Source organism: Neltuma alba, unplaced genomic scaffold (assembly GCF_004799145.2).
Source record: "Neltuma alba isolate B1F8T4 unplaced genomic scaffold, ASM479914v2 tig00010372_pilon, whole genome shotgun sequence".
Taxonomy (NCBI): Eukaryota; Viridiplantae; Streptophyta; class Magnoliopsida; order Fabales; family Fabaceae; genus Neltuma; species Neltuma alba.
In genome coordinates, this window is record NW_021635277.1 from 223,626 (window position 1) to 280,690 (window position 57,065).

At 33.5% G+C, this 57,065-nt stretch overlaps 7 protein-coding genes across 7 annotated transcripts; 4 read left to right on the forward strand and 3 right to left on the reverse strand.

Moving 5' to 3' along the window:
- Positions 1 to 4,145: 4,145 nt before the first annotated feature.
- LOC114756106 (60S ribosomal protein L44) lies at positions 4,146 to 6,124 on the forward strand. Its single transcript, XM_028945023.1, has 4 exons — positions 4,146 to 4,220; positions 5,327 to 5,506; positions 5,681 to 5,755; positions 5,839 to 6,124. The coding sequence occupies exons 1-4, from the start codon at positions 4,218 to 4,220 to the stop codon at positions 5,896 to 5,898; spliced, it is 318 nt and encodes a 105-aa protein (XP_028800856.1). The 5' UTR covers positions 4,146 to 4,217; the 3' UTR covers positions 5,899 to 6,124.
- Positions 6,125 to 6,673: 549 nt separating this feature from the next.
- On the reverse strand, positions 6,674 to 9,027 carry LOC114756110 (putative clathrin assembly protein At4g02650). The gene is made up of 3 exons (XM_028945027.1): positions 8,531 to 9,027; positions 8,283 to 8,458; positions 6,674 to 7,764 (listed from the first exon to the last, which is right to left on the reverse strand). The coding sequence occupies exons 1-3, from the start codon at positions 9,025 to 9,027 to the stop codon at positions 6,674 to 6,676; spliced, it is 1,764 nt and encodes a 587-aa protein (XP_028800860.1).
- Positions 9,028 to 11,353: 2,326 nt separating this feature from the next.
- On the reverse strand, positions 11,354 to 15,429 carry LOC114756111 (peroxidase 43-like). The gene is made up of 4 exons (XM_028945028.1): positions 15,208 to 15,429; positions 14,855 to 15,037; positions 14,003 to 14,165; positions 11,354 to 11,766 (listed from the first exon to the last, which is right to left on the reverse strand). The coding sequence occupies exons 1-4, from the start codon at positions 15,427 to 15,429 to the stop codon at positions 11,354 to 11,356; spliced, it is 981 nt and encodes a 326-aa protein (XP_028800861.1).
- An 8,380-nt stretch (positions 15,430 to 23,809) lies between these two features.
- LOC114756134 (glycine-rich RNA-binding protein RZ1A-like) lies at positions 23,810 to 27,532 on the forward strand. The gene is made up of 4 exons (XM_028945051.1): positions 23,810 to 23,901; positions 26,249 to 26,365; positions 26,645 to 27,178; positions 27,272 to 27,532. The coding sequence occupies exons 2-3, from the start codon at positions 26,255 to 26,257 to the stop codon at positions 27,158 to 27,160; spliced, it is 627 nt and encodes a 208-aa protein (XP_028800884.1). The 5' UTR covers positions 23,810 to 23,901; positions 26,249 to 26,254; the 3' UTR covers positions 27,161 to 27,178; positions 27,272 to 27,532.
- A 4,472-nt stretch (positions 27,533 to 32,004) lies between these two features.
- Positions 32,005 to 32,568, forward strand: LOC114756112 (vacuolar iron transporter homolog 4-like). The gene has a single exon (XM_028945029.1). The coding sequence runs from the start codon at positions 32,056 to 32,058 to the stop codon at positions 32,566 to 32,568; it is 513 nt and encodes a 170-aa protein (XP_028800862.1). The 5' UTR covers positions 32,005 to 32,055.
- Positions 32,569 to 38,413: 5,845 nt separating this feature from the next.
- On the reverse strand, positions 38,414 to 38,989 carry LOC114756098 (vacuolar iron transporter homolog 4-like). Its single transcript, XM_028945018.1, has one exon. It carries the CDS (start codon positions 38,894 to 38,896, stop codon positions 38,414 to 38,416), a length of 483 nt encoding a protein of 160 aa, XP_028800851.1. The 5' UTR covers positions 38,897 to 38,989.
- Positions 38,990 to 49,151: 10,162 nt separating this feature from the next.
- LOC114756101 (serine decarboxylase 1-like) lies at positions 49,152 to 52,511 on the forward strand. Its single transcript, XM_028945020.1, has 7 exons — positions 49,152 to 49,240; positions 49,344 to 49,469; positions 50,033 to 50,368; positions 50,748 to 50,979; positions 51,062 to 51,255; positions 51,383 to 51,519; positions 51,678 to 52,511. Exons 3-7 carry the CDS (start codon positions 50,059 to 50,061, stop codon positions 52,242 to 52,244), a joined length of 1,440 nt encoding a protein of 479 aa, XP_028800853.1. The 5' UTR covers positions 49,152 to 49,240; positions 49,344 to 49,469; positions 50,033 to 50,058; the 3' UTR covers positions 52,245 to 52,511.
- Positions 52,512 to 57,065: the final 4,554 nt, after the last annotated feature.

Consider the following 57,065-nt stretch of genomic DNA (forward strand, 5'->3'; position numbering starts at 1 on the left):
CAGAGGAATATTTAGATAAAATCTGAGTGAATTATATGTTTTTCCCCTTTATTTGAGAAAAATAACATGGTATGATGTTGTTTCTACACAGTAAGTAAATAATGTAAATTAACTGAATTAGTCCTACAAATGCAATACTATATTAGATCTGATAATATATTTATTTAATGAATTTGATCCATTTCCATTCTTTACCGATAAGGATTATTTTGAAATAAAAAATAAAATAAAAAATACATATAATTAGATATGTTACATATTTATCTTTCTTTGATAAAATTAGAAATATTTTCATGTGCATTACATAGAGTAGTAGATTAAGTTTAAGATCAATGTAACCGATCACATCAAATGAGGTAAGGCTTCTCATTGTTTGTATGTATGAAGTCTATAAATTTTATATATTAGACTACGCATAATGCGAGTTTGAGATAAATGGTATGTTAAACTCTACTATATAAAGCTTATTTATCAAATTTCTTATAACACTGACAATATGTTACTCTAATCACCTCATCTATCCAACCATTAAATTATGAATTAGTATTTTAACTAGTCATAAGTTCACTTTTTATAGTCACAAATACGTATAATAAGCAAAGAATCTGTATATTAAAATAAAGGAAGAAAAACAAAACCCTCACGGCTTGGTTTGCTGCATGATGATGGGTTTTGACTTCTGACAAAGGCAAAAGTGAGACAGTGGTGCAAGAATGATTATGAGGCCAATGTGTAGCTTTTAAGTGAAGTTAATTTTTGCTCCATGCAGCTACTACTACTACTACTAAAAGGTCAACCCAAATTTTCAAAATTAGTCAACTTCACAACAACAAAAATATAATAAATACTCACTTATTTTTTCCCTACACATAAATATTTTCCTATTGGAGGCTATCACATTTGAGATACTGTCGAGTACTAAATATTAACACTTCTCTCAACGGGGATTTAAATATTGGTTCACTAAGTTGTGAGGCACTGTCATCACTCAGTCTTTAATATAATGCTACCTAATTAATTTGAGTAGATTAAGAAAGTCAGATAAATTAGTTAATTACAAAAAATGTAACATGATCTCCTCAAAATATCCTTCTCTAATACAAAATTATATATCAGTATATAGGTTGTGTAAATTAGTTCAGGAACAAATGATAAATTTGGATAACAAAGTAGAACGAAATCTTATATTTAGAACTAAATTCTGTTTCAACTAACTTTTATATGAGGGATCAGAAAGAGTATTATATATATGTCATTTTTCATATGATTATAGAAAAGTAATAATTTTTCTGCAATGGTGCAATCAAACCGGGCCTAAACGCACACAACTCACAGACTACCTTTGTGCTCTTTACAAAAAGAATTGAAGAGAACACCAACGTAACAGAGGACCACAAAAAAACAGATGATATATAGTATTAAACAAAGTAAAGCTAAAGGCACATAAAGTTCAAAAGCATTAAGTAGTGTGACTTTGTATGTGCATATATAATAACAGGTTGCTTCAAACATATTACACACACACACACACCAGACATTTCTGAGAAAGTCAATTTAAAGTTTTTCCTTTTAAGCACAGCATGAAGGCTGGTGGACGATGATGCATCACATGTGTCATTTGTCTTTGCTGAGAAATTAGTAACATTCTAGAAATGCAATAATAACTTTTATATGCTGCAGTAATGCATAGAAAGACGGAAAAATTATATACATAATTGACTTGTCAAAAAATGGGATTGAACCAACCATTTCAACTAAAAAAGTGTTTTATCTGGCTTCATGTTAACTTTGGAGATTTGAGAGAAATAAGAAGAAGAAAGATGGAACTTAGATGTATTATTCATGATAGAGCACATGCTCATACAATCATTGTAACCCACTTGGGTTAACACTAATCATCCCTTATACAAGGGTGATAAACAAACCCCATAACCTATGAGGATTCTTAAGATGGGAGACCCAAGTTAACCTCCCCCTTTCATGATGAAGATTACATTATCTCACACTCTAAACACATTACACTAGACCTTTTATATAGGCCTATCTCACTTAGTAAATGACTCAATTATCCCCTCTCTAACACTTCAAAATTAAGAACTTGTCAAACTTGTCATAACTAATGAACTACTATTTTTTTTTTCACTTTTATTTTTCCTTTTCTAATCTGAACCGTGTTTTTCTTTCATAGCCCAAAATTAGTCTATCACTGTTTAATGCAATGATTTACGAGGCTCATTTGAGGCTTCAGAACATTTACAAAAAATGGGCTAAAGGTGGTTATTGAGCTTAATAAGCCCATAATTAAGACATGAATGAAAAGCCCATTGTGGAGGGGCTTTTTGATCGAAGAATTATTGGGTGCAATCAATGACCAAAAACCAATGTTAGTCCAAGTGAAAGAGATTTGAGCACCTTAAATCTCATGTTATGAGTTCGATCTTTGGGATAGTGTGTATGGAAAAAATACTATTAGGAAGGGTCCTTGCTACAGCACTTGACAATACCCTGAGAGATTAATCTCTTACCATTTGAGTGGGAGGATACTCTGGGCAACCAGAAAAAAAAAAAAAGGCAAATGGGACTAATGGTGCTAAATTTAGTAGAAGGGGCTAGTCCTCCATAACGTGATAAACTAATATTCAAATCTCCCTGAAAAAGGTGCCTGCATTTGGTATCCGACAGTGTCTTAAATATGATTAATTCCAATAGGAAAGTACCCATGTCTACCAAGAAAAAAAATGATGGCAAACAGGAATCAGATCTAGCAGAAAAGACTAGTTTTCTATAACATGGCAAACCAGTGTTTGAATCCTTATTAAAAGATGTTCCCATGTTTAGTACCTGATAATATCTTTAACATGATTGCTTCTAGCAAAAAAATATTTGCCTTTAGTTTTTTTTTTTTTTTAAATTGCATTCAGATAGATCTAAAACCAAAACGAGATGAGAGGAGGGCAGTGATTTTCTTTGCTCTCTACTAGAGTTTCACTATTTTGGAGTTCGGGTGGCACTTCGAAGCTTCTAAACCCAGGTAAGCTTCCCTAACTTAATTTTCACCTTTAAATTTTGGGTTTTCAGGGGTTTAGAGAAGGAAAGCGATGGGTTAGTGGTGGATTTTGAAATGTAAGAGATTTCCACTAATTAAAATGGGTTTAAATAATGGATTGGGTTTGTGAGGGTTATTGTTTTTCATAAATAAAACAAGTTTTCACAAATCCTAAGTTAAAACATTAGGGATGGATTCCCCTTGTTGTAGAGGATAAATTAAGTTTAAATTTGTTGGGAAGAGTAAGGGTAACGGGGAATTGTCAATGGAAGAAAGAAGTGTTAGTAGAGGAATTGCAGTAGCAATAAGATAATTAACAGGACCACCTGGTAAATATATAAGCTAAAATACAATTCATTCAAAAATTTAAAAAATTATCATAAAAAGCAACACTCATGCCAATAAAAAATAAGCAAAAGGAAACTATTATTACATTTATAAAATACATATTTCTTCTTGTGTGTTACGGAAAAAAATAGTATGAGTTATTATTAGTTTGATCTTAAATCATTAAAATAAAATATCAAAACAATTAAAGGGATTGCATTATTTACGAACCATTAATATGATGACTTATTTTGGGTGACTAAATAAATTTTGAGAAATATTCTAAATTGTGTTGTGTGGCTAAATAAATCATAATAGTTTTTTTCTGGGCATAAAATTAAATCATATACTCCTCTGGTCTTTAATATAAGAGCTATTTAAATAATTTGATTAGATTAAGAAAGTAAGGTAAGTTAGTTAATTATAAGAGATATGACATGTTTTTTCTAAATACCATAATCATCTTCCTTAATGTCCTACATCCCTCTTTTACTTGATTATGGTTGAAAGAGTATTCATAGGATAATTTTAAAAAATTAATAAATATAATAGGTCTTATATTTAGGATTAAAATTAACTTAATAATTAGGTCTTATATTAAGGATTCGAGGAGTATGAGTTTTGCTGGTGAACAAAAAATCATATAATAGTTTGAGCATATAGAAATAATGGGCCGGCGTGTTTTACTCCCAGGCCCAACGTTGAGCCCAAACTTCTTTTTGACCAGAAAGAAAGAAACGCATAAGTTAACCCTAATACATAAGAGGCCGGCGCCTCCGCTTTCTTTTGATTCTGAAGTTTCTGCAATTCCTGGCCGCTTAGCTCTCCCCTTCCCACGGTCGAAATGGTAACCTTCTCTATCTCCGTCGACTCTCTCTTTGTATTTTATCGACTTCGCTCTGTTTCATTTTTACTTATTAAACGCGAATTAGGTTTCTTTTCTCAGTTTTTCTTTTCGTAGTATCTGGGTCATTGTGATTGAATATCGTGTGTTGTTCCGTCGGAGTTGATGATGGAGGTGCATTGAAAGCTAAGGCATTTTGGATTTACCTTGTTTTGTTTTCGTTGTTTAAAAATGCATTTTCTTTTTCTCTTTTCGAAGAAAAATAAAGGCGCGTGCTATGCTGATTTTACATTGGGTTTTGTCGGAAGAATGTGGAGCTCAAAACCGGGGGGGGGGGTGGTTGAAGTGTGCCAGTGTATAGGGTATCAATTCACAGGAAAAAAGTTATTGGTTTGTTTGCAAAGTTTAGAGGTTCAAATTCAATGCCAAATAATCATGGATCTATAAATTCAAGCTACGAGGTAAAATTTCATAATTGGTTATTTTCAACACCTTCGGTCTTTCAAATGCCAAGAAGTCGCTATAGCTCTGGCTTTTTCATCTTTTCAATTCTTTTAAAGTTCAATTAGAGAGCCTGAATCTTTGCTGAGAGGGGTGGGCATTATCTTTCTTCATTGAGGCCTTTTCCTGTTTCTGTAGTAAGTCCTGAAATCTCAGTTGTCAGTCATCTAATTCCGAACTACTTTATTTTGTTCGATGAAGAGCTCATTCATGCATCCTTTTATTTCGTTGGCCTTGGCATTTATTCGGTGGTGAACTATTGTCCTCTCCTCTCTGTTACTAGACTGGTCCCTGTCTGAATTTGTTTTGCTAGCTTTTTTTTTGGGACTTCAATGCCCGAAACTCAAATTCTTTGCAATGCTTGATTAGGGTAGATCCCATTCAGTTTTGTTGGAATTAATTGTAAATTAGTGCCATTATGTATTATGTGAAATATTTTAGTTGTTTATCCTGTGTTATTTCAGTAACCTCACCATGAGGTATTACTTGTGAAAAGAAAACATTTGGTATGGTTCAGTAGTTAAGAAACGGGATCTCTACTATTTCTTTTGATAAATTAACTGGTTAATGCATATATAAGAACATGCAGTGTGATGTTTTTCCTGCAGGTTAACGTTCCAAAGACCAAAAAGACTTACTGCAAGAATAAAGAATGCAGGAAGCACACCTTACATAAGGTGACGCAATATAAGAAAGGGAAAGATAGCCTTGCAGCTCAGGGTAAGCGCCGTTATGACCGCAAACAGTCTGGATATGGTGGTCAGACAAAGCCTGTCTTCCACAAGAAGGTAAACCAAATTTGCTGTTTCAATGTTCCGTGTTTCTGTAGCTAATCGTTGAGGCATGCTAAATGTGCTTTTTTGGGCATATAATTTGCACTCCACAGTGGGTGGTCGATTTGTTATTTGAGACATATTCCTAATCCTAATTTACTATGATTCTCATTGCTTTTCATTAATTAGGCAAAAACCACCAAGAAAATCGTCTTGAGGTTGCAGTGTCAGGCGTGCAAACATGTGTCCCAACACCCAATCAAGGTTAGTAGATCATTGGATGATTATATTTTCGTTCTATTGTCGGAATTCATCAGTGATGGCTAATTCATTGTTATATCTTGCAGAGATGTAAGCATTTTGAGATAGGCGGTGATAAGAAGGGGAAGGGAACCTCTCTGTTTTAGGCGGAGAAATGGGATCTGCTGGCTTTTGCTATTATGTTTGGCATTTTTATTTGTTTTAGTATGGGATATTGTCTTCGTTGACATTTCTTATCTATATGTTATGTAGTGTTTTCACTTAATTTTGTGGAGCAATTAACTGAACCTGTTCAAATGCTGCAGTCAATTTTGATACTGTTAAGCCTCTGAAAATTTAATGTTTCGAATTAAAGTTTTTTTTTTTGGCTTATTTTGTTCTCTAATGAAATGCTCTCAATGGGTCTATCTCGTACCAGAATGGCAAAAACTAAAATCCAATGTGATACGCCTATGTTATTCTAAGCCTAAACAAGTGTAATGATAATTGGAGCTGAAAGTTGTTTGCTCTTTAGTTAAAGGCACGCTCGTGAACTGTAGTTTCGGCTGCGGCTGCTAATTTTGTCACTACATTACTTGTAATGGCATGTGGTCTCTCACTTTCTCTTCATAATTTTCTGAAAGGAAGTGTTCAAGATGCTCCATTTACTCTGGGAGAGTTCCGATGCGTTTTCAGTTAGTTGTTTTGTTTGATTCGAGTCATTTTGTTCAAAATGAAGACTGGAAGATTGGCAAGGGAAAAAAAAGGGGAAATGAGCACCGCTTTAAAAAATTTTTGGAGTGATAATTTAATGGCACTACTTAATTACAATGGCATTCGTCGCGTTTGGTCCTGAGTCCTGCCGGAATGTTTACATCACCATAAGGAGATACAGGAAAGACTGTAGTAATTAGGTCCAAACTATTGGAAAATTTATCCTAATTAGTGATAATAGCTCCCAAAGTTTGTTGGATACCCTCCCATGTAATTGCTAGGTTGCATCCTTGCCATCCCAGCATGGCCCTGCATGCCATTTCTTGCATATTGCTGCCACAATAATTGTTCCCCCGCCATCAATCTCTGCTTTTTCTCGATCTCCGACATTTGAACGTAAGCCGGAGGTGCCACTGCCATTGAAGCTGCAAATGGGTCTGCATTATTAACCCATCCTGAAGAAGCCGGTGGTGCTGGCAGGGCAAGCATCGGGGACCTTCCGGTCGAACCTTGAGCCACACTGCTTGCACTTCCGGCACCATAGCTATACCCTTGAATGGCTGAATTTGTAGCTGCTTGGTTATACATCCCATCCAACAATAACGCATCAAATCCACCTCCTAATGTTGGCTTCTGGTTTGACAATTTGCTAGCTGATTCCACCAATGTCGTTTCCCAATCTGAACCATCTCCAAAAGCATGCCATGGAAGAGCTAGTGTGGCACTAGATGACTCGGAAGTCGTCGGTCCTGCGCCATCGAACAGAGCCAAGGCTAGTTTATCCTCATGTTGTTCTCTTGTTACCATATCATCATCTCCTAAGTGCAACAAGTCACCTTCTGCTTGTGCAACTTTTGGTTCCTCAATTTTGGGCTCTTCTGCTGGTTCCTCTTTTGTCTCTGGTGGTGGTAGTGCCTTGATTGCATCCATATCCTCTTGTGGCTCTGGTTTTTCTGGTTCTGCAATATTCTCTTCCTGGGGTTTTGCATTTCCTTTTGAGTGTTCCATGGCGGTTCTCTCTCTAATGACATCATCCATGACCTCGAGTTTCTTGGAGGTGATCCTTTCGATGTCTGGGAACTCAGAAGAACGTGCAATCCCCATACTCTTGTTCCATGTGTAGAAGAGGTCTAGTTCATCGTACTGCTTTCCAACACGACAGAAAATGTCATAAACCTTGATGCAATCTTGAACCTCCATATCCTCAAAACGGTCAACCAAGATCCCCAGAATGTCTGTCATTTCAAAATATATTTGGAAACTCTCCTTCAATATAGGGTAGAGAGCCACCATCACAATTCGATGGTTCTTTGCTTCTCCTGTTACAGGAAGAAGAAGAATGAGAATCTGATTTAGTTTACATTTTTAAAGATGCAATATGCAGATCAAAAGTCTAAGATGCTTAGTTCATTCTTATATTAGATACAGCATAACAATTATACACTAATTCAAAATGTCCTACATAAATATCATTGAAATTCGATGCAGAAAAATAGTATCCCTCCGGTTTTAAACATAATAGGTAATACAAAAGTTTGTTTTGATGCTAAATGTAAAATATTAATCTACTTTGTCCTCCAAATTTATAATTTTCTTTCCTAGGCTCTATTGCATATGCATAGTAATGGCGCTTTTCATCAATAGAATACTTTCCAATACAAATAATTAAAAGGGGGCATTTAAGAAAAGTTAATAAATATTTTTTAATAAATAATTAACGTAACCAATTTTTTAAATAGCCACAAATTAATTATTAATTATTTAGTTTCTAAACTTAAGACCAAGCGAGTGTTGTTAACATGTTCATGCAAAGTTGCAATATGAAGTATAAACGAACCTGAGGGACGACAAGCCAAGAACCTCTCAAGCAATATCTGTAAATGTTGCATCTTAGGGAACAATGCCTCTGTCCTCAAGTCATGCAATGGCGTAGACCTACCCAAGCTTTCTGATCTGTTCTTCTCTCTGTCTTTGTCTCTGTCTCTCTCTCTGTCTCCGTCTCCATCTCCGTCTCTGTCTCTGTCCCTATATGTAAGCATGTATCTATCCCTATGGTCCCTTACATCCTCGTCTTCTTCCTCGTACCCGAACGAGCTTCTTCTTCCTCTCTTATTCTGCATCTTATACTCCAACCTCTCGTCCAAGTACAACGCATACATCCTCACGAACGCCGAGAAGTCCCACGAGTTAGCCGTCGAGCTGTCCCGAAAATCCGACATGTTGAGAAGCCGAGTGCCCCGCCGTGTGGCGAAGAAGATCTCCTGCTCATAAGCGGGATCACCCTCTTGGAGGAGCCGTTCGATGAGGACCAGGGACTTCAAGGCGACGGTCCAGCTTCGAGTGCGGCTGAGACGGCGGGAGATGGCGGAGACGCAGGCGCTGACATGGGAGCGAGAGTAACATGTCAAGCTAAGGATCTCTCTGACGTGTTTCTCGTCGCCGGGAGTCTCGTTGTGCTTGGTGGCCTTAACAATGGCGATGTCGAGGTCGGCGAGGGCGGTGGTGCTTCCGACCTTGGCTAAACCGATGCTTGTTTGATCCTTTACTGCCCCTAATGCCCCTCTCCAGATCTTGCTCGTCATGTGTCAAAGGTCAACGCGATCTGCCTGGGGCGCTATCAGTGGCTTCTGGATTTCTGGTCACCTGTGAACAATCTCATGTCACATTGTGTGTTTTACTTTGAGAATAGATGATTTAAAAAAAAAAATGAGGCTACTGAAAATTATTGCCAGTCCATGACAGAAATCACAAGAAGTTGAAAAGAAAGGTGTCTCATTCTTTAGACCAAAAAAGGAAAAAAAACTGATTTTAAGCATTAAAAAAATTTGAAAATGACACTCATACTTGTAGCCGAAAAATTATAAAAATGAAAGGAAAATTTTTTGATAAATTCCTAGTTACCAAATTTATTGCCTGAAGTTGCCTAACAATTTTTTAACTGTGTAGCATGTCTTCAATTATATAAAAATGCTGCTTTTATTTTGCACATAGTTAAAAAAATAGATTATGTATAATTGAATAAGAATTGCATCCGTTGAAAAGAGGTTGTGCCTGAGTTCTTAAAAAAATTTCAGTCACTTTTGAAAAATAAATTTTGCAATAAGAATTTTTTCAGTAAACTTCTCAAAAAAATAAATGAAACTTATTGAACAATGACTATTGTTAAAAAGAAAAAAGAAAGTCACTTTCTTTCCCTAAGACAATCGTACGTTAAAAAATTAATATCAATATCAATATATCTATAACGTCTACAAGTTATTGTATCCTTTTGTAGGAAGTGATGAACTAATTGCAAGAAGCCATGAACAATATGACTCGTCTTAAATTTCATCCAAATGCATGAAACTTAGTCTGGTTCAAATCCAAAATGCAGAGCAGATACCTGAATCAATATAAAGGAGATCAAAGGGGCAGTGGGACTCGTGAAGGGATCAAGGTGCCATGAAAATCGCTCCTTATTTTACGTATCCTTGTTGCATGCAAAGACAAAAACTCAGAAGAACAGCCCAAGTTTTCTGCAATTTCTGCTAATTTCAAACCTTAATTAATCAGAGGAAAGAAAGAAGAAGGAAAGAGAATTGGAGTGTTTCAATCTTCACAGCTCTTTCCTTTTTCTGTTTCCCCTCCTTTCCTCTGTTTTTCTTTATTGGGTCAAAGCATATTATTATTACTTTCTCATCAATTTCAGATTAGCCAACCATATGACCCTGCTTTTCAGCATTAAATTTTGGTAATTTTGAGAGATTTTCTTGGCTTCCTCTTCTATATTTAGTGGCATCTCATAGACATTTTTGTCTTTCTCTGACCTTTTCAAATGCTTCAAAAAGATTCTTTCGTTTTCTAATTCACGGTCAATATTGCTCAAATGATATCTCCCATTGTTCTGTATATTTTCTAATGGTTCAATTAAATTTAAAATATTTTTTAAAGTTTCAATTCGTTTTCTTAAAAAATAATCTCCACAAATTCAATTCTCTCAAATCTGTATGCTGAAAGAAATTCAAAGGAGTTATTGCTAATTCAACTTACGGGAGAGTTGTAATAAGATCCTATGAAAGGAATATATTTACAAAAAAAAAAATTTAATTCTAAAAAAAAATCTTAATAATAAGTGAGCAATTAAAATTTTTTTTTAAGATTTTTTTGAAACATGTCATTACAGTTCAGTTGTCATGATACTTTTTTGAGAATATATTTATTTCATGAGATCTTATTGCAATTGCCCTAAATCTCTTCATGTTATGTCTAGGGAAAAATACCAATAATTTTCCAAGCGCAACTTTAACTTTATATAAGGCTTTAGCTTAATACCTTAATTTAATGAGGTATCTTTTCAGTCTTGTAATCTTAATCTTGACAGCATTATTGTTTCAAATAATTTTTTTAACAAATGTTATTAAGCATTTGAGAATATATTTTATGAGCCTTTAAAATTCCAATGTCATATTTTTTTGTTAACGACATTAAGATGAATAGATTAGAAGTACACTTTATACTCCTCCTATCCTTAAGGAATCAAAATGAAATGTCATATAAAATTAAAGCACTAAATATTTATTTTTATTTTTTCCTTTTCTTAAAATACAACTTTTGAGTTTTGTTTTCCTTACGCCTACTTCTCTGTGAGAGATATGAAACAGAAGCAAAAGTATCAACATGATTATTTCTATCAACAAGCAAAATAGACATACTTAGGTCTCTCAAGAAATGTTACAATAATTTATGATAACTCCAATAATATTACCTATCTCTAGTAAATAAAACACCCCTCAAAGGTACAAGATTAATTTGAACTGTATATACATATAATAATAATTAAAAATAAGGCCATAATCATCAACTTAAATCCTCTTCAACCTAGAAAACTAGAGAGAAAATTACAGATCTGAATGAAGTTGAATTAATTAATTAATTAAATGAAGAACATTTACGCCTAATCTCTCCAAGTGAACCAGTCTTGACCCCAATGTGACCCATCTTCACAATAGAATCAACAAACTCAGACTCAAAAGATGCTCCAAACATTGGATCAAAGTATGAGTCAATCACACTTCTTGTGTTATCATCATCAGCCAGCCTTGCATCGGACTCCAACACTGCAAATCCTTGCCTTATGTTCTGCAATATGTGCTTGTCGAATTCCCTTTCGCTCCCTTCATCCATCGCTAGCCGGATGTTGACGTCACCGTTCTTCGGACACCTCGATTGCAGCACCGGCAAGAATTCCGGGCTGATCGATGGATCCGATCCGCCTCCCGGCATGAAGTTGTAGAGTCTTCTGGTCATGAAGAAGCAGGCTGTGGTGCCTATTGTATGTGCAGCTGAAAAGGAGGAGTTGATTTAGTGAGTTGTTAATTAGAAGTGATGAAAATAATGCAGTTAAGTTAAACAATTGAACAATTTATGAATTGACATGTTAATCTAGGTTGCTGAACAATTCTAGAGCTTGTTTAATTAATGTTCAATTTTTATCAATAAATCAAGATAGTTTTAAAAATAATGAAAATCAGTTCCTCATTATTTTTAATTTTTAAATTTGATTCCTGTTAAAATTCTATCAATATTTATATTAACCTTGATTATGCTACTATTTTTTTCATCGTCTATACTCTTTAAATACGCATATTGTAGACAAGAATGTGAATATGTAATTTGCAATATCAAATTAACTTACATACATGACAAAATAATGGACTTAGATACATCTTTTTTATACTAGGACTAAATAAAAATTTTCATTTTTTTAAAAAACATTAATCCTGACATCGTTTTTTTAACTAGATCTCTAAAAAAATTATGGTGCCATATATATGATCTGTTAATTCATGAATACAGACAGATACTACGCAACAAACTCATTTTGATGGATATATTTAGCTATGATTAATTTAAGTAATTTACTTATTCTAACTAAAATGAATTTCATTTAAGAAATCTCCATAAATAGATAAAGTTGTTGACAAGTAACCTATCATAATCACATTAATGATATTTCCCCAATTAAGATGAAGTCTTACATGAGATTCAATGTCTAAAAATTCCCTTGGTTTCTATGAATGTAAGTAATTAATTGTTTCAGTTATTATATATAGAACAGTGTGACTAAGACTGGCATATATGTGGCTTGGCTTAGCCTATGTGTTGTAATTTTTCTGATTATAGCTTAATTCATATAACTTTACCTTCTCAAATTTGCCAGCCAGAAATGGAATGTGAATTATAATATGAATGTGAATTAAGTTCACATTATTTGAAGTAAGAAAATTTTAATCTTAAAATCATTTTAAATGATTGAGATACTAAAAACGTGTGAATGATCTTGAAATTAAATGAATTTTGTGGCATTTAAACTGTTCATTACATTTTATTCATTCCAAAAAGTAGAACGGTTTGAATTAATATCTTTGTGAAACATAAATATAATATTTTTTTAATCAATTGAACCCATTTTCATTAGTTAGTTTGCACTTTTTTTGTTCTAATAGTAAATCTATAATTTAATGGACATTTATGTCAAATATTTACATTTAGAAAAAAAAACCACAGATCATGAAATAACACACAATTCAAGATTAAAAAAAAAACTCTATTGGTAAATTGTTATGGATGTCTCCAACTAACATTCAATATATATATATATATATATATATATATAATACTCTCTCCATCTGCCCTTAGTTATCAAAATTAATACTACATAATTACCAAAATTAAGCGGATCAAGTAGCTTGTCTGTATTTGAATTTTTTTTTTGTTATTGTTCAATGTGTTTCTAATTAAATAAGAATATTTTAAACATATCATTTATTAAGAATTAGAGAACAAAGATATTAAATAATAATATTTTTAAAATATATTTTAATTAGAAAAAATCAGGATAAGAAGTGCCTGTTTAAAAATTTTATGATTCTGAAAAACATAAATTCAAATACTTATATACTTTAGGAAAAATCCCACGAAAGCAGCCTGAAAATTATTATATTTCAAATCAAGAATTTCTTTAAAATTAATATTTTTTTCAAGTCAAAATGTAGTGAAAACCCGTTAAAATATATAAAACAATTCTACTTTGAGATTTAATAATTTTTTAATTTTTTATGCGATATTCCCTATATTTTATAGGTGCCAAATGTTAGGATCCATACTTTTCGTCTATAAAAACATATCATTCTTTTTTACTAAAAAATTTTTAGATAGAAATTTTTTTTTTACCAATTGTTATAATAAATGATGTACTCCTCCGGTCCTTAATATAGAACCCAATTGTTGAGTTGGTTTTGATCCTAAATATAAGACCCATTTCTCATATTTATCAATTTTTTCTAAATTACTTCTATGAATACTCCTTCAACCATAATCAAGTAGAAGAGGGAGAAGAGGTATTAAGAAAGATGATTATAGTGTTTTAGAAAAAATGTGTCACTTTTCTTATAATTAACTAACTTACCTAACTTTCTTAATCTAATCAAATTAGTTAAATGAGTTTTATAATAAGTACGGGAAAATATTATGTTTAGGAATGAACGAAGGAGTAGAGAGAGGAAGAGATAAATATACCACTAAGAAGGACAAGGTCTTTGTCAGAGAGTCCCTTGTTTCGGAATTTGGCTTTGAGTTGGAAGATAGAGTCCGAGACATCCGGCATATCATCTGCCAGCGATACGTTGGACACCAACCCATCTCTTCTTCCCGTTGCTACTCTGTATGATGGCCCATTCGCCTGCATACATATATATTATCCCTTATCATAAGTCATATTAAATACTATGAATCTTAATATTATCCTCTACACATAATATAAATATGTATCGTAATACGACATACTATTCGTCTATTGTTAACTGAACCCGTCATCCATTCATTTCTCGTCCATGCTCTCTCTCTCTCTCTCTCTCTCTCTATATATATATATATATATATATATTATACTCTCTTTTATTACAAAAGAAAATTTTGGTCTAAAATATAAAAAGTTAACAGAATAATTAATGATTTTTTTTAACTTTTATACCTCATTATAATTAGAAAAGAGAGTTTTGAATACAGAAGAGAGATGATAGAATTTTCTAATCACATTTTTAATAAGGATAAAATAGATAACTTGCTAATTTCTATAACTAATGTTCCTTAATTTGTTGGAAAGTTTAACCGACTTCTTATATTATCTTGAAGATCCTATGAATGAAGAATTAACGTAACTTGTTATATCTTGAATATTTGGCGCAAGATATTACTCGTAACTTGTATTTGACCAGCACATATACCCATATATTAATTGCTTCTTCGTTTCTCAGAATTCAATGATACGTCGTTGAACGAAGTCCCATGAAAGGTTGTGATACGACAAGCAGTTTACGGAAGTAGAGGAAGTGAGAAGAAATTAAAACCAAAGAAAAAGAAAGGGAGTACCAAGAAGACGGCGTCTCTGGCAGCCAAAGCGACAATGTCAGCGCACGAAACGACACCAGGGCACGTGGCTTCCAACTGCGCCTTGGCTCTCTCTATCACATCAAATCCTCTCACTCCTTGATGCCCGAACGCGTTCTTCTCCGATTTCTCGTCATTCTCTATGAGTATCGACCCATCACACCCCTTACACATTTTAGATAACATAAGAGCCAGATCCTGAATTATAGTATATTCATTTTCTGAGTTTTTGTTAAGTTATTTATAAAAATCGTTCTTTTATATAAATATGATCAAAAATAATAAATTATTTTTTTAAAAAAGGGTTAATTGAAATTAATAGTATTGGAGCTGACCTCGACGAAGCAGTCATGGAAATGAAGTCTGAGCAAGATGGCGGCCATGTTGGGGTCGGAAGAAACGGCGCCGTTTATGACGGTGCTCACGATGGATTCTGCGTCCGGGCATGTATCTGAGTAGAACCCCACTCGAAGCGGCTGCGCTTCACTGCTCAACATCGTCGTCACTGAGGCGCAAAGCCCAAGAAGAATGAGTAGTGGCTCAAGAGAAAAGGCCATCGCCATTAATGGAGGAGGAGGAGGATGGATCAATAATGGCTGCTTTCTGGGTTGGCAGAATGAAGCACACAGGGTGAGGTTGATGATGATGAGGATAGAGGAAGACGATGAGTGATGAGTGAGAAGCACCGAACGCTAGAAACCGGCTGTTATATATACAAACGGCAATGCAAGTTCTAAATGACATCTTGACGACTCTAATGCTGCCACCTTTTCGTGAAAAATGGAATGAATTGGGGAACAGGAAAAAAGAAAAAGAAATTCCGGTGGGGATTAATTATCCCTGTACTCAATCATTTAATATCTATTTATTGTAAGGACAAATAATTTGCCATGAAAAATCACTTCTATATACCTCTCGTTTTTATTTTGTATTCAAGTTCTTATTTTGTAACTTATATATACATATTAAATATCTTCACAAAGATTAAGCTAAAAATTACATAAAATTATGTGGGACATCAATAAAGCTGTGAACTTTTTTTATTACATGGTATTACTCTCTTCTAATCTTATTTATAAATTATTGAAATAAAAAAAAACTGTTAACACATGTTAACTCTATCTTAAAATTTAATAATTATACGATTTTACTTCTATTTAATATTCAATTTATCTTAAAAATAAAAAATCTACACAATAATAAATAAAAGATAAAATAATATATTCAAATGAACAATTTAATGACGTAATTTATATACAAGATAAAAAAAACTTATCCTTTTATTTTATAAATAAGACTAAAGAAATACAGAGGAAATGTATATAATGTAATTTATTTTATATATGTTAAATCAATATGCTTCTACGCATAAAAATAGGAGTAAAAGCTTATGGAGCGTATTTGAAGTGTTAGGGAAATATTACATTTACATTGATGTGTTAATTTATACTCCTCTGGTTCTAAATGTAAGACCTTTATACATATTAGTATAAGGGTTTTACATTTAGGAACGGAGGAGTATTATTAATTTATTTACTCTTTTGATTAAATTGATGCGAGGAGTAGTAATTAGTGTGTGAGGGTGAAACATGTCCTAATTTGCGGCATTATTTATTTTGGGGTCCAAAGTCAAAACATTTGGTTGGTTTCAGAATTTTTATTCCTTCGATTCTCTCCACTTTAGTACTACTAAGCGGCTGAAGAGAAGTTAGCTGCGTACACGCACTTCAACTCCCCCCACTTGTAGCACTTTGTCTTTTTCTTCTACCAGCTGTACTTCACTACTTCCCCTTGCCTCTAGATTTGCATGTCCCCCCAATTGGTCTTTTTCTTCTTATTAATTACCCTCCTCAAGACAAGTCAAAATTAATTATAAAAAATATGTAACGAGTTAATAACAAGTTTTAATATTTATGTTTTTTTTTCATGATATCTCACAACGATTTTTTCCTTTATAATCATGAATAACTATTCTTAAAAATAAAAGATATAGTTTAAGTTGTATGGTTGGGCAAAAAAAAAAGTTATATATGGATTTTATTTTGAACATATAAATATTTCTTTTAGTTTAAAATACTCCCCCAGCCCTACTTAAAAGTAGTTAAGAACAATCAATGTGTAAGGGGAAGAGAATAAGCAAATTATTATAACGAAGAGAATTATGAAAGAGAGAAAATGTGTGATGAAAAAAGATGATATTTGAGAAATGAGACAATAAATATGTTAAATATTAAAATAAGTAATTAATAGGGGCAAAATATAAAATTTGCTACAAAAATTTAAGACAATTGTAAATGTTATATATATTTAGGGACAAGAAGGAGATGATAGTTGTTGTTTATAAAAAGGAATGGAAGGAGTATAATTTTACCCTTGATTTATTGTTATATAAACTTTATTCTCATAGGATATAATGTACTCCTCGATTTGGTCTTATTTATAAAATACTTCCAGTATATTTTACACATGCAAAAAATGAAATCTTAAAATGCATTAACTCTCCATTAAAATATAACAAATTTTCAACTTTACTTATATTTAATATATACATATTTCAAAAGAGATAACTACATACCCTATAATAAATGAAAGACAAAATAGTACATTCATACTGCAAATTTAATAAAATGACTTATAAATATTACCAAAGAAAACCTTCTCTCTCTACCCTATAAATAGGACCAAAGAAGTATATTAAATAGAAATAAAATTGAAAAGTTACTAAATTTTAAGACAAAGTTAATGAAGTTTAAGATTTTTTTAAAATTTGTGTAAAATATGTTGAAATAACTTATAATTAAAACTAAGAGAGTATAAATCACTTTCAATCACCTCATCAAAATTAAGTGAGAATGATTAACTCATTATATTTGTGCTAAATTGAAAAATTTTCTAATTTTTGCCCCTATTCAAATGTGTTTCATCTCCCTTCTCTTTCTTTCTTGTTATTTAACATGTATCAAGAATAAAAATTAAAAAATGATGATTAATAACTCTTTAAGTAACTTATATGTGTGTGTGTGTGTATTACGGATCAGTAATTTTTTTTAAAAGGCATCATATATTTTGATAGGAGAGACTACCCTTAAAATAATATAAATTTCTTTTCAAAAATACGCTGATCGAACGATCGGTTGCTTTTTAATAATGTTCTAGACAAGAGGTTGTTGTTTTTCAATAAGGGGCCAACAAAATACTGAAAAAATTCTTTTATAAAGGGGTGGACCGGGGATTAACTATCCTTCTTAACTTTTGCTTATATCCAACTCGATTTTGAATGTTAATTACACTTGCTTTCTTCTAAAGCTATATTTTTTATATTCTGTTTCTTATTTATTTGAAATTTCAGTTTTTTTTTTTTTTACAAGTGATGTACAACAACGCTTTCTTTTTAAAGTTAACATGTTAATGACAGATAGGCTTGATGGAACCTTTGGGATAATATGACACTCAATTTCTAAGAGTTCACGGGCTTTTTTGTTTTTGGCAAGTGACAAATGAATTTTAGCATTTTGCATTTTATGGATTAGTATCCAAAATAGGTTAAGAACTATATATAAGATAGTCTATATCCATTTTTTGATTATCGTTGTTTCTATGTTCTCCATTGATGGGAATAAGATGAGATACTAAAAATAAAATAGTTTTGTGAGAGTATATATGTATGTGGGAGAGAAAGAGAGATGGTATAAATAGACATAGAGATAAAAAAATGATAACTATGCAAAGTAAAGATATAATTTATAGTATTAATGAAATCAATTGAAAACTAGTTCTTGTTTGTGAGTTTGATCGCAAGTCTACATATTTTGATTCTTAATTATACACTAGTATTTTTTTCGCTGAAGGTTCTTGACTATATATTAATCTCATTAAATTTGAAAATCCTATGATTACCTAATGCCATGAAAATAGACAAAAAATAACCATATACTCACTTTGGTTCTATATATGGGAGTTAGATAACTAATTTAATAATATTAAAAAAAGTAGTTAAGTTAGTTATTTGAAAAAAAAATGTGTTGAGTTTTTGAGATACCTTTTTAGTCATTTTAATTGATCACTACTCCTGTGGAAATTAAAAATCTTTTATTACATACACGCAGGGATATAAATTTAAAAAATAAATTAGATCAGAGTCTTATATGTAATATTAAAATAACTTTTGGATTAACTTTCATGTTTAGGATTGGAAAGAGTATTGTCTTCTAGATGTTTCTAAGGGATGGAGAAGTGAATGGCTAAAATTAAATGAGAGTTGCAAATGGGTGACTAGGATGAACTTTTGGTCACTTGTTAAATTTGCATGTTGCTAAAGCAAAGTTCATGTGATGGTAATGTTGGGATTTAACTAAGAAATTAATTATCAAGAGAAACTCGTGATTTTCTGACCAAGAACCAAAAAAAGAGAAACAAGTGACTTGGTGCCAAAAATAAAGCCACAAGAAATTCAATGATTTTATTCAGCCATTCAAAAAAAAAGGCTATATGGTCAAGTGGCTTGCCGACTTGAGGTTTTTTTCTTCCTGTGGTGAAAGTCGCGTTGAGTCATTGCATAATATTGCAGATCTAGATAACCCTATCATCATTAGTATTACTCACTCACATATTAAATGTAAGTGTTAATTGAGATTTTTTTTTGCCAATTGCTAAGTGAGATGTTTATTTTGATTCTAAACATAATTTATAATGTCCTTATAAGATTTTTAGTGATTGTATACATTGAAGAAGTATTAAAAGTAATTTTTCTGATATTAATACGATAACCTTGATCTATTTATGTTTATCAAAAAATTAGTTTAAATTGGTTCAAAAAAATAAATATTTATTTCCTCAAATATGCACTGATTAATAAAGAGAATAAGTAAAAGATATAATAAGTAAATCAAAGAGGAAAGAAAATATATGTGGGTAAAATTAAAAAAAAAATTAAATATTTAGATAAAAGTAAATGTTATCTTATAAAAAAAATCACATCCTTCCAACAAGATTTAGCTTATATTTTGAACCTGATGGAGTAATTGAAAAATAGGTCATTTTAAAGTATTTTACTATGAGTAATTAATTTAACTAATTTTATTAATTTATATGAATTACTAATGATTGATGTTCTAAGGGGATTTTTTTGTTGTTATTCAACCGGTATAGCATAGTTGATGATACGACGGTTTGGATTGATAAAAATTAAGATCGTTTTGAAATGAACGTTTTTTAGCTCATGACCACCAAAACCGAGCTGAAGTCCCCCCCGGGGGACCGGGGTAAATCTGAAGAGGAGCAAGGCTTCACCACCGTCAGTCGCTCACCCGAGTCCAAAACGCTCCGCATTCCCTCCTCTTTCTTGATCCTTCTTCGTCACTCCCCTTCCAATCTGATTCTCCTGGTGAACCATTCAAACCCATTCGCTCTCTCCTTCATCGACCAATTCTCTCTCTGCCTATCCAGCCTCATCTTCATAATTCATCTCATCGTTAAATTCGGCTGCTTCCCACCAAGCATGGCGGCAGTTCCGATGTCGATGCTTGAATCTACCACGAGTTCTTCAAGAACAACGGGCATCATAACTTGCTTGAGCTCCAATTTGACCTTAATCCTCTCTTGCATGTCGTGGAAGGAGAAGTAGCGTATCATTGCATCAAGACAAAGATGTTGCCTCCAACATCAATTCCTCGGATGAACTTCTGGATAAGGCCGAGATGTTCTTTTATCGACAGGGATGAACGTGAAAATTGTAGCCAGTAAGTTTTAAAATTAAAAGGAAGAACATGTGCAATGAAAAAAAAAAATTTTAAATAAATAAAATGGGTGGCTTGGCCCACTATGAGGAGCTCGAGCTGCCATTTTACTAGCCCACGAATAGTACTCCATTTAAGCCTGGCCTACCGGTCTCTCAACTTTTGGCAGGTTGGCCTGTAATCGGCAGGCCAACCCGCATTATCACCTATAAATGTTTCAAGCAAGAAAATAAAAAGAAGGAGAATTAGTCGGCTTATTGTGTCACTAGCCAAGGCAAAAACTCGTTCAGTAGGGGTCATTAAGTAGTTTGGGCCTTCTAGAATTGGGCTAAAGGTCACGCTGATCCAAACTCATGTCCAAGAAGCACCCACAACACTGGTCCAATGTCCATTACTATGTAGGCCCAATTTTCTTTCATTTTGTTGGCCCTTCTTCACTTCAATCCTTTTGTTATTTGTCTTATCATGCGATGGGAAGCATAACAGAGCAAAAATATATTTTTAAGCTTTAGTTTCTATAACTTTTTAAGAAATTGCATAGGGCTCAGAACGAGAGGTGACAATATGGGCCAAACCCTAAGTTAGGACTAGATGGTGCAGATTAAAAAGGCTCCGTGTAATGACAAGTTGGCTTTTGGTCAACCCTAACCTGTCGTGGTGGGTTGACAGCTAACCTGCAAACTATTATTTTCTTTTTATTTTTTTTAAATTTTCTTCTTTATGCAAAAATATAATGAAGTTTTTATCCTTCCTTCAAATAATTGATTAAAAATACCAAATAAATAAATGATATAGATATTTTTTTAAAATTTTTGGATAGAATATAAAATATAATAATATATAATGATTAATAAAATTTTAAAAATACAAAAAAAAGCAGGTTAGCTTGCCAACCATAGGTTACGGGTTAGGTGGTGTGGGTTGAAAAACTTTGTTTACTAACAAGTTAACTTTTAGCCAGCCTTAACCTTGTTATTTTTTAGGGGTTAGCGGGTTGGACTTATTAGTTTAACTCATATTACTAGCTCTACTTAGAACCGGGAGGAACTAAAGAGTCATCTTAGTAAACTGTGAAAAAACACAACACGAACAAACATGTGCCTGATTGGTAAGGCATATGAGGGAAGAAAAAGTAGTTTATATGTGTAATAAGTCAGTTTGTAAATTTTAAAGCTGTTTGTCACAGCTTTTAGCTAATCTAACTTGTGGGTCAAAAACTATTTTTTTAAGCACAGTTGTAAAAGCATTCAAAACTTACTTATAACTTATGTAGAAGTAATTTTTTAGAATTAAAAAACACTTTTACCCTCATGTTTATGTTATTTTTATGCTTCTCTATATATATTTCTTATGCTTTCCAATCAATTTTTAGTTATTTATTTGTAATATTCTTTTAAGTGAAAATACTTTTTAACATTTTTTATAATATTTTTAAATTTTAATATTATTTTTTATTTACGTAAATTATGCAGAGTATATCATTCAATTAATTATGTAGGAGGTGTTTGGATAAGAACAAAACCATAATTTCAGAAATGCTTTTACAGTATACGAAATAAATATGTGGAGGAGTTTGCTTCGATTTAGGATAAAGTGCTTCTGAGAAGCACTTTTGAGATTAGCCAAACACCCATGTAATATTATTTGGTTAACAAATTTTTACGACTTCTGATTTAAACATATTTTATTCATTAAATATAACTTCTTCATATTATAATAATTTAAAATTATTATATTTTTTAAATTTATATTTTTAATCATTTTGCAATTTTTAATAAAAGTCATATCCATTTTATTCATTCTACAAACAATACTCCTCCGGTCCTAAATATAGGACTCATTTTACACTAAAAAATAGGTCATATATTTAGGACCGGAGGAGTATTATTTATTCAATCATCATCTATATAATTTTTTTTTACTTTAAAAACTAATTTTTATAAAATTCAATCCAAACAAAAATTTCATTACCCAATCTAACTTTTATTCAATTTTACTGTTTTAAAAGTCAGATTGAATGTATCGCTAATCCAAATGAAGCTTAAGTTTCAAAGGTATGGAATGCAAGGGAAATGGAACAATATACTGAAATACCACGTGAGTTCTCCTATCCTTGGTATACAGGAATAAACTGTGTAAGGTCATAATTGCCCCTAAGTAAATCTATTTTACAGCAAACATCGTATCATCGAAGGTTGCCAAATATGGTAATATGATGCTATCTGTTCTTTTGATAGTTTTACGCATTTTTTGGTGTGCGGGCCCTGAATTTTAAGGGATTGAGTGTGAGACTGGGAGCGAAAATGAGAGTGGGTGTGAGAATAAAACTTTAAAATTACCTTAATAATTTTATTTTATAATTATGCATAAATCATACAAAGACTTATATACCATCATACAGTAATAAATAAAAATAGAAGCTTGTGAAATATTATAAGAATAATTTGGTAAAAATAGTATTCAATCCTATAAATGATTTTCTAATACCATGCGGGATGGCATTATTGTGCAATCCCATCTGGTGGTCATTTTAGAATCCTAAGTCTCTCGTAATTTTTTTTTTTTACAATCCTAAGTACTCTTTCGGTCCTTAATATAGGACCCATTTAACTAATTTGATTATATTAAGGAAGTTAGATAAGTTAGTTAATTATGATATAAGTGACACATTTTTCCTAAAACACCATAATCATCTTTCTTAATACCCCCTCTCCCTTTTCTACTTAATTATGGTTGAGGGAGTATCCATAAGGGTACTTTAGAGAAAATTGATAAATATGAGAAATGAGTCTTATATTTAGGAGCAAAACCAACTCAAGAATTGGGTCCTATATTAAGGACCGGAGGAGTATTATTTAGTGCCTCATATCAAATATATTAAAATGAGCTATGGTACTATGCAAGTCCCATTCTTATTTTCATTTGATCACACCAAACATGCCATAGACATGGACGAGTGATGCTTACCCATTTTATTTTTATATAATATACTATTGAATTTGGAAACTACAATCTGGGCCCCAGATCTTCCTAAAACTAATTAAACGATGTCGTCTGGTTGGATGCTGGCGGCAAATCAAACGCGCGTCAAGTGAGCACGTGTGGAATTGGGGCGTGCGACCAGTACGATAAAGATAGAATCCAAAGGCGTCGGGCCTGATTCGGCAAACACGCTGTGGAATTTCTTCCTCTTAAAAGTAAATTGCACTTGATACTTCAGCGTCTCCTCTAGGTTTTCCGCCATTCCCCGCCGATAAGAGAAGAGGCTCCCTTGAGCGGATCTCTGCACCACTGGTATAGTTCTGTAGATCCTTTACACGATTTCGATTTTCTTCCCTTTTCCGCGAGATTGTTATATTGTTATTTTTGCATTTCTGAGTTGGATTTTATTGTCTGGTGGACATTTGCATCAAAACATCAACTACAAGGTAAAGACTTTGCTGGGTTTTATTTGAATTGTGCTTGAAATTCGTGGGTTATTGATTTAGGCTGAGTAGGCCCTAAAAGTCCGAATGTGGAGTTGAAGGTGCTGGTTTTCTTTCTCCTCTGTTTTGTCATTCAATCTGATACTTTTGGTAGTAAGTTGTTTTAACTGAGCTTTATGCTGCTTAATGGTTAGTGCTGTTGAGAAGTTGCTAGGGTAGCAGGCATGCGTGGAGCAGTGAGATAAGCGTGTATTCTGTTTTCGTTTTAAAGAATTGTACTTGATAGAAATCGACTAATCAACTAATAACTATTATGCCTTGTGTGATAAATAAAATTGAAAGCCAACGCTATCTATTCTAATGTAGGGAATTTGTTCGTGTTTATAAATTAATTATGTATTGCAGTTTGGATAAGCACTTGTGTTAGTGATGTTTATGCTCGGTTCCCAAAAGGGGAAAAAAAAAAAATCAATTATTGCCATGTTACGACAGTCTTGCTGTGCCATCTCTCAGACATTGTCTTCTCATGCAACATGCTTATCAAATTCATTTATGCACCGGTGTCATCTATGGTTCTTGTATGAAGAATAGTTCATCCCTCAGAGGGTCTTCTAAAACGTTTTACTCGGTGATATGCCAACAAATCTCATTTAGCATACAGACTCTGCTTAATTGTTGCATTACATCTCTTAGATTCCATAGTTTCCTACTTCCTTCTGTTTCATCTGTTCAATTTCATCTCCATTGACATTAATAACTGATAGTCTGTTTTTTTACCATAAAATGAAATCTTCGCATAAATCTGAGAAACAATTACATGCTACTTGAAACTAGGAGTCCAAGGGTCGCTCATCTGTGTCAAGTTCTAACTTGGAGATCTTCATAATGTCTAATTCTTGTATGCCAGTTCTTTTTGGTCAGATCATTTCAAATTGCGGGTTTCTATCTATTCTTTCCTTATTCCTCGCTTCTATGCTTTGCTTGATTAAGTCTTACACCTAATACATCCTCCCATTAAAAATCCTGCGACTGCAATGTTTCATTTTGGTCTTAACTTTTAGCCATATTGTCTGCCTCAAACTATTTGATCCCAGAAGCTAATAACTTACTTGAAGCATAAATATAAACTCTGTAGCCTTTTAACTTATCATAGCGACAAATGAAATCTGTTAGATCTTCCTCCATCTAAGCTATTTATAATTTTATATCTTTGGTTCAAGAAACTTGTTATGATTGTATGACAACTGACCTCAAGTATACTTATACGAACTGTCTAGTTGTTTAGTCTCCTATCTTGACAAATAGCAGCTGTCAACTTTAAATATCAGGAGCTCCCCTGCATCTTATCTATCATAATCTGCGGTACCTGAAGTTTCAGGTCTCTTGAGAACTAACGTTTGCAGACATGATTCAACTTTGTGTGAAGAATGGTAAAAAAAGTTAATTCATATTCAATAAGCAAGACAGTTTTTTCTCCTTTTCCCCCTCACTGAGTTAAATTTTACTCCCTCCGTTTCTTATTATAAGAGACATTTGATGCTTATAGCATGTTCCTATATATAAGAGACACTTAAAAGTTGTTTCTGTTTTCTTGTGTTGATTTCTTATTTTACTCATATTTATTGTCTGCAACTCACACTCTCTCTCCTTCCCACTTCTCTTTCTTTGAATAATTTACCATTGTTCTCTCTCATGCTCTCTCTCCTTATTAATGAGGGCCTTTTTGGAAAAAAAATTATACCTTTTACATGTTGATTGTTCTTAACTAATTTTAACTGTTTTTTTTATCAACGTAATTCGGTTATTCGTCTCTTATAATAAGGAAGGGAGAGAGTACTATTTTCTGCTAGCTTTTTATTGTAGCTTGTAACATATTATTTCTTGTGAGTTTTGTCAACAAGAGAAATTACATATTAATTTGCACTGTATTTGTATAATGTGCATTTTCTCTCATTTCTTTCGAGATGAATGGGATTATTTTGAGATATCTTACTGATGCAAGTGTTGCAGTAAAAAATGGTGAAACTTAAAAATATATCTTGTAATAATAAATTATAATGCTGTGTTCCCTCTTGTTTTTGTGGATTCTCATTTTCCCGTTTCTTATTTGAAGATGATAGGATTCATTCATGTGAAATGGGTTTCTTTCACTTATGTGAATCAAATAACTGATTCAAAAGTTTTATTTCAATGCCTGTTTCCTGGAAAATTTGTAGATTGAAATGTCGGAAGCGGATGAGTACCGCTGCTTTATTGGTGGCCTTGCATGGTCAACATCTGATAGGAAGCTGAAGGATACATTTGAAAAGTTTGGCAAACTTCTTGAGGCAAAGGTATTGAATTCTATCACATTACTATGTCACTATTATCCTTTATCCTAATTTCTGTTGTTACAACCACATTTCATGATCTTGCTTCAAATTTTATTTTTGCTGCAATAGTGAAATAGTGACTATAACAAGAATATGGATTTGGTTTGGCTTTATTGAACAATCATATCAGTTTTAATAACTATTTCTTTGAACTTTGGGGGTGGTTGTAATTCAGCGGTTCAGCCCTTTTCTAGTTATACGTTCCTCACAGTTACAGTTTTAAATATATCCTTGATGTAGGTGGTTGTGGACAAATTCTCTGGGCGCTCTCGTGGCTTTGGATTTGTTACGTTTGATGAGAGGAAAGCAATGGAAGAGGCTATTGAGGCTATGAATGGCATGGATTTAGATGGTCGAACTATCACTGTTGATAAAGCTCAGCCTCAACAAGGATCTGCTAGAGATGATGGTGATCGTTACCGTGAAAGGGGTCGTGATCGGGATCGTGATCGTAACCGAGATTATGGAGGTGGTCGAAGCTCTAATGGTGGTGAATGTTTTAAATGTGGTAAACCTGGTCATTTTGCCAGGGAGTGCCCTAGTGAAGGAGCAGGAGGGGGCAAGTATGGTGGCAGGGAAGGTAGGTATGGTGGCAGGAGTAGTGGTGGTGGTCACTATGGTCCTGATAGGAATGCAGATCGTTATTCTGGTGGGCGCAACAGGGACTCAGGTAGTCACGGAGATTCTGGAAGTGATCGTCGTGATCGTGCTGGACCTTATGAACGTCGAGGATCAGGAGGCTTCCGTTCTGGATAGTGTACAATCTTCATTGAGGTATGCAACGTGAATGGACTCTTCTTGTTCTGGGTGGTTTCTCTTTCCGTAAGGTGTATTGTGCTAATAGAAATTTCAATTTTACTTTTGCAGCTGCAAAATTTGGATGTGTTGCTTTTGCTGCCTCAACTGCCTTTTATGATGGCCATGTTCTGGGATTCTTGTTTGGGGATCGATGATGACAGTGTTTTGATGTGCCATACTCAGCACATATATCAAACCCATTTATGTTCCAAAAATGCTGACCATTGGGTCCGTTGAAATCTTATGCATGATTGACTTGCTATCCAAATTGGTGTTGTGCTCTATGCTATTGATAAATGCTGCTCGGTACCTTGTGAGTTGTGGTTTCCATGGGGAATTGCGTATGGCATATTTTCTGCTGGATTTCCAGTTTCAGTATATTGGAAAGTTATTTGGTAGTGGATGGATTTTTCGAGGGCCAAGGTGGAAGTCCGTATCTGGGAGTTTGCTTAGAGTTCCCGTTTGGATATGCTATATCTGGATCTTTGAATTAAACTAATCCAGTGGGTAAATTATTGATATATTTCTATCATACTCCTACCTTCTAATTGGTTAGATTGCAGTTTTTCGTTTGTGCTTTATTAATGTTATTAAATTTTGGCAGGATGCTTGGCTTAATGTGGTCGTTTTGGATTCGTCCTTGTGGTCCTTTGTTGCTAATTGGATATGCATGATTTTCTAAATTTAAAACCTTTCAGCTGCTGCAAGCCATCTGCAGCTTCATTCAGTAATCATGACACCTTTGTTTTCTGCATGGGCTCTGGTGGAAAGATGTGCTGGGCATACTTTTTATCTTCATGCATGTGGTTTGTTGAGCTTGTTTGCCGCGATTCAATTAGGTGGTCTTACTCCAAACCTGACTTACGGTCCCAAATTCCCATTCTGTTCTGCAAGATGGACTCATGATCTATTGAGATTTGAGATTGCTGCCTCGTCCTTTAATCCTTTTGTGGGCCCAAAATTTCCATTATGTTCTGCAAGATGGGCTAATGATCTAGCGTGATTTGAGAGTGCTGCCTTTTCGTTGACCTCCATACAGTGATTCTGAAAGGAAGTTCTGTGGTCACCCTAGAATATATATATATATATATATATATTTATATATATATGTTCTGCCCTAGTAACCTTTGTTTTCCCCCCTAATACTGTTTGTCTGTATGTCCAGTGAACAAACTATACTTAAGAGTCATGTTGCTGAAGGTGAGAGTTTGTGTTCTGAGTGACTGAACGCTGTAGGGATTAACCACTATACAGTTTTGCTTCATGATTAACTAGACGCATTTTTCTCTCTTATATTGTATGAAGTGTGAGGAGTAAGTTGCACTGCCTTGTCCTTAGGGTTTGAGTTTTCGATATGCCACATAAAGTTATGGGAATTAAAGCATGGTGGTATGATTCACTTGAGCTAAGCTGTTGGGGTATTTCCTATGTAAATTGCATCGAAAACTTTGGAGAGAGAAAGATGTACTATTTCGTCCCTTATTATAAGATTCAATTTTTTGAATAGGCTTGTCTTGTTTTATAAGATCTTTGAGTTTGGTTGAGTATTTAATCTATTATTACCTATTTTACTTTTAATTTAATCCATCTAATATATATATTTTTTATTTATCTTATTATTATTCTATCACATTTGTCTATTTATATATAGGGGTATATTTGGAAAAAATTATATTTGTTACATATTAATTGTTTTTAATTAATTTTAACTTTTTTTTAACTGTGCGATTTAGTTAAAATGATTTTATAATAAGGGATAAATGGAGTAAATGGATAATTAATGATCTGATGAGGAAATTTGGTAGGAGAATGGAGGGTCTTGATAATGTTCTTGTTTGGATAACATGAGGACGGTGTAGAGTTTTGCAAACTGGATCTCTATTCTGGATCTCTATTCAAGCATGAATGATATGAAAGAAATAAACTTGTGTGGGGATTGTATGAATTTTTTTTAAAATATTTTTTTATTAAATAATTTTACATGCTCATTATCTCTGATATTTCTCTGACTATGGATCATGTGCATTACTTACATTTTAACGTAGAGAATTTGGATTTGACTAAGTGTCAACCGTTTGGTGTGATTCCGAGGGAAAAATCTCGTGATTGATGAGTTTAATCATAAATTCATAACTAATAACCTCTTTGTATTTAATTGAAGAGGATATTTTACTGAAATTAATTTACTTATAAATAACTAACTTAATTAATTTTTTTAATATTTACAAATTAATTATTTGACCGGACTATAAGCAGTGAGGGATTAGACTAATGCGAAATCTACGGTGGAAATAGTGGTGTGTACAAGATTGAAGATGGAACTTTGAAGTGTCGCTTTCAACAAATTAGGTCACGAATCCTATTGAATCAATTAATTAACCATGACTTACAATGAAAGTTGCTAACTTTATTGACCTGTGGTTTGGATAATATAATGCGATAATATATTAATTCAGCAGTGTGGCCGGCACACGCCACTTTGATAATTAATACAAGATTCCTTTCTGATTTGTTTTCTGATTTAATTTGCACAAAAGCATCCAAAGTGGTCATTGCCTTGATATGGCTTTATTTTCAGGGATTAGTTTATTTGATTTTATTTTTCTCAAATTAGGTTTCTTGGTTGCTTTGGAACAGCAACACAGGGTGTGGTGATGATGCGAAGCATCAAATCTAAACTCAGCTCTGGGTGTTTGGGATTGCTTTTAAAAAATATGTTTATATTTTTAAATCTGTAAGAGAAGTTGAACTTGTGTCTTTATGAGTTATGAATGAAATCCTTGTCAAGCTAAACCAACCTTTGCATATTTATTCAAATCAGATTTAAGTTATTAAGATAAAATATGAATTGTCTATATTTGTTCTAGGACAGCACAATGATGCTGCTGCTTTTTAAAAGCGAGTTACTGGTCCTAGCCATCAACATCCCCAGAACATGGCAAAAGAAAAATCCAAACAAATGAACTAATTAAAGGAGACCAACATATAATTAATGGATGGATCACTAAGATTTGAAAAAGAGAGATTCTAAATGAAAAAGAATCATATTGGGGTGTGTCAAGTTTGGATTTTTATTCATTATGAACTATTAAATTTGAAGGGCCTGTGGCTTTCGTGTGGAATGCACACTCCAATTTAATATGGTATGACACACATTAAAACTCAACTAATTGATTCCTTCACTAATTAATACTTATTTGCCAATATGCCACTATATATCATCATATGGAGGCCACATTAGCCTAACAATAACAACAACAATAATAATATTGCTCGACAAAAATCTCCCTCTTTTTCTGTTTCGTATCTTTGTATGTTCATGTGTCTGTGACTTGCTTATTTAATTAGCAAAAGGAATATACCCATCTGCTGATTGTGTTTGGCATACATATAAATATCTAAATATCATATACTACCTCCGGTCCTAGTCATAAAGCCTCGTTTATATATTATAAACAAGGTCTTATAATTAGGAACAGAGGTAGTATATACATTACATTGTCAATATTTTTTTTACTTATTATTTAAAAACACCGATCTAATAACTATAATAGTTAAAATTATATTATAACGTATTTCTCTGGTCCTATACATTTTCAGTATATTTCATATAAATAAAAGAAAATCTTAAAATGCATTAACTCTTCATTAAAATATAACAAATTTTCAACTTTACTCATATTTAATATATACACTTTTCAAAAAAGATAACTACCTACACTATAATAAATGAAGGACAAAATAGTACATTCACACTAAAAATTTAATGATGTGACTTATAAATAGGACAAAAATTTTTTTCCTCTCTGCCCTATAAATAGGACCAGAGGAGTACCTAGAATCTTAAAACAAATTACAATTTTCACATAAATTATCTTAAATTGTGATAATTTCTTAATAACACAAACTGAATGTGATCTTACCAAATTACTACTCTGGTCCTTAATATAAGAACTTTTATTTTGGTCCTAAATATAAGACCCCAATTTACTTTATCTCTTATATTTTTTTTTTTTTTCAGTTAGTCCTTATAATAATAGTAGTTTTAACCAATATACTTGATTAGTAAAGATATTTTAAAAAACACAACATCTATTTGTTACAAATAACTAACTTAACTAATTTTATTAATCCACTCAAATTAATCAATTAACTCTTATATTAATGACCGGAGATAGTATAAAAGTTAAATAACTAATTTATTAAAAATTAAGAAAATTAGTTAAGTTAGTTATTTACAACAAAGGGATATTGTTTTTTCAAAAATATCTTCGTGAATTATGTACATTAGAATGAAAACCTTTTAATATATGTAATCACTATGGAGACCATTTTGAAGAAAAATAAATAAATATGAGAGATAAAACGAATTAGGGTATAATATTGAGGACTGAATTGAATCTCCAAATAACTCTTATGCTCAGCTTTCATCATTTCACTACGTCGTTTATTAATTGAATCCTCCACTTGTTAGTGCCCTCCACACGCGCGTACACAGTCTGTCCTTTTTCAAATTTAAAAACAAATTAGGTCCATTTACACTTATCAACGATGATAATTCTCTCTATAAATATCCTCCGTTACAAGTCTTGTGTCCTCCACAAGCTCTCTTGATTCTCACGTTAATCCCATTTTGCAGCACCAAAATTAATATCTTCTTCACAACCTTCTTCTTTCCTCACTCTCTCATGGCTTCACAAAACGAGATGGTCATCCAGATTCCCAACCATGCAAATAATGGAACAACAGCAACTCCTCATCAGCCAAACCCTAACCTTAAGCCCACTCTCCCTAACAAGGACGACAACGACGACACAGACTATTCCCAGAGGGCTCAATGGCTTCGCGCCGCCATGCTGGGAGCCAACGACGGGCTCGTCTCCGTCGCCTCTATCATGATGGGCGTTGGAGCCGTGAAGGAAGACGTCACAGCCATGGTTCTCTCCGGGTTCGCCGGGCTAGTCGCCGGAGCTTGCAGCATGGCGATAGGCGAGTTTGTGTCCGTGTACACACAGTACGACATAGAGAAGGAACAACTGAAAAGAGAAGAAGAAGAAGGTGGGGACAGTAGTGATAAGAAAGAGAAGCTGCCAAGTCCATATCAGGCAGCGCTAGCTTCAGCCCTAGCGTTTTCTGTAGGAGCAGTGATTCCATTGGTGGGAGCTATGTTCATAAAAGACTATAAAATTAGGTTAAGTGTGGTTGCTGCAATGGTGAGCTTGGCCTTGCTTGTGTTTGGAGGCATAGGAGCAGTGCTTGGTCGTACTCCTGTGAAGAAGTCGTGCATTAGGGTTCTTATTGGAGGCTGGGCTGCCATGGCCATAACTTTTGGCCTCACCAAGTTGATTGGATTCACTCAGCCTTGAATGCCTCATTGACAACCAGCAGGTTTAATTTAAATCTGAGAGAGAGAGAGAGAGAGAGAGAGAGAGTTGATGATAATAAATATGCAATATTATATATCCAGAGTATGTGATATATATATATAGACACTGCATGTACAAGTGTAGTTAGCATGTATGTGTGTGAACAAGGAAGCTTTGATGAGAGGATTTGGTATTGTTCTCTTTGTTGGTCTTGATGTTAAACTATGTGTAACAAAGTGCAAAAGTAATGTCATATGATTGTGTTATTAAAAGAGTCCGTGTTAGGCTGTTATGTAAGATAAGCTAAATTTTTAATAAAATTTCTTTAGAATTTTAAGGGTTAGTGTGGTTTTTATTCTTTGAAATTTGACATTGTTTGGTTTTGACTCCTAAACTTTGAAATCAATAATTTTGTTCATTAAGATCTAACCTCATTTTGATTCTTTTATCTTAAATTTGAAATCAGTGATTTGGGTCCCTCAAATTTGATTTTCATTTTGATCTGTCTAAAGAATTTTGATACATATATGAAACAAAGATTAAAACCAAAATGAGATTATATTTTATGTACAAAAACCACTGATCTTAAATTTTTAAAACTAAAATGAGGTCAAATTTTAAGAAATAAAAATAAGATTAACCTAAATTTTAAATAGTATACCCTAATTACTTTATATTCCAAAAACCAACAAAGTAAATTCTTACAATAACTTAAAGGAGTCCTCTATCAAAGATAAGCCGGGGAAGTTTCAAATGCGTTCAAAATGTGAGATATGTCATATGTATATACATGATAACTTGAAGCGTTTCCAAAAGTCTAGAAAGTTAAATAAGTCTCACACTTCCCTCGCAATCTGGAAAGTAGCTTCCCTACAGAATTCAGGTAAAATTAACTTCCTAACATCTTTATCTTTCAAATAATATATATATATATATATATTTTCTTAGGTAAATAATTGTAACTTCCCTCCCAACTAACCAAATAATACCTCCGGTCTTTAATAAAAAAATAATTTGACTTTTAATTTGATCCTAAATATAAGACTTCAATTCACTTTGTTTCTCATATTCATCTTTTTTTTTTCCCTAAGGTAGTTCTTGTAGTAGTTGCACATGTTAAATATTTTATCAAATGGTAGTTTTAGCTAATATACATAATTGGCAAGGGTATTTTAGGAAAGAAATACATATTTATTACAAATAATTAACTTAACAAACTTTTTTAATATATTTAAATTAGTCAATTAGTTCTTATATTAAGGACTAGAGCTAATACTCCCTCAACCATAATCAAGTAAGTGAGGGAGGGAGGATATTAAGAAAGATGATTATGGTGTTTTGGGAAAAATATATCATATTTCTTATAATTAATTAACTTATCTAATTTTATTAATCTCATCAAATTAGTTAAATAGTTCTTATATTAAGGACCGGAGTATTAATTTATATATTAACTCCAAAAACTGCCCCTTTCTAAGAAGTTAACCAGAAAGTTGCGTAATTAAATCAAGCAAGGCCTTATAGTTAACACTTGTTATTAAAGCTTCCTCCATTACAACGGGTGTCCCTGCTGTTAATTTTTCGCATGACGTCGTAAATCTGCAATCACAAACTCAATATATCGGAAGTTATGTTAAAATTACTGTTTCAGTCTTTGAGACATAATGAACTAATTTGAGTAAATTAAGAATATTTATTAAATTAGTTAATGTGACATGTTCTTGGGAAAATGAATTTAATAGTCCTTGTAGTTTCACCAAATTTTGGATCAGTTTCTTATAGTTTTTTTTCCTTTTTATTCCATCCTTATTGTTTGTTAGTTTTTTTTTATTACAGTCCTTCCGTTAATAATCCGTGACGCTGTCGTTACTTTAAGTCAAGAGAGCTAATGTGGCACTGATTAAATTTTGATGCAGCACTGAACACCTTCTTCAACTTCTCTCTCCCTCCCTTCTCTCTCTCTCACCTTCTACCTCTTAACTGCACTAATCCCACAAACTGATCTTAACAGCGTATATACTCAAGCGAATTCGATGTGACATTCGGCAATGTTAGAAGAGCCTTGCTTCCACCGTATGAATCAAGCCCCCGCTATCAAATTCTGAAACATCACTTCCACCGTTAGAAATCTAATCCCCACCCGTAATTTTCAACAAAAAGACCAAAACTTCCAGGAAGATAAAGTCTGAGTTATTAAGACAATAAACATCTAGAATAATATGCTGACAAGTGAGAAGTTAGAGGTGTGAAGGATGATGGAATAGACTTTTCAAGTTCGTCTCTGAACTACTTTCGGAGCTGCTTCTCATTCTTGGTGACTTTAAAGATTCTGTTCATAATGTATTGTGTCTTGCTTATGTCAAGCTTTCAAACATTAACTTCCTTGCCACCTTGGTCTTGGTCATAGTAAGTTTGGAAGATGGAATAATGGGGTTGGCTTAGAAGAAGAGAGCTGAGGTGGCACCGATTAAATTTTGACCAAGCACCGTCTTCCTCACGTGCAACACCTCTTTCCTCTGTTTCGCTCTCCCCCTCCCTCCTCCAATCAGTCTTCTTCTAAGCCAACCCCATTATTCCATCTTCCAAACTTACTATGACCAAGACCAAGGTGGCAAGGAAGTTAATGTTTGAAAGCTTGACATGAGCAGGACACAATACATTATGAACAGAATCTTTATAGTCACCAAGAATGAGAAGCAGCTCCGAAAGTAGTTCAGAGACGAACTTGAAAAGTCTATTCCATCATCCTTCACACCTCTAACTTCTCACTTGTCAGCATATTATTCTAGATGTTTATTGTCTTAATAACTCAGACTTTACCTTCCTGGAAGTTTTGGTCTTTTTGTTGAAAATTACGGGTGGGGATTAGATTTCTAACGGTGGAAGTGATGTTTCAGAATTTGATAGCGGGGGCTTGATTCATACGGTGGAAGCAAGGCTCTTCTAACATTGCCGAATGTCACATCGAATTCGCTTGAGTATATACGCTGTTAAGATCAGTTTGTGGGATTAGTGCAGTTAAGAGGTAGAAGGTGAGAGAGAGAGAAGGGAGGGAGAGAGAAGTTGAAGAAGGTGTTCAGTGCTGACTGTAAAGCCCCACAATATTTGGATCATATGTGAAGAAGTTGATAACCTTTAAATAAGGTTAAATTTTTCTGACAAAAGCAAAAAAGTTAAAAATCTAAACCATAGGTCAAACTATTCTAAGAGAACTCAGCACCTTATATATGAACCCAATTATGTTTTAATCTAATTCGTTAGTAATCCTCTATACTTGATAGTTATGAGTGTGAGAAAGAGATCCAATTTTGTACAAAGAAAACTGCCAACATTTCTTTACAAGAAACAAACAAATTAAAAAAGATGGAGCAAAAGTCTTTCAATTTCCCAATCTGTAAAACAATCGAAAATTTATACATAACAAATAACTAAATAAATAAGATGGTCATAAAACGACCAAACTGTTTGTTTCGATCAATCCCATTTCAACACTCGGAATTGTCTTTCATTCTGCAACGGTAAAGACAATATCTAAGCTAATTTTTGTCGCCTTCGGACCTCATTCTCTTAAGCATGCGAGTAAACTATCTGACCAAAATACTTGAAGATACATGCATTATTTTATACTACCTTCTTCCTTAATAAAGTTAGTTTGAAATTTAATTTGGTATTAAATATAAGATCAAATCTACTTTATCTCTTATATCTACTCATTTCTTTTAAGGTAATCATTGTAATAGTTATATATGTTAAATGTTTTATCAAATGGTAGTTTTAACTAATATACATAATTAGTAATGATACTATGTTTAGAAAAGACAACTCCTATTTATTACAAATAACGAATTTAATTAATTACTTTAATATACTCAAATTAGTTAATCAGTTTTTGTATTAGGGACCGTAGGTAGTAGTTTTTCTGGGGAGAATTGTCTTACTTTAAGCACACCATCTAGATATATTTAGGATGTATCCAAGACATGTCCTAGACGTACCAAGACAGCATTCCACGACGTATAAAAGGATACAAGGATCAATAATTGAAGTATATATAAGGCAATCCATGAGTTTAATGGAAGTGTCATTTAATTTGTTGAGTCTTCCGTCTCTCCACTTTCATTGTCCATATCTTTCCTCTTATAATCGCCGCTTCAAAAACTTTAAGAACTGACGACTGATGAATTCAAGACTTAATTTTTGGAGGGAAAAAAGCACAATATTGTTGCCAAAAGAATACTACTCCGTACCTTATTATAAGATCCTTTTAACTAAATTACGTTATTTAAGAAAACAGTTAAAATTAGTTAAGAGCAATAATATGTAGCAACTGTATTTTTTTTTTCAAATATACCCCTATATATAAATGGCTAAATATGAGAGAATAATAGTAAAATAAATGAAGAAAGAGAATGTATTAAATTAGGAGTAAAATAGGTAATAGTGCATTAAATGCTTAGACAAACTTAAAGAGGATCTTATAAAAAGGGACAGATTCATTCAAAAAATTAGATATTATAATAAGAGACGGAGGGAGTAACTTGTTCTCTAACTTTAGTACTTTTTTTTAATTTTGAAAATTAAACTTTATATAATAGTACATAAATTTTTTTATAATATTTAAAATTTTAATATCAGCATTTTTTTAATCAATAGCATCAGGGTTAGAATATACTTTATAAAATTAAAAGGGTCAAACAAAATTGGAAAAATAGCAACAACAAAAAAACAGCTGAAATTGAAAAATTGTAGACGGGGACTGTTCGCAAAAATTATTATCAAAACCTATAGTAATATTGTAACGGGTCCCTATTTATAACTTTTCTATTTCAGTAGCTTTTTTTTTTATACTATTTTTCCAACAAAATTTTATGTGAAATTAAATGATTAAAATAGTGGTAACTTTCAAAGCAGTTTGGGTTCTTTGTACAACACTTCGTCTTTTGCATTAAATGCTTTTTAAAAAAAAAACGAAAATACTCCTTTTTAAGGCTTAATTTTTTCTTGGTAAAAATTCATTAATTACTAGTTAATGCATCTCATTAAATACAAGGGATAATTTTGGAAGGATAGCATAAATAATGGACACAAGAAATTACAAATAACTATTTTAACTAACTTCTTTAATTCTAATGAATATATTAAAAAGATTCCATATTTAAGAGCAAATGGAGTATGAAGCTTTGTCTTCTAATTCCATTCAAGTGTTGATATGGAGGGCATTTAATTTGGTCATTATATTTATGGGTCTTCGTTTTCTTTGAATGTTCGATATTTTACAATTTGAAATATCATTATAATATTGAAGTGCAAATTTTAAAATTAGTTTGGATGTAAGGGGGAAAATTAAATTCAGCTTGTTGATAAAGTGCGTGTGCAGAAGAATCAGGAAAAATACCAAACAAAAACAAAAAAGAGCAGGATGTTAGGGGGAAAATTAAATCACATGTCAATTAGTGTTAATAGCTAACATCAGATTCTTAAAGACACTTGTAGGATCATTCTGCACTCAATTTTACAAAAGTATTATAGCACTCTTTATTTGCAAGAAGACAAGTTTGAAACAGTAACTATCAAGTTATTTGTGATGCATGATAATATAATGGCCAGGAACAGAAATCAATGATGCGACGATAATATCATTGACTAGTAATTATTTGCTGACAACATAATCGTTCATCCAACAATTCCAGACCTCATTTTCATGAGGAAAGTAGAACAAGCAGAGAATCAAGTAGCAAACTGAGAAATTGCAGCGTTACACTCTAAAATATAATCTGTGAGAGAATGTAAAGAGGATATAAAGAAAATGTAGCAGAGTCCCTAAGCCAGATTCATACCCAGGTTTTCATAATTGCACTCCCCCAGAATCCAATGATTTGGTTAACCCAAAAGTGATAGCCATGGCTACCCATCCTCCAACCAGAACCCTAAAACAAGACCTAACCACAGGAGTGTTTCCCAACATAGCTCCCAATCCTCCAAACACTACAAGAGCCAAACTAGCCACAAACACAACCACCATTAGCCTCACCTTGTAGTTTGAGATGAATGCAGCAGCAAGCAAAGGCACGAGTGCTCCCACAGAGAATGAGAATGCAGAAGCCGCTGCAGCCTGAAATGGATTAGGTAATTTCTTCCTCTTCTCTGTCACCCCAATTTCTTTCACATCTTTCTCGTCTCTCTCCATCTGCATAAGCTCAACGTCGTATTGAGTGTACACGGACACAAATTCTCCTATGGCCATACTACAGGCTCCTGCAATTGTACCTGCAAAACCAGCAAGAAGCATGGCTCTCACATCTTCTTTCACAGCTCCTACACCCATCATCAATGAAGCAACTGAAACCAGCCCATCGTTGGCTCCCAAAACTGCAGCTCGAATCCATTGTCCCCTCTGAGAGTAATCAAAATTGTTACTGCCATCCTCTTGATTATGACCTTTTTCATCTGCATGATTTGGAACTGCTCCCACCTGGTTCAGTGAGATATGAACACCAGGTCCATGGGAAGCCATGTGGGTGGGTGAGTGTGAATCAACAAAGAAAGGAGAGGAGAGAGAGGAAGAGGTTGAGCCAGAGAGAGATTGATTGGAAATTCAAGGGGTTTTTATGCATTTAAAAAGATATGTGATGGTCAGGTTTGTGCTTTTGGCCCCAGTGAATAGTCTAATACATCCTGCTCACAAAAAAGAACGAAAGGGCAACAAGAAAAGCATTGATGATTTTATTTAAGAGTAAACTCCCATGACTAATACCACTATAATTTAATTCTTTAAAGTTTATTACCATCAATTTATTATCAGTATATTTGCTCAGTAATGGCCGATTCAACCTTTGATTCGGTGGTGGGAGCATTTTGCTCTCATCTTTATTTATGTCTTGGGTTCGAATTGGCAATGAGGAAGTTGAATTGTCCATTAACTTGGTTTTAATTCAATGATTTTCATTACCATTTAATACTAAGTTTATGATTAAAATGACATGTTTTCAGAATTATTATCAAATCAGCCACTTAAAATTAGTTCAAGTGGTGAGGTTAGGGGGAGACAGGAATAGTGATCACTAATAGGATTCAAACACTCTTATTGCAAAAAAAAAAAAAAGTATTATCAAGGCAATAAAATTTTGAAGTCTAAACTAGCTACAGTCAAATTGGGAATATATTAGTAAAATATCATCCCATTGCCCTGATGTCCAGTTCGTCACCACTGACCTTTCAATACAATTATTTAAAAAATGTTAAATTCTATTCCTAATGATGCCGCAAAGGTTACAATAGATCTTTTTTCTATAATATTTACATGCAATCAATAGTTTATGAAAATAACTTTTGGCATGCGCATTGAACCATATGCACACAGTTCCCATCTCATCTTCGAAAATTTGGAGGATAATATTAATATATTAATGCAAGCTTATGTATTTCTTTTTCTTAGTAACCTGGAAGCCCTTTTATACAGAGCATCTCGCAGCAAACAGATTCCATATTTCTTTTTCAGGTCAACAGATATTTGGTCCCATCAGAATAATCCAAGGAATACAATGCATTTTATATCCATCATCACAAGTAATCGCATCAAAACTAGGAATGTCAGAACTCATATGATCATAAGTAAAAGCATAAAACTAGGGGTGCCATAAACAAGAACAGCTTTTTTGCTTCCTTAACATCAAAATAAACAAACGTAGGACTTCATAAAACAATGGTTACAGAATGTGTGATCATTGCTAACCTGCTGTTTTTGCTATATGTGTTTATCAGTTGCAGTTTAGGCTCAACCATTTTTCTGAGCTAGCATTAAGACTTCAATTTGTTATACACTCTAAGGAAGCTTGTCTGGAATTTCACTTTATTTCCATATTCTCTTGAATACATTCTGTTTTCTATTGGCCTACCTTTTTTTTTTTTTTTTTAAATTTGGTTTTCTTTGTCTCTCTCTGCTTTATTGAGGAATTTTATATTTTAATTCTCTGACATAAAGTTAAACTTCTAATTATATTTGTTTTAATTTAGTCTACCAATCGCTAAAATGGTTTTAATATTGCCCTTCCGTTCTATTTTCATCCAGAATCTGCTAATTTGAACATTACCCTCCCCCCACCCTTTCCAGAGTGATATTTTACACCAAATAATTTTCGAGTCAATAGACTATTAGGTCTGATGATAAATTTTGGCTGGAAGGGCAACAAGCAAGCGTTCAAAAAAAAAAAATTGATAGACAAGATCCAAAAGGAAAATTTGAGGTACAAAATTGAAAGCCTACCAATTCATCGAGGACCAAAATAGGATTTTTTCTTCTAAATTTTTTTATTTCCCATTTTCCATTTTACAGATCTATGGTGAAGTTATGGGCTAGTTTAAGATTATTATGTTGTGGTAGTCGGAGACAGGTTAAGGGTTTAGAGAGGAGAAGGAAGATCATAGAGGGAAGGAGAACCAGAGAGACGGGAAAGAGGAAGAAAACAGACTGAACTGAATATTCGTTCCAAAATAATGTCAGACAACAACAATAGAGACAGCCCTGTTAATATATATATATATGTATATATGTATATATGTATATATATGTTTGTATATGTAGGCAGCCACCACATAAACGCAAGGTCTTAAGATCCTAACCAACTAACTAACTGCCCTTGGGCCTTATAGAATTAGTAAGCCGTTAACTGTTGTGGCTCATTGAATTAGTAAACCGTTAACATACAAGGTATATATACTGTTAAGCTATTTAGCTACTACCTCCGATCCTAATTATAAGAGCTAGTTGACTAATTTGAGGAGATTAAGAAAATAAGTTAAGTTAGTTATTTGTAACACATATGTATTGTTTTTCTTAAAATATTCTTGCTAATCAAGATTATTGGTTAGAACTATTATTATTAGAAGGATTACTTTGGGAAAAAATGCATGCATATGAAAGACAAAGTGGATTGGAGTCTTACAATTAGAACCAAAATAAAAGTCAAACCGGGTCTTATATTAAGGACCGGAGGTAGTACTTGTTATAGTACTTGTTATCAAGTTTAATTAAAAGAAATTAGCTTATTGTAAACTTACAATTCATTATCCCTCTATCGACTTGTTAAACAGAGTTTCTCCACGTGCCTAGCTTCTATTTAGGACTTAAATAGCAAATATCTAAGAACTCCCACAAAATCTGCCTTAAATCTATCTAACAAGTATTCTTTAACTACTATTATTACTTAAACCAACGTTGAGACATTAGGAAATATAAGAAAAAGTGTACATATGAACGAGTGTTTCAGGCCAGACGCAATGAAGCCTCAAGTAAGCACAGACTAATCGTGAAAACAAGGAACAAACCTGAATCAATCATCGTATCAGAAAGCAAGAAACTACATGATCCCACAAAAGCAACAATAAATCATCAGAAGCTTCACGGTCTAGTATGCCAAGGCCTGAAAATCCATTAACCGATCCACTCTAAAAAATCTTATAAAGTGTTGTAAAGATATGAACACAGTCATATACTATCTAAATTCAGATAAAAAAAAGAACACTTAGGCCAAAGAAGCTTCTAGCCATTTGTATTATGTAGAATTAAATTAAATATTTTTTTGGTTTTTGACAAATCTTTAGTTTGGAACCTTAAACAATTGCTTGAATGTTTTGATGTGGTTCAATTTAATCCATCAGTAATTCAGGATACCTTGCTATTATAACATGACTCTAGATTTCTAGAAGCATAAGGAATACCTTAATTGAGACAAAATAAAATATTTGATTGAGAAGAAAATTTAATTAAACAAAAAAACATTAGGCCAGATGAGAAATAGTTTCTTCCAAAAAACAAAAGAACAGTTCTCTCTCTATTTTATAATTTCCTGGAAGCCTAAATGTGGTCCCATTCACTTGAATGAATAAGTTAAGACATCCGTAACAACCATCAACCTAATAGAATCAGAACTTTCTGAAGTGGAAAACCACATAACCATGAAACAACAGACAGACTAAAGAGCATCACTGTCCAACAATATTAAATCCTGGCAGGGGTTACTTAATCAGAATAGTTTTTCAGAGTATTGCATTTGTCATCGTCACCAAAACACCTTCCTAAACATTTTCCAAAGTCCTCCATAACACAACTTCAGGGTATAATGACAATAGTCATCACACATTTTCCAGATATCTTTCACCCCCATCAAGGCCAAATATCTTTACATGACAAAAAGGGGGGAAGTAAAACATGTCATAGATCATACAATCAAAATGCATCAGCATTGATATAATAAAGCTTGCCCAAAAATCAAATTTCATTGAAAAAACACAAAAAGGAAAAGAATTGAACTGGGAATATCATAAAAATCTATTTTCAACTTTATACACAAGTTTGTTCTATCCTCTGTATGTCATCAATTAGTTGCTGTCCTGTTTTCTTATTATCTCCAATGACATTTCCTCTCACTTGACTTTTTCCAGTCCATATAACTTATGCTCTTGTTTACAGACTAATCCTCCTTTGTCTTCTTGATTAGATTTTGTTCGTCATCATAAAATTAAAAGCACCAGCACCAAAGCATAACTTTGAAGATAGTAATACACACAGAAAGAACATCAGCAGCCTTAGTTCAATTCTCTAGCTAAATAAGGAGAAGATATTACTTTTTTATAAGATGCTCGCAAAGAAGCATAAAATGGCCAACACAATTCATTAGATAATACTCCAAGGAAGACTTAAAAGGAACCCCAGCAGCTAAATCCTACGTCTCAATATAAATCTCATAATAAAGGATTTTAGGTTTACCATCTGAGATGAAGTTAATCATACACTCTTACCCTATTTTTTTATTGTAGACAAAGCAGCTAATATGTCTGTTGCATACTCTTCCCTACACATTGCAGAATCTGCTTGCTAGTGACTAACATCAATTCTCAGCAAAGTCCTTTCAAATGCTGGAACAGCTCTTCTACCCCTCCTTCAGAAGCTCTTCTCCAGTCTCTTCTTCAGCATCATATTCAGCTATGCATTGACAACTTTTGAACCAGCTTCCATGTGATTCCTTCCATTCATACTGAGATCAATTCATGTCCGCTGAAGAATCACTCTCTAAAATGTTCACACTTCTTAAACCCAAGAGCATCTTTGCCATGAAGTACAGCCACTTGGAAACAAAGCCCAATCCATGCTCAACATACGGACACTTGTGTCATACACAACATTGCACTATCACTATGTGACACTATAAATTAGAAGTTAACGCTTCAAATTTGGTTCTATCATTGTGTTGTGTCAATGTCACGTACTTTGTCTATCGTAGTGTACTTGCTTTCTGGATTCTTTAGCAATCAGATCTTTCATTAAGAATCAATACTGGAAACTCCAATCTTCCCAGTGTCTAAATATTTTGCATTCAATAAGCAACAGTTCTCAAAAATCCTTGGAGAACTACTCATTTATCAATACATGCAAGCACTTGATCATCAATAACCCTCAGAGCCTCTGTCTTGAGATAATCATTCAAAATATTTTCATCTCTGTTTGCCACTAAACCCAGAGACAAAGCACTGTTTAGTATTCACAGCCTTCCCCTCCAGCTAATGAAGCTTCCTCAATCACCCTCACCATAATTTGCATCCTCAAACACAGTAAAATAACTTCGTGGCATCTCCACCATCAGATAGAGAGGAGGCAATAACGTGATGCAAATATTTGAGGCACTGTTCACGGGTGCTCAGGATTCAATAAATAAAGAATATTGTATATAAGAGGACAATGTAGTTTATCACATAGCAAGATACGTAGCCCTCATGGGATAAGAAGGAATTTGATCAATAATAAAGAATATTCCTCCTATATTTGCTAAATACAATTAGTTACATTTATGCTCCAACATCCCCCCTAAAACGAGAGGGTGTAACTTGCAGCTCGAGTTTGCGTCTAAAATTTTGAAACTGTGTGCAGCTAAGAGGCTTGGTCAAACAGTCAACAATCTGATAAGAAGAAGGAAATATCTGACATCAGTGCAACCAGACTGCACCAAGTCTCGAATAAAATGAATATCAATTTCAATATGCTTGCTCCTTGCGTGTTGAACAGGGTTAGTAGCTAGTGCTTTAGCACTTATATTTTCACACCACATCACAGATGGTTGTTTTAGTGAGAGACCTAACTCAAACAAAAGAGATGGTATCCATTTAATTTCAGCAGCCCCATCAGCTAGTGCTCTATATTTAGATTCAGTGCCAGACCGAGACACTACTCTGTGTTTCCTTGATGACCTTGAAATAAAAGAACTTCCAAAATAAACACACATACCGGCAACTGATTTCCTATCATCAGTATCAGTAGCCCAATCAACATCAATATAAATAAACAATCTTAGAGAATTCAGAGGTTTCAACTGAAGACCAAAATTAAATGTGCCTTTTAGAAATCACAGGATACATTTAACTCCTTGAAAATGAATATCTCTAGGTTCAGATAGGAACTGACTGAGCTTGTTAACAGAATAGGCTGTATCTGGCCGAGTAGTTGTCAAGTATTGTAAAGAATTTATTGCTTGTCTATAAATGACAGGATTTGAGATTAAAGTTCCTTACTAGCAGAATATTGACAACTAGTAACCATTGGAGTGGAGACTGGAGCACAACAAAGCATATTGAACTTCTTTAATAAATCCAAAGTATACTTAGCTTGACTCAGATAAATTCCAGAGTTGGTATGACAGATCTCAAAACTTTGGAGCCATCTTCGAATGCAATGCTAATTGAAAACTTTTCTTATGAATAATTAGGAGCATTGAAAATTCTTCCGTTGCTGTGGAATAAACATAAACATTTTTCCCGTTTTTAAAAGGAGCATTATAATTATTTTAAATCCAAATAGAAATACAGATTCTTTTTGTATTTTGTGGCACCAAAAGTTCCAGTGAAAACCAGTATCAGTTGATTGGGAACATAAATGTTATTATTCCTTAAGAATTCAGAAAGCTGCCCTGGGAGGAGCCTTTAGTCTTCCTTGTTAGGGGAATTTTCAATCATTGAGAGGAGATTCTCAGCCATTACAAACGAAAGTAGAAAGAATCTTAAAGAAAGGGAAGTCGTCAAAGTACAAGAAATGATGATAGTGTCAAGAAAGATCTTTCATGTGGATGCGCAAGTGGAAAAGAAAGTTCTACCGATCGAGCGGAAAATTTGACAGTTCAAGATATGATGAAAACACAATGAACTAGAGGATGACGTCGATTTCAAATGCCACAAAAAATCTGAGGGGAGAACGATTGAGGACGATTTTTGAAGGACGATGGGGATTTCAAACTACAAGCTCCCAAATCATCATCACAAATCTCGTCAAAGTAGTCCGTCATCATCCTCAACAAAGTCATCCTCCCTGGTGGATCTGGAGGTTGGTGGCTAAAGAAGGCGGGAGGACAAAATGGTTAAAGGTCTAGTTCCATGGAATTGGAGCTCAACTCGGACTAAAGAAGTAGAAGTTTTCATATTTGATGGAATTGGTATTTCCATTTTGCACCAGACCAAACAAGCCAAAATCTCAATTCCAGTTTCACCCCCTCAATTACAATCCACATGAAAACATGGTGCACATGTTTTGGCTAAAAAATATATCTATGAGGACGTGATAAATGTTACTTAACTTGCCAACTAAAGACTCATCATTAACAGAAAAGAAAAAAATTTGTTAGCTAACACTGACTGCAATTTGATATGTTGTCATAGATTATATGTGTTTGCCTCTGTCGATATATAGCTCTAGAACTAACTAACCATGGCTATGTAATATAGAGAGATAGATATGTAACTTGTAATAATATGGCTAGTTGATCCTTATTACACATGGATCACGTGGCATGTTTTGGGAGATAAAATACAGATGCCAGTTACTCCACATTATTAAATTTTGAATTCCAATTATTCTTTCATGAATGCATTAAGGACAAAAATATTCTCTAATTCAAAGTTAACTGAAGTTAGTGATCAACATCAGTGTTTGTTAATCAAAGGGCAGCATCACAATGATTCTGATACTTAAAAATGAATTACCACAAAAAACAATCTGGAATCTTCAATGTGTCTCACAAAATAATTTAGAGGTAAATATGCCATTTAACCTCCTATTAAGCTATTATCCCATAAAAAGCCCACATTTTCTATTACAATATTTATTTATTGATGTGATATTAATATAAAATCAAATCATTCATTATTATCAATTGAAATGATATGTTCCAGTCCACATACACAGCATTTTATTTATTTATTTGTTTTACTCCAAAATTGAAGAACTAGAAAACAGATTATGTGGACTAAATTAGATGAAATGATGTTGAAGAGCCAGAACCGCATAACGAGTAAGAATGAAAGTCCAAAATAAAAATAAAATAGGAGAATTATAATGAGGTGCCAAGGAAGAAAAATAGTTATTAAAAAGTTTTAATAACAACTTAAACAGTAATGATAAGTTTCAGAGTAAAAAAATGACAAATTTTAAACTTGTTTTGTAATTATTTTTCTTTCTTAGGACCTAATTATAATTCTCCCAAATAAAATTTAAAACAATATTATGCAGCTTTGTTTTATGTGCATTTTTTTAAGAATTGATATGTACGAATAAGATATAATTTGGAAAAAAATAACATGTTATCAAAATATCGTCATTTAAATTCTAGCTCGATCTCGTGCCTCTCTCCTATGGGGTCAAGTGAAGGTCGGCGCCTCAACAGCAGAGCACCGTCTACAATGGGAACCATCAAATTCAATGTGGATGGGTCCCTTGATGCTCAGAAGAATGCGCGGGGATGCGGTGGCCTAGCGAGAGATCACAACGGCAAGACTCTGTGTGGGTTCTTATTCCGGCCTACTGATGGGTCCAGCCTTACTACTGAGATCTGGGCAATTTTATGGGCTCTGAAGGTTGCATGGGATGGGGGTTTCAGAGACGTTATCGTGGAAAGTGATTGCACCGAGGCCGTTAATGCTGTCGCTGTAGGGGCGGAGGAACATCATCCCGACGTCGATCTAGCAATGGAGGCACAGCAGATGCTGAAGCGAGAGTGGATGGTCGATCTCTCTGTTTGCGACAGAGACAAGAATCATACTGCTGATGCGTTTGCATAGTTTGCAAGCTCGATGAGAATGGACCTGTCGGTATTCACTGAGGTTCCGGAACAGCTACGTCTACGTGGACTAATGCTTGTTACTTAGTACGGTTTCTTTGTATCTCATGCTTTTTTCATCAAAAAAATAATACTCCTCCGGTCCTTATTATAATACCCCATTTGACTTTTTATTTAGTCTTAATTATAAGACCCCAATTCATTTTGTCTCTTATATTTATGCATTTTTTTCCAAAATAATCCTTCTAATAATGATAGTTTTAACTAATATACTTAATTAGCAAGGATATTTTAGGAATGACAACACTTATTTATTATAAATAACCAACTTAACTTACTTTCTTAATCTCCTCAAATAAGTCAATTGGGTCTTATAATTAGGACCGGAGGAGTATTACCTCCTTCTGTCTTTAATATAAGACCCAATTTGATTTTTATATTAGTTCTAAATATAAGATCCTAATCCATTTTGTCTCTCATATTTAGTCAATTTTTTCCAAGATAGTCTTTCTAATAATTATAGTTTTAGCTAACATATTTGATTAGTAAAGATATTTTAAGAAAGACAACACCTATTTATTACAAATAACTAACTTAACTTCTTTTCTTAATTTCTTCAAATTAGTCAACTGGCTATTATAATTAAAATTGGAGATAGGAAAGATACTTGAATCAGATGGAAAGTTAATTTAATTATTAATATAAAATATAAAATAGGTCCTGAATAATGGTGACGGCAAGCAAGAATTTCTCTATGGCCATTACCGTGGAACTGCATAGTGGTGTGAAACCGAAAAGCGCTGGCCAAAAAGAGGGAGAAAACTCGAATCTTCTATTTTGTTATGAATATTATAATATGTGGATGTCTATCTCCTCTTCTTCCTCTTCCTCTTCCTCTTAACTTCATCATCAACTCCCACTACTTCCACTAGGCATTAATCTTCCACTACTCCATTACCTTTCCACTATGCCTTTAATCTTGTAACTCCCCCCACTCATATTCATATGGTTTATTGTCCACTATCTATCATTTAAGTACAAATGTAACTTATATGTGAGACTATGCCTATAAATAAGGCATGTCATTGTATTGTGAAGTAAGTGAAGCAAGTGAAGGAATAATACAATATCATTCTCTCATTTTCTTGTCTACTTCTCTTCTCCAATCTATTTTCATTGTTGGTTAATTTCATAACATATTTTTTATTTTAAAAAGTATTAATAGCAATATGAAAAGGACAGAATGCGTAATAATTTTCCGGTAATTTGTGAAGCCAGGAACTGTAATTGTAATTGTGTGGAAAATCTGAGAGGGTGCAATCAAAAGATTCCACATAGCAGAATCACATGGGATGGCCCACATAAGCGGAATCTTACTGTGGAACCCTAAACGCATGCAATAGTTATAGCATCCTTCCAGCAACATCGAAAGCGCGTGCCTTCCGCACCCATAAATACCAACCTCCTCTGTCCGAGCTTCGTCCTTCATCCCGAGTTTCTTGCGCTGCGGCCGTTTACGCCAAAACACAAACGCTCTGTCCCAATATCTATTCTTTGAACCATTCCACGCATTGCAGGTTTACTATTCTTCTTCAGATCTGGGCTTTAGCGAGCTACTTTCTGTCTAGCTCATTTCTTATTGTTCGACCGACTAAATCACTGCTTAATCTTGCCTCTCAGGCCGTTTCTGCCAGTTTAAATATCGGGAAGTTGATATTGACAGACAAACTTTGTCCGAAGCTGGTTTCAGTCGAGGGAAATTCCGCTTGGAGCTTCTCTCTTTGGCCGATTGAAACCTGTCGCGAGGTTTGTCTGATTATCTTCAATTTTATTTGATTCGAGTTTCTGCGATGCAGTGATCTTGTTTGATAAATGAGTTTGCTGAATTGTCGATTGAGAATGTATCCGGCATTCTTCAAATGCTTAGATCCGTAAATTATGCTTAACTTCTTCGCTTGAAAGGTGTATTTCAGAGAATTTGTTTTTGGTTTGTGATGCTCTACCAAACAACTTTTTAAGCTTAATTCTGTAAAAAGGATGTAATTTTTTGAATTGAAATGCACATTTCAGAGAATTCTCACTTCTGTAGAGGCAGTTCATGGTGTTTGGGGTGTTACTTGTTTTGTGGGCTACGTGCTTCTGTTTAGGCTAGTTTACTTCCTTTTAAATGATTATCTGTTCCCAGAGATTTGTTTTTCAAGAAAGTTAGAATTTTATCTGGATCGCATACTCTTCTCCTCACATAAGGGTCTGGCTTTATGCCCAAAATCGCTGCGTGCCCCATTTTTACGTTTGTCTTTTGCTGGATATTTTATTTGCACTGACTCTTCTTTTGCTCAAAACCCATTCCTGTATCATGTGTCTTACAGGTCATTATTGTGCAAGGACTAGAAAAATGGACAGAAGTATTGCAAGCGTCATGAAAGCAGTTGAACCATTGCCAGAGGATTTTGATCCAAAGACTGTGATTAAGGATCCTGTACCACCAACAGCTGAAAATAATGGGAGTGTTTATGCGGTGACCGAGATGAGTGAGGATAAAAGTAAAAGAGAAATAGTACTAGGCAGGAATGTTCATACCACATGCTTGGAAGTCACAGAACCAGATGCTGATGATGAGGTGACAGGGGACAGGGAGGCTGATATGGCAAGTGTTTTGGCTAGATACAGGAAATCTCTGATGGAAAGGACGAAGCATCATTTAGGTTTGACAGTGTCTCCTCTTGCTCAAATTGCTTCCTCTGGTGCATTTCTGATGTTTATGGTGTCCTATTTGATGTGTTATGGAAAGGGTTCATAACGGGAAAGCTTTTATTACCCAAAACCTTCTTTTATGCTCTGGTAATTGTAGAAGAGCTTCAGAAAACTACCTCACAGTTATCATAGAAGCTCTTGTTTACGATCTTTCATGTTCAGGGAATTTATCATTGCATAATCTACAAAAATGCATTCATATAATCTTAGCTTCCTGTTAGGCAAGACTTTGAATGAGTTTGGGCAATTTTTGAAGTCGAGATTTTTTCCTATTAGCCTGTGAGGCCTTTTTTATTTTCATATCTTTTATTTTTGAACTACCTGTTCCAGGTTATCCCTATAATTTGGATTTCGACTATGGTGCCCTTGCCCAGCTGCAGCACTTTTCTATAAACAATTTAGGAGATCCATTCATTGAAAGTAACTATGGCGTCCACTCACGGCAGTTTGAAGTAGGTGTTTTGGATTGGTTTGCCCGATTATGGGAGATTGAGAAAAATGAATACTGGGGCTATATAACAAACTGTGGCACAGAAGGGAATCTACATGGCATTCTAGTTGGGTTAGTTTCATAAATTTCAATGAGGATGATATTTTATAAATTAGTAAAATGAATGCCTGATATGGTGAAAATACCTTTGCAGGAGAGAGGTTTTCCCAGATGGGATTCTGTATACCTCACGGGAAACGCATTATTCTGTTTTCAAAGCTGCTCGCATGTACAGAATGGAATGTGTGAAAGTTGACACGCACTGTACCGGTGAGATTGACTGCGATGATTTCAAGACCAGGATTATTCGTAACAAAGACAAGCCAGCAATTGTAAATGTGAATATAGGCAAGTTCCCCCCCTCCCCCCAAAACACACATAAACCCTCACACACACACACGAGCATGAGTGCACTTTAGCCACCGTCCCTTCATTTTTTTGGTTGATTCTAGGGCTTACGCTTGGAATCTTGCAGGCACAACTGTCAAAGGAGCTGTGGATGATCTTGATCTAGTAATAAAGACACTTGAAGATGCAGGATTTTCACACGACCGATTCTACATCCACTGCGATGGAGCTTTATTTGGTCTCATGATGCCTTTTGTCAAACGCGTAAGTATTGAATGTGCTCTATTATGCTTCCTTTTGACCCTCTAATGATTGATTTGGCACAGAAATTTGGTTTCTTCAATGTGCTGATCTCTATTGTCGTAGCTTCTGCCTGATAACTGACCTGACAACTTTGTTTTTTCCTTTTGGGGGAATTACAGGCTCCAAAAGTCTCTTTTAAGAAGCCTATAGGCAGTGTGAGTGTTTCTGGCCACAAATTTGTGGGGTGCCCTATGCCTTGTGGTGTGCAGATAACAAGATTGCAGCACGTCAATGTTCTCTCCAGGAATGTGGAGTACCTGGCTTCCAGGGATGCCACAATCATGGGCAGTCGAAACGGACATGCTCCCATTTTCCTCTGGTACACCTTAAACCGAAAGGGATACAGGGGTTTCCAGAAAGAAGTACAGAAATGCCTGAGGAATGCACATTACTTGAAAGACCGCCTCAAAGACGCCAGGATCGGCGCTATGCTTAATGAGCTAAGCAGCACAGTTGTGTTTGAGCGGCCACATGATGAGGAGTTTACTCGCATGTGGCAACTAGCATGCCAAGGCAACATTGCTCATGTTGTTGTGATGCCGAACATTACAATTGAGAAGCTTGACAAATTTCTGGAGGAGTTTGTGCAGAAACGAGCCAAATGGTTTGAAGATGGGAAGTGCCAGCCTCGCTGTATTGCGTCTGATGTGGGTGAGAAGAGTTGCCTTTGTGCCTTGCACAGGTGAAACTGTGGCTAGCCATTTTGGGAACTACGTAGGATTCTTATAGATGTGTTTGTTCATTTGAATTGTTGTGTGAGGCTTTGGTGGAAATTTGATACACTGAATCTCGCATTCACAATTGTCTGTTGTCCATGATGTCTTGGTTTCTTCCAAGAAAGTAATAGGCGAACGAAAACTTGTGGAGGGCTTGCTTTAATGGTAATGACTTGTCATACGGAGAGCAGAGAGCTGTCATAGTTAAAAATGAAAAGTTATCTTTTTTTGGAAGCCGACCCAAGCATCCTATGTCTATTGGTGTTCTTCTTTGCGATCATTGTGAAGGTTTGAGCCTATTTTCCCATCCCTATGAAGAGAGCGCTACTTATATGAATAGCAAAAGAATGTTGCTGTTAAAATTTAAACACGAGTTGTTAGTGGGGATTTATAATAAATTTTGAGGGTAACAGCTTTAAACAGAGATCTCATGATGTATATATTGAAGGCAAATGTGCCTTCAATCATGACATGTCTTGAACGAACGTTATAAAACTGAACAAACCTAAACTTAGACAAGCAAACTGAATATACTAGAGCCTAAGCGAAAGTACTAGCCCTCCTATTTGACTTTCCGTTTGGTTCGATGAAAATGGAGGAGAGAGAGCAGGAGAGAAAAAAATTTTAATAAGCTCTATTTAAAGAATAGAAAAAATGGGGTTGAAAGCTTTTAATTAATTTTTATTACTTTTTTATATTACTCATTCTTCTTGTTAAAATTTAAAACTCACTTCTCCAATTTTTTAAATGATGCTCATGAAAATTTTTTCTCTTATTTCCTTCCTTCCATTTCCCTCATACCAAACAGTAGCTAAAAGAAAAACCCATCCAACCATTTCGGTATAAAGTATTGAATATGAAAGGTAAGAATTGAAATTGAGATTAGAATTGAGAAAACATGTTAAAAAATATTTAGTACAAGGGATTGCTTATTATTTTGGATTGAGCAAACTCATGTAGGTGAGACTAGTGAAGCCTTTCATCCCAACAGAGACCCAAACTAGATATATACCGTAGAATTCACAGTTTGAATGAATTTGTATATGATGATGATCGGATCCTGTAAAAGACTTTTTTTTTCATTAGCATGCCATCTTAGGTTCTTTCTTTTTGTGGCATTGGAAAACATACACTGAAACCGTAGTATCATGGGAAGATACCATAAAACATTCAAAAGAGACGTATTGGTCATCTTATCATCACATTCACCACCAATGTCCTTATTTGCTTTGTATCATGAAATACCACATCTTGGACATTTATTTATCCTCACATACTCATTTCTAAATAATATGCAATCATTAGGGCAAGTATATTTTTTTATACCCTAAACCTATCCAACCCAATGTTTTGAAAATAAATTACCATATGAAAGTCTGTTACTCAACAATTCAAGTAGCTCTGTAAAACTAGCATCACTCTACCCATGTTATACCTTTAAGTTTATCAATTTCAACATGCCCAACAACTGTGTATAGTTAGAACACTCTGGATATAAAGGCTTTTCTACACGACTATGCAAACTCAAATATTCAAGAAGATATGCAAAGGACTCCACGAAAATTCTGAATCATATCATCCATTCTGTCACATGAAATATTGTATAGCGTTGATGGTGCTGATTGCTAATATTCAATTTTTTCTTTCTAACTTTGAAGACAGATAGAGATCATCAATTTTTTAAAATTTTTTTCCCGTTTTAGAAAATTAAAAATAAAAAAATAAAGGCTCGTGGCTTTCGTGTTTGGAACACATTACTCCCTCCTATTATTTTATTTGTAAATTATAAATTACCTTCAAATGCCTCTCATCATCATCTCAGTCAGCAAAGCACAAATGAAGATAAGATATTTGGCACATCCTCAATCAGTCGGAAATGCCTTTTATAAAATTAAAACGTGTGGTCATAATAAAACTCCACTTTGCGCACTAACAAAAATTATATCTGAGCACAAAGATTCTGTAAATTTTATATTAATTGCAAAATTTCAAAAAAGCTCAATTGATGGATTCAAGGATAAAAGTAAACATATTATAATAAATAAGAATTTGTGGCTGAATTATAGGTTTTTTGGTCAATTATTGAAATCTGGTTTTATCACTAAAGTACTTACACTTTTCCTTTATTACAATATTTTCATCCTTCATTATACTCCCTCCCTCCCTTATTATAAGCAATATAGGATTCCATTATGTAGATCAAAAAGTTAGTTAAAGACAATAAATAAATAAAAATTAGAAGTTTTTTCTCTAAAATACCTTAATTTATGGGGGGAGAGAGGGTATAAGAAAGAGAATTAAAAAATTATTATAATAAAGAGAATGATGAAAGAGAGAGAATGTATGATGGAGAGAGATGATGATTTGGGAAATGAGACAATAAATATGTGGAATATTAAAAAGAGTAATTAATGGGGCCAAATAGGAACAAAAATTTAAGACAACTTTCCAATGTTGCTTATATTTAGAGATAAGAGGGGGATGGTAGTTGCTGCTCATAAAAAGTGATATTAGTGTACATTTAATAATTTATCTAGAAAAGTGCATAAAATAAGAATTCCGTTGATTGCAACTTGCAATTAAATATGAAGAGATTTACCATACATCCAATGTTTTTCATAAATTACTACACCTTATCTTTAATGTAAGACCTGTTTAACTAATTTACTTAGATTAAAAAGGTTAGGTAAGTTAGTTAATTATAATAAATATGATTTTTTTTAAAAACACCTTAATCATCTTTCTTAATTCTCCATTCTCTCCTACTTGGTTATCCTTGTACAATAGGGAATAATTTGGAAAAAAATTAATAAATGTACAAAATAGATCTTACATTTAGAATTAAGATTAACTCTCTAATCGGGTCTTATATTAAGGATGGAAGGAGTACTACATTTTTCAACACTTGTTTTATAAGCTCTCTCATACTTAATTAATATAAACCTAACATTTATCAAAGTCCAATAATTTAACATTTGTATTACTTCTTTTAAATATTACTCTTTCAATCATAAATATAAGACTCATTATAATATAAATCACACTACAAAATATGGATTTTATATTTAGGATTAGAGAAGTAGGAGAATTATTACGAGATCCTAATTAATAAAAGAATATAATAACTAAAAAGTGTAATAATAAGTGAGCAACATGTAATGACAAGTTTCAGTAGATAAAATGATATAAGTTATTATTACTTACTCATTATTGAAACTTCTTAATGATTACATTTCTTCCTTGATATCTCATCATAATTCTTCCTTAAATCTTTGTGTGTGCACAAAGCTCTAGATTTTACCAAGATGAAAGATTGCTGAAATTCTTCTGTACGAAAAATTATTTAAATTTAATTTATTGAAACTCCTTAATGAATACTTTTTTTGGGGCCAGATCCTTAATGAATAATTATTACATAGTTCCAAATAATCTCTAAATATTACTAACATATTTATGCATTAACAAAGTTTTACAATCTCACTTGAGGACAAAATAAACCCACTTTAAGGAAAAGCAATTATCATTCAAAGTGATCAAAGCAATTATCATGAAAGGTTAAAAAAACAAAAAACAAAAAGCTCATTAAAAGTGATCAACGCTAGCTGCTTACCAAAATTTGTAAGTGAATTAGTAAAATAAATTTGAAATATAGTGTCCTTTTCATTAATCCTTGGACGAATAATTTGTACATCATAGGGCCCGTTGCACTTTATTCAGACGTTACAGCACTAACACAGAATATTAATTTGCTTTAGAATAATATATGGAATCACTTTACTATTTTTGCCTTCTTTTTGTTTCTTAACTTTATATCTCCATTTTATGGGATTCCCTTCTTGTAAAGAAAGAAACCGACTAATATTTAATTAAGGTTTTAATGCATATATAAAATCTATTTTGAATTCCTTTGAAACGCTAATTGTCATATCAAACTTAGCTGATGAAGAAATAGTATAGTCACTTTGAAATTTTGGTTTCACATTAAAATAGTTGTTGCTTCAGAATTTCATTACAATTTAGACTGCTATTTAATTTTTTCCCTTAATTTGACTGTTGAATCTGACATGCAATTATTTTAAAATAGAGGTGCCAACAAATCTAATGCTCTAACCAAAATTTTAAAAAAATAATTGTGAATAACACAGGCCTCCAAATTAATTTCAGTAATACTTGCAAATAAAAAATAAAAAAAAGATTTCCGTAGTACACTGAAAATGATGAATGAAGAATCTGTGGTGTTTGATAAATTAAACTAGACACAGTTGGCTATAGGTTTATACTCATAAAGAAGTTTATTTAATCTATTATAGTTTCGTGCTTCGTATGAGAAAAATATTAACCTTGGTGACTCATTGGGTCATTCTTTTTTTTGTTGGGTGACATTCATTGGGTCATTCTACTTCATAGTGATCTTTACATTTTAATATATATTTATGTAATATTCAATTTTTTTAATATATGTTGATTGTGCCCACTTCTTTTCCTTCCTTTTCTTTTTGGACCGACACACTTCTTTCCTTCATCACCTGCCTGACTAAGGTCTGCTCCCTGGTTATGTCCTTACATGTGTCTTCCACTTTCGATTCGTTCTATGAGCACAACTATTAAGGATGTGCAAACACCCAATGGTATGATTCAATCCAACCCAAGGTAGTTCGGTTCGGTCTAATCCAATTCAAATCAGCTATATTATGAAATCAGACCAGACCAGATGAGACCAAACTGGTTGGTTAGGCTGGACTGGATTCCAGACCAAGTGATTAGACTACCTAGTTTGGTCCAACCCAGTCT

Bases quoted from the DNA above. Each gene is read 5' to 3' on its own strand.
- LOC114756106 (XM_028945023.1), top strand. The intron at 5,507-5,680 runs GTAAACCAAATT...TTCATTAATTAG, and splicing joins AGCCTGTCTTCCACAAGAAG to GCAAAAACCACCAAGAAAAT. The intron at 5,756-5,838 runs GTTAGTAGATCA...TATATCTTGCAG, and splicing joins TGTCCCAACACCCAATCAAG to AGATGTAAGCATTTTGAGAT.
- LOC114756110 (XM_028945027.1), bottom strand. From the start codon at position 9,027: ATGACGAGCAAGATCTGGAGAGGGGCATTAGGGGCAGTAAAGGATCAA. The intron at 8,459-8,530 runs GTACGAGGAAGA...GGACAGAGACAG, and splicing joins GGAAGAAGAAGCTCGTTCGG to AGACGGAGATGGAGACGGAG. The intron at 7,765-8,282 runs GTTCGTTTATAC...TTCCTGTAACAG, and splicing joins CTTGGCTTGTCGTCCCTCAG to GAGAAGCAAAGAACCATCGA.
- LOC114756111 (XM_028945028.1), bottom strand. From the start codon at position 15,429: ATGGCCTTTTCTCTTGAGCCACTACTCATTCTTCTTGGGCTTTGCGCC. The intron at 14,166-14,854 runs GTACTCCCTTTC...ATATGTATGCAG, and splicing joins CCAGAGACGCCGTCTTCTTG to GCGAATGGGCCATCATACAG. The intron at 11,767-14,002 runs GTATATTTATCT...CCTCCTTTTCAG, and splicing joins AGACCTTGTCCTTCTTAGTG to CTGCACATACAATAGGCACC.
- LOC114756134 (XM_028945051.1), top strand. From the start codon at position 26,255: ATGTCGGAAGCGGATGAGTACCGCTGCTTTATTGGTGGCCTTGCATGG. The intron at 26,366-26,644 runs GTATTGAATTCT...TCCTTGATGTAG, and splicing joins GCAAACTTCTTGAGGCAAAG to GTGGTTGTGGACAAATTCTC.
- LOC114756112 (XM_028945029.1), top strand. From the start codon at position 32,056: ATGCTGGGAGCCAACGACGGGCTCGTCTCCGTCGCCTCTATCATGATG.
- LOC114756098 (XM_028945018.1), bottom strand. From the start codon at position 38,896: ATGATGGGTGTAGGAGCTGTGAAAGAAGATGTGAGAGCCATGCTTCTT.
- LOC114756101 (XM_028945020.1), top strand. From the start codon at position 50,059: ATGGACAGAAGTATTGCAAGCGTCATGAAAGCAGTTGAACCATTGCCA. The intron at 50,369-50,747 runs GTTTGACAGTGT...TACCTGTTCCAG, and splicing joins AAGGACGAAGCATCATTTAG to GTTATCCCTATAATTTGGAT. The intron at 51,520-51,677 runs GTAAGTATTGAA...GGGGAATTACAG, and splicing joins TGATGCCTTTTGTCAAACGC to GCTCCAAAAGTCTCTTTTAA.